General features: G+C 37.6%; 1 protein-coding gene across 1 annotated transcript; it reads left to right on the forward strand.

Annotated features, from left to right (window-relative positions):
• Positions 1-1,701: 1,701 nt before the first annotated feature.
• Positions 1,702-51,414, forward strand: LOC118833336 (E3 ubiquitin-protein ligase HUWE1-like; the record flags this gene model as incomplete). Its single annotated transcript, XM_036740699.1, has 52 exons — positions 1,702-1,932; positions 4,641-4,763; positions 5,704-5,799; positions 6,341-6,610; positions 10,340-10,492; positions 10,791-10,918; positions 11,169-11,250; positions 13,215-13,391; positions 14,011-14,170; positions 14,591-14,949; positions 18,680-18,875; positions 19,383-19,550; positions 19,983-20,125; positions 20,428-20,494; positions 22,081-22,295; positions 22,451-22,662; positions 23,389-23,571; positions 24,017-24,189; positions 26,009-26,157; positions 27,963-28,038; positions 28,597-28,695; positions 29,254-29,384; positions 29,492-29,660; positions 30,179-30,404; positions 31,528-31,706; positions 32,085-32,174; positions 32,346-32,500; positions 33,275-33,320; positions 34,250-34,531; positions 34,919-35,165; positions 35,419-35,552; positions 37,720-37,934; positions 38,411-38,699; positions 38,834-38,936; positions 40,957-41,503; positions 41,912-42,428; positions 43,035-43,144; positions 43,267-43,423; positions 43,846-43,978; positions 44,241-44,443; positions 44,559-44,686; positions 45,745-45,841; positions 46,004-46,159; positions 46,259-46,504; positions 46,958-47,075; positions 48,013-48,153; positions 48,606-48,893; positions 49,000-49,105; positions 49,499-49,616; positions 50,378-50,559; positions 50,806-50,996; positions 51,145-51,414. Coding segments are annotated over 52 exons (9,267 nt in total), but the record flags the coding sequence as incomplete, so codon positions are not given.
• Positions 51,415-57,974: the final 6,560 nt, after the last annotated feature.

Raw genomic sequence — 57,974 nt, forward strand, 5'->3', positions numbered from 1 at the left:
GTGACTTTTTGGTGTGTTTGTTTTCATTAAAAAAGTAATAACATCTAAGCTGTAATGAACTGAATATGGCTGAGGTAAAATTTAGGAATTTGATGAAATGGGGGTTTAGGAAGTTTGAAGGAGTATATGGATATTAAAGTCTCCTAGTGTAATGATAGTAGTTGGAAAAAAGATGAAAATAGAGCAGGATGATAAAAATGGTGGGGATCAGAGGAGAAAAAACTGGTGAATATTGTCATTAAAAGGAAGAATCTGCAAATGCAAGTATTTCACCTCTCCACGGGTAAGAAAGAAGAGAATGTAGAATGAATAAATGGATAGCAGGTACTAAAAAGAATCACCAGCTATCTAGCGTCATCTGGCAGGTGATAGAAGGAATTTGAACAGAAAGATCCAGAATAAAGTGAAGTTCATAATGAATCAAATTCCAAAGAGTACCATGGAAGAAGGAGGCAGAATTAGAATGAGACAACTGTGAGATTAAAATTAAAGGTCAGTATGAATGAGAGAACTGAAGTAGAAGTGGTGGGCTAAGATGGAGAGTAATTTTGCTTTTAAGTTGCCAAAGGTATTAAGGAGTTTAGGAGAGTAATAGGCTATGGGAGTTACCCATAAGGGTAGAATGGGTGGCAGAAGAATTTTAATGTTCATAATTTTGGTGAAGTTAACATGTGGAGGCATCAGGGCCTTAATATTTTGTTTCCCAATTTACATATAAAATCAATTTTAGTACTTGTTTTTTAAAAATTTTAAGTTCCAAATTCTCCTCTTCCTTCCTTTCCCACCTCATTGAGAAGGACAGGTGCAGTCATGCAAAACATATTTCTATATTAGTCATATTATGATGGAAAACACATACCAAAAGGAAAAATAAAGAAAATGTATGTTTCAGTGGGCATTCACACTCCCATCAGTTCCTTCTCTGGAGATGGATAACATTTTTCAGCATCATTATAAAGTATTACTGTTACTATGTACAATTTTCTAGTGATTCTGTTCATTTCACTTTGTGTCAGTTCATGTAAGTTCAGGTTTTTCTAAAGTCAACTGTTTGTCATTTCTTACAGCCCAGTAGTATTCTATCACAATTATATACAAAACTTGTTCATCCATTCCCCAGCTGATGGACATCCCCTCAGTTTCCAGTTCTTTGCTACCAATTTAAAAAATAATATAAATTTTTTTGTGCATAAAGCTTTTTCCTTTTTTATCTCTTTGGGATAAAGACCAAGAAGTGGTATTGCTGGATCAAAAGGCATGCAGTTTTGTAGCCCTTTGGGCATACTTCCAAATTGCTCTCCAGAATGGTTGAATCAGTTCACAAGTACAGCAATAGTGCATTAGTGTCTCAGTTTTCCTCTGTCGCCGCCAGCATTTTCTTTTTCTGTTGCATTCAGTCTGATTAGGAGTAGGTGATAGTTCACAGTTGTTTTTACTTGCATTTTTTCTAATTAGTAGTGATTTTAGAAATTTTTTATGACTTCAGGCAGTAAAACATTAACTTTCAAATGGAATACAAAAGTAGGGAAAGAAACAGGAGAAGTAACTTTACGCTTGATGGCTCTAAATCTTTACAGACTAGAAGTACTCCAAATCTTCCCCTCTTATTAGCTAGCTTTTAGCTCCCTTCAGGTATAGTTCTTTTTACATTTGAAAAACGTTGCTGAAAAAGGGCTTCTTGGTTATTTCTATTTATTATAGGCGGCCTTCACCTGCATAAAGAACCTGTGGAACCGGAAGCCTCTAAAGGTTTATGGTGGACGGATGGCTGAATCCATGTTGGCCATCCTATGCCACATCCTTCGTGGAGAGCATGTTATCCGAGAGAGACTAAGCAAGGAAAAAGAGGGAGCAAAAGGAGAGGAGGAATCTGGGCAGGAAGAAGGCACCTCCCGCCGAGAACCTCAAGTGAACCAACAGCAACTACAGCAGGTTGAGTATACCTCAAATGAGTGGAAGAGTAAAGTTAAAGTCAATAGACTTTAGACTTTCAATAGAATAGAAAGCCTTCTTTTATACCTGTCTCTTCTGGGCAGCCTTGGAGTCAAGAAAACTCATCTTCTTCAGGTACTTACTAGCTATATGACCCTGGGCAAGTCACTTAACCCTGTTCGCTTCAGTTTCTTCTTCTGTAAAATGAGCTGGAGAAGGAAATGACAGACCCTCTAGTTTCTTCGCCAGAACAGGGTCTTGAAAGTCAGACATGACTATTCAGGGCAACAACCTACATCTCTTCTAAGCTGGGTAGAAAGTAATAAGCACAAGTCTGCACTGTAAGAACATTGTTGGCCACACTAAAGGAAAAAACTTGTTATTCATTCTTTTCTTTCAGTTAACATTTGTATAACACCTGAAAATTTGGAAAGTGCTTTACATATATTATTTTATTTGAGTGTTACGACAACCCTGGGAGGTAGAAGATGGTATTACCCCAATTTTATATTTGAGGAAACATGGGGTGAAAAAGCTGGGGTGAAAAAGCTAATAAAATTCTTAAGGAAGGATTTTTATTCAGCTTTTCTTGACCGTCAAGTCTGGGTTTCTATTCATTGTACTGTCTAACTGGCCCTTATTTTAATCTTTGTCTCTAGAGGAGTGTAACCCTGTCAAGTGATTTGTATATCTTCTACAAGGTGGTATAATTTTTTTCAGGTCTTGAATAATAATAGTAAGGCACTGGTGAGGAAATCCATACAGTCAACTTCGTAACCAAATTATATCATGTGGCAAAGGCTGGAAATTAATGCTAAAAGTAGTTTAAATTTTGTGAAGCAGTAGAATTCAGTTTTGGGACTCAATGCTACATTTTCTAGACTCCTGATTCTTCGCAGAATCCTTTTAGTTTGGCTCAAATTTGTATTTTTGCAAGTTAATCCGGTGTTTCAAATTCTCTCTTCTATAGTTAAATAAAATTAGTTGTTTTTGTATCCCAAATTTTGGGGTATTTACTCAGTAAACTGTATGAAGGAAGACAAAATGACAGTTCTCTGCCTTCGGGGAGCTCAGAATTGGGGAACACAAGCAAATTGCTGTCTACAGGAGAAATATTGCCATTAAGTTGTGTCCAAGTCTTCATGACTTTCTTGGCCAGGAAACTGGAGTGGTTTGCCATTTTCTTCTCCAAGGTCCTCATTTTTTGATTGAGGGAACTGAGGCAAACGGAAAGTAAGTACTTTCCCAGAGTCACAAACTAGTTAGTCTGAGGCTGGATTTGAAAAGGCACTAGAATTAAAAAGTGTTGACAGGATCAGATTTTAAAACTGAGACTTGAACTTAAGCACTACTGCAAAACCCGCTTTGGTGTTTCTCTTTTCCAAACTGAATATCCTGTTTGTTTCAGCCAATTTTGATTATATGTGATCTTGAAGCCCTTCACACCATCTTGGTTGTCTTCATTAAAATACTCTTAAACTCTCTACTATCCTTCCTAAAAGATATCACTTAACCTTTCTAGGCTTTTTAAACCTTTTTTCTGTTCTAATCTTAGCCAGTAAGAAAATATACCTAAAGAGGTAGACTCCAAGTCCATTGCACTACCCATTATTGCTACACAGTTTGAAAGAGAAAATGCAAGAAACCATAAATTTTTATTATGTAATGCTTGCTTTTCTTTTTCAGGGATATATGTCTTTATATAACTTTGAAATCTTTCCTACTTGTTCTCAGTGGTACATTTTGAAATACTTCATTGATCTTTCTTTTTTACAATTCTGTTTATCAAGTATTTATTAGTAAATTAGTTTTATTCTAATATTTAATTGAATTTGTTCTCTATGGCGTGTTGGATATGAGAAACTTAATTTTTTTTTTCTTATCCAGCTTACTATTTATCCCGTTTGATTTAAAACTATTTTAGGTTTTTTCTTCATATTTTTTCCAATTACATGTAAAGATAGTTTTCAGCATTCATTTCTGTAAAACTTTAAGATGCTGATTTTTCTCTTTCCCTTCCTCCCCCCTTTCCTCAAAACAGCAAACGATCTGATGTAGGTATAATACATATTTCTACATTATTCATCTTGTGAAAAAAGAATCAGAACAAAAGTGAAAAGCACAACATAGAAAAATAAACCAAAAGTGAAAATAGTATGCTTCAAACTGTATTCAGACTCCATGGGTTGTTCCTTTGGATGTAGTTTTCCATCACATTCCTTTTGCAGTTGTCTTGGATCACTGTATTGCTGAGAAGAACTAAGTATATACTAGTTAATCAACACACAACGTTGCTATTACTGCGCCCATCATTTCTTATAGAAAAATATATAGATATGGCCCTTTGGGCATAATTCCAAATTGCTCTCCAGAATGTTGGATCAAGATGTTTTAGTTTTATTGATGCAAAAAAATTAATATTTTAATCAAATTGTGAACTCATTGAGCTTGCAGATGCACTGAAAGTCAAGTTACTTCATTAGTTCCTTATTTCCATCGTTCTAGAACTGTGCATATCCCTTCCTTGATAGTTCATGTTTTAAACTGATGTTCAGAAATCCAAATCCCATTCTCAGGTTTCTCTTCTTACCCAGATGTTTATTTCTTCCTTTGCGAAATAGGAGCTTTGGGGGGGGGGGGGAGTGAGAGAGAGAGAGTTTTTGTGTGTGTGTGTGTGTGTCACACTAATTTTGACATTTTTATTCTAGCTAATGGATATGGGGTTCACAAGAGAACATGCTATGGAAGCCTTATTGAACACTAGCACCATGGAACAAGCCACTGAGTACCTGCTAACACACCCTCCACCTCTCATTGCTGGTATTGTTAGAGTAAGTGTACTTTTTCTGTGCATTAGTTTTCCATTGTCAACATTCTGAGGACTAGAAAGAATGTTATCAAAAATATAGACATCTGTTTGAGATGTATGTAAATAGAGAGGCAGAGTGGGAATCAGTATCTTTGTTCAAGTCCCTCCTCTAATGTATCATACTTAAGTAACTTCAGCAGTATTTTAGGACAAGCTCTACAATAGGTGCTGCTTGGCATTATTATTGAAAATTTTATAATCTGCAGAGCATTTAGGGTTAGGGTTAGAAATATAAATTTTTCATTTACCTTGTATTTTAAGATTAGCAAAGCTTTTTTTTTAATTGTCTCATTTAACTTCACAAATCTGGAAAGTAGATGCTAGTATTATCTACCTTTTCTAGATAAAAGACACAAACAGATTAAATGATTTGCCCATAATCACACAGGTAGTGAACATGTAAGGCAATATTTCAATTCCTTTCTTCTTTACTGTTTTTTATACTTTCTATCCACTGTGTGCCTAGCTGCACAAATCTGGTTGAAATGAAAATTTTGAAATTAATAAATTCCCATGGGTGTAAGGTTGTGACCCATCATTATTATTATTTAGTAATAAAGAGAACTTAAATATGTTAATATGGTCCAGCACCTTTTCTGTGATTCAGTTCCCTGAGTGCTGTTTCTATTAGATTCACTGAATAAGCCTTAGGTTCAGGTTAAAAGCCTAACCAGAAACCTGTGTAGGTTTTGTATAAAGTTTGTTCATCTTTCCTAAATAATTGTGTGTGAGGCTGCTGTGCTAGTCCTGTGAATATATAGTTCCTGCTACCATCTTAAAATATTTCATATGCACAATACACTCCAACGTGGAAAATAAGTAGACCTACTTGTTTTTTTAGCAGCTAAGCTACAGAAAGGGCTTTGATGGATTCTAAATATTGAATGAATGTGTTGCTTTAGGATCTCAGTATGTCTGAAGAGGACCAGATGATGAGAGCTATTGCCATGTCTCTGGGACAGGACATCCCAATGGATCAGAGAATGGAATCACCTGAGGTAAAGAGGTGGTGGAGATTTCTCAATGTTTCATTTCCGTCTACAAGCTGATTGTTGAGGGAGACTCCTGGCCAAGAGACTTTAGTACTGCTTTTGTCAGCTCCATCTCTGCATTTCAAAACCAAAAAAACAAACCTCTTGGACTTTTTATTTCTCTCCCAGAATTATTAATGGGTATCTAGTAGGCCTGATAAGGAGTTTTTGAATAAGAATTGACTTCTTCTTGTGGCTGTTGGGTATCATTGATAATCTGCTCCACTATTAATCATAGTTGAATACTGGCATCATTGCAAAATTTCTCTGCTTTGGAGGCTATAAGAAAACTTTCTGGAAATGGCTAAAGGATTATGTAGATAGATAGCAGTTGCTTTACTTTCTCTAGCTGTTGTGTATGACCACACCTGAGGAATCCTCATGCATACTTTCTAGGTTGCAAAAAAAAACTTTGTTCTTAATTTTGTTCTTAACTTAACTTAACTTTGTTCCAATTGTGATGGCTTCCTTGTTCTCTGTCTCCATGATCACTCTCACCTGCTTCCAGGAAACTGCTTGTAGGAAGGAGGAAGAAGAGCGGAAGACCCGAGAAAAACAAGAAGAGGAAGAGGCAAAATGTCTGGAGGAATTTCAGGGTGCTGAACCCCTAGAACCAGAAGAACTGTATAATTTCACGGACAGCATGTTACCAGGCTGCTTCCACCTCCTGGATGAGCTTCCAGACACTGTGTACTGGGTGTGTGATCTAATCATGACTGCCATCAAACGCAATGGAGCTGATTACCGAGACGTGATTCTGAATCAGGTGGTCAGTCAGGTGAGGGATCCAGTGCCTTGTGAAGGTATTTGGACACTCGGTGATTTGGCTTCTTAGAAGCTGAAGGGGGTTATGGAAAAAGATTTTATCTACTTTGGAACTGTAGGAAGTTAGGAAGACCTGAGTTCAGATCTGGTCCCAGGTACTTCTAGCTGTATATGACCCTGCGAAAGGCACTTCACTTGACTACGTAAGTTTCCTCAATGGCAAAATGGGAAGAATAATAGCATCTCCGTCTGAGGGATTGAGGATCAGCTGAGATATTTTGGGGAAGGGGAATGTGCTTTTCACAGTGCCTGAAGGACCTATACGAATACTTGTTCCCTTCCTTTTCTCTTAAAGCTCTATGACATTCTTAGACAAGTGGTCTCTGCTTAAACACCTAATGACAGTAAGCAAACTGGGCAACCTATTCCATTGCCACATGCCTCGCTGGTTTGAATGCGCTCTTCTAACTTCCTCTTAAAGTCATTATCTTGTGCTACATACATTTATTTCCAACATGGATGTTGGAAATAAGGATGTGTGACTCAGAACAATGAGTGTTAACTTGAGTTTCTGAATAACTAGTTTGGCAGTAGAAACAATTTTTAGAGAAAGGCATTGGAAGGCATGCTTATCAGATTTTTGGGTCACATGAGGCCAAAAGGAATAGGTCCTTGTGAGTGCCATGATCCAAAAAGATCCCTAAAAACTAGAAAGCTGTACAACAAGAGGTTAAAATAGACTGGGCCAAATCAAGATTAGGCTTATAGGTTAATTTCCCAAATAAAAAATGGGGAAGACACAACTAGATAATAGTTTATCTGAAGAAGATCCAGGGTCTTGATATGAGAAGGCAGTTTGATTTAGTAGACAGTGCAATTTTAGGGTACATTTAAGGGTCACAGAAGACCAAGGAGAGAGAGAGAGAGAGAGTGTGTGTGTGTTTTAAGCTAGAGAGTATCTACAGGGATGTTACTAGATGGTAAACAAACCTAATAGAATGCACACTATTTGGAGATGTAACCTGAAGAAGAGAAAAATAGGCTGGGCACAATTTTCACAGATCTAAAGATAAAGGGAAAAAACAACAAGAAACAGTAGCTGTAAGTTGCAGAAAGACAAGTTTAGGGTTTGTTAAAGAAAAAAACTTGGTTGCAATCAGAACAACACGAAGAGGGATGGGCAGTAGTTTGGGACATGGTAAGTCTCTCCATCCCATTCCTTGACCACTGTCTCCTTCAATCTTCTCTCCCTTCTATCAGCCTACTCCCTTTTCTTTTTTCTTTCCCTTCCTACTGCGTATAGGGCAAGTTAAATTTCTAAATCTGTTATTCCTTCCTTGAACCAACTCCAATGAGAATAAGGTTCAAACAATGCTCATCTCCCTCCCTTCTTTCCCTCTAATATGTTTTTCTCCTTCCTTATGTGATGTCATTTACCCTTTTCTGCCTCCTTTCCTCTTCTTTCCTTGCAATCCACTGAATTTTCACCACTGAATTAGATTTATCATCACATCAAACTCAGTTTATACTCTCTCTCTCTCTCTCTCTCTCTCTCTCTCTCTCTCTCTCTCTCTCTCTGTATATCTCTTCTAAATGTCATAATAAAGATACAGTTCTCAAGAGTTGAGTTAATCATCTTCCTGTGAAGGATTGCTCTTATGTTTACTTTTTTATGCCTGTCTTGAGTCTTGTATTTAAAGATCAAATTTTCTGTTGAGCTCTGGTCTTTTCATCAGGAAAGTCTGGAAGTCCGTATTTGACTGAGGGTCTATCTCCTTCCAGAAAGATCTTTCATGTGTGACTGCAATCTAAACTCCTTGCACAATATCATGTTTTATATCAGGGCTGTCCAACCTTAGTTTTTTATTGAAACAATAGACAATATATTTTGATTTGCCATTTTACTGAGTTCTGCAGTAGCTCGACCTCATTTGTGTAAATTTCTATGCTCCTAGGTATAAATCTCACTGCAGGCTGCATTTTGGACAGCCCTGATCTATACTATGATCCTTTCTTGTAGAAGCTGCAAGGTCCTATATAACCCTGACTAGTTCTATGATATTTGAATTGGTTTTTTTGGCTGCCGTATTTTGTCCTTGACTTGATAACTTTTGGAATTTTGCTACAATATTCCTAGGAGTTTTCAATTTGTGATCTCTTTCAGGAGGTGATCAGTGGATTCTATCTAATTCTAGGTACTTGCCAGTTTTGCTTGATAATTTCTTGAAAGATGATATTCAGCCTCCTTTTTTGATCATGGCTTTCAAGTAGACTGATAATTCCTTAATTATCTCTACTCAGTCTATTTTCTAGGTCAGTGGTTTTTTTTCTTAATGAGGTACTTTACGTTTTCTTCCATTTTTTTCATCCTTTTGGTTTTATTTGATTCTTGATGTCTCAGAGTCATTAGCTTCCACTTGCCCAATTCTAATTTTTAACAGATTGCTTGTTTTCTTCAATTAGCTTTTATACCTCCTTTTCCATTTGGGTAATTCTATTTTTTAAGGAGTTGTTTTCCTCAGTGGACTTTTTCCCTACTTTGTCAATGGTATTTTTAAAGAAAATGTTCAATTTTTCTCCTACCTCTTTTATTTAACTTTTAAAATCCTTTTTTAGCTCTTCCAAGAAAGCTTTTTTTGGGACCAATTTATATTCCCCTTCAGGTTTCAGATGTGGGCATGTTGACAATGCTGCCCTCTTCTGAATTTATGTTTTGAGCTTTCTTATCTTCACAGTAAGAATCTATTGTGTTTGTCATTCTGTCTTGCTTTTTGCTCATGATATTTGCCTTTTTCATGGCTTTTAAAGTTGTTATGTGCTTTTAGGGCATGGAGGCACTGTCCTACACTTCCTATGCTAGGGGTCTGGTTAGTGGCTTTGTGTGCTGAGGCCAGGTATAGTCTCTGTTTTCTTGGGATTACAGTAAAGCTGTTGAGTTTGGAGGTGGTCTGGCCCCCTCGCTCTGGGCTGTGCTAGCGCAAGTGGTGATTGTCTGCGTTGACTATGCTAAGATACCGTATTGACACTTGCCCTGGGGCTCAGGTTCTCCCACTGGTTTGCTGCAGTGGGGCTTACACAGACACTTTCCAGCCTGCACTGCTCCCCTTCCAAAGCAAAAGGAACCTTTTTGTGCAACAATCTTTCTGCTGGTTGTATTGTTCCTGAATGTTTCTTGGAATGGTGTTTTCTGGGTTTTTCAAGGTCAGTAAGGGAGGGTGAGAGCTGCTTACTCCTTCTTCTGCCATCTTGGCTACCGGAAGTCCAATTTTGATCTCCTTTCCATTCCTTATGACTCACTTTATTGTTCAGTCATTTCAGTTGTGACTGACTCTTCATGACCCTATTTGGGACTTTTTGAGTAAAGATGCTGTAGTGGTTTGTCATTTCCTTCTACAGGGTCCTCATTTTAAAGAGGAAACTGCAGCAAGTGGGGTTAAATGACTTGCTTAGAGTCATATAGCTTATAAGTGTCTGAGACCAGATTTGAACTTGTGTGGATGAGTCTTCCTGACTCCAGGAAGTTGTATCCACTGTGTCACCTAGTGGCCCTATGATTAAGATACAGGACTATGAAGTTCCTCTTAATTCTGCCACAAATAAAGACCTGTTCTATACCCTAATACATAGACGTGTTCTACACCCTGAGGACAAGAAGTTCTCATCCAGGCTTAAATAACTAAAGGGTAAAATCCTGATAACTGAAACCCAGTTACCAGATTCATCTCCTTCCTTCTTGATATAGGTATGGGAAGCAGCTGATGTTTTGATCAAAGCTGCTCTTCCTTTGACAACTAGTGACACAAAAACTGTGTCTGAGTGGATCAGCCAGATGGTCACCCTTCCTCAGGCTTCAAATTTGGCTACCAGGATTTTACTGCTTACGTTACTCTTTGAGGTAAGGTTCAAGGCTGGGACAAAGTTCAGTAACCATGAATTTCAGGGCTGAGGAAAAACAGAAGCCTTGTGACTGAATCTTCCTTCTATCAGAATGGAAGAAGAAACCACTATCACAAGGTATATATATCTAAGTAATTTTAGCACTTTAGTCACTTTAGAGTCCAACAGTATCTGGCAGAAGGTTGACCTTTCCAGTGCTAGGCAGGTTCTTAAAAAATACTCTACCCTTGATCCTCACTAACATCCCTTCCCCTAATCCTTCCTTGCTTCTCACATCGGGGCCTTTCCTGATTCAGGAACTGAAGCTGTCCTGTGCTCGAATAGTTGAATCTAGTGGGATCCTCAACATCTTGATCAAACTGCTGGAAGTAGTACAGCCCTGCCTACAGGCTGCCAAAGAGCAAAAGGAGGTCCACACCCCAAAGTAAGTCCCAACTTACAGTGCCACATCTCTGAGCACTTGTAACTGGTTGTGAGACCTGGTGGTCTCTATCTTTCTTGTGCCTCATTTTGTAAATTTCCTTAGCTATACAAAGAAAAATTTAGATCTGCTAGCATATTTAGACCCAGTTCTCCTTAGGGTCATGTGATTCTCACAGGTCAAAGATCTGATATTTGTTTCCCTGAGTCATTGTGTTTTCCCACTATTGGAGCAGTTTTCTACCTCTTTACAGGTGGATCACTCCAGTACTCCTTCTGATAGACCTCTATGAGAAAACAGCTGTTTCCTCCAAAAGGAGAGCACAGATGAATAAGGTAAGGGACCAGCCTCACATAGAAGTTGAAGAACCCCATTCAGAGACAAGTCCAGAGACAAAAGGCTAGCCCCAAAGAGAGTAGAAAGATAGTCGTAAAGAAGATACATTTCTTTTTCCCCCTTCAGGGAAATGTGTCAGAATCATTCTTCATTGTTTACTTGAGAGAATTTAGGAGTGAACTCAACTCTAGGTGACTCTGCTAATCTCAGTGTCACTATTAAGAGAAATCTTTAGATACCATGCAAGAGTGAGGCTTTATCATGAGCAAAAAGTGGCCTCTAAAGAAGCAATCAGTCAGCAGATATTTATCTATTATCTCTGTGTACTGGGCATTTTGCTAAGGTACAAGTACAAAGAATAAATAACCTGTTCCTACCATGTGCAAGTTGCCCAGCTTGTATTGGTCTGATCAGGTATGATCAGATACACTAAAACTTGACTCTAGCATAGTGATGGCATTTTGGTCCTCTTTGAGAACGAAGGATAGAACCAACCAATATATAAAACATTTGTGTATATCATCAAATACAAAGTACTTTTCAAGGGAAGACATTAGTAGTTCAGGTGATTAGGAAAGGTTTTACCCAGAAGATGATGTCTCTGTTGCATCTTAAAGGAAAAGTGTGAATTTATGACCCAGAGGTAAGGAGAAGACATTCATAATCATCTTTATGAAGGTAAGAGATGGAATGTTATAAATAAGGAGCAGACGAAGGCCTAGTTTAGCTACATTTAGAAGTTCAAGAGGAAGAAACTTATACTGATTAAGATTTATAACTTTCTTTATTCTTGGCAATTTGCTGAAGCCAGAATGTGTGAAGTGCAAAAGATAAAATGCATATGGTTAGAAAAGAAACTAATTACACTGAAATACAGTAATCAAAATACTAAGAAGTTCACCGACTCCTGGTAAAGCATGCTTCGTATAAAGGGGGAAGAGAAGAAAACGCAACAGAACCCTGGAGATTATGATATAGTAAAGGAGACTGAGAAGGGAGCATTCACACAAGAGGAAAACCAAGACAATAAATTTTGAGAGATTGAGATGAAGAGATAGTTGTAGTTACTTGGCAAAGGGAAACTTGGATCAATGTGTGCTCAAAGGTGGGAAATAGAGTCTTAATATTAAGGGATAGAAAATAGTACACTGACCACGTCAAGGAATGAACTCTTTAAGAAAAGAAGGAAATGATCAGCTAGTTAGTATACTACAACTGTCATAATTTTGATTGAGTGGAAAATTAAAATTTTAACAATGTTAATGATAATATTAATTTGTTTTAGTTGTTTGTTTTTTTTTGCCTTGGGGGGGCAGGACAGTTGGGGTTAAGTGACTTGTCCAAGGTCACACAGCTAGTACATGTGTCACATGTGTCAAGTATCTGAGGCTGGATTTGAACTCAGGTCCTCCTGACTCCAGGGCTGGTGCTGTACTTACTGCGCCACCTAGCTGCCCCTGTTTTAATTGTTTGGACTTGAAAAGCTGTTCAGAATACAAGGAGTAAATCATTTCACTGTGGAACAAAAATTACAGGTGGCCCAGTAGAAGGCAAAGGGTTCTGGATTTCAACTTTGGTAGGGTCCAGTATCCTAAAGGTTATATTCCTGAGGAACATGCATATGAGAGATCACAAGAAATAATCTTTTTTCGTGAGATAACTAAATTAATCATGGGGATAGACAAACAGAACAGTAATCGAGGCAGATGACTAAAGACTATGTCTACAAAGGATATACATAGAAAATTATAATCTTGGTCTTTCACCCAAAAGAGAATGGTGACCTAGACAAGGTGTTGCAAAGAGCAGAGTGAGCCTCAGCCTAGTATTACCAACTCAAGTCATGTTTGTTGGTTAGGGAGTTGGACAACAGTTGCTCATAAAAGATAGTTTTTGGTGGCTAGGTCTGGGTCTGGTTTCAGCTTGGACTGAGTTCACTAATTGAATGCATTTTTATGTGTAGTATCTACATGCTAGTAGCAATAATTGGCGTTGGTTTGATGATCGATCTGGACGTTGGTGTAGCTATAGTGCAAGCAACAATAGCACAATCGATACAGCCTGGAAAGCTGGGGAGACAAGTGTTCGATTCACAGCAGGGAGACGGAGATACACAGTCCAGTTCACTACAATGGTACAGGTATGATAACTGTTGAGATTTTTTATGATGATAACACATACAGTTCAATTAAATAAGATGTCTATGGATGAAATACTGTGATATTTGACTTCACTTGGTTTCAGCCAGATCTTTTCGTAAATTGATGGGCTTAATTCTTACACAGGAGTTGAATAGTGCAGGGTAATGAAAGCATGTATTTTTATATGCCCAGTGCATTTTATCCCAATAATTATTTTGTAAGGGTTTTGTTATCACTTTTTCCTGATAAGATTTTTCTTGTAATGCCTTTAGACTGTTCATATATATATATATATATATATATATATATATATATATATATATATATATATATATATATATATATATATTTCCTTATAGTTTCCACCACTTTCTTACTTAATCCTCTAAACAATTCTGGGAGGGAATCTGGGGATCTTGAAGCTGAGTCACCTGAAATCAACCTTCCTTTAGCAAAGTGAGAATAACTTGTCTCTTGACATCTGCTCTATCCTCTCCATTACATGTACAGTGTTTTAACTGCACAGATTAATAGAATATCTAATTTTAAGAAATTAGCATTTCCACTTGTGGTAAAAGAATGGTCTTCGCATTGTGTCATTTGCATCTGAATTTCCAGGTCAATGAAGAAACTGGAAACCGGCGTCCTGTTATGTTGACCCTATTAAGAGTTCCTCGGCCAAATAGAAACTCAAAAAACACCCCTGGGCAAGAACTGAATAGTGCTATGGAAGAAGGCAGAGAAGTACATATTGAGCCAAAGGAAGGAAAAGTCAATGGTATAGTCTTCCTCCTTCTTCTCTGATCTCTCTGCTTTCACTTAGTCTTCTAGAATGCCCTAGTAGTTTGCAGGCCAAGCATACACCTTTTTTTTTTTGGAGGGGGGAAGGCAAGGCAGTGGGGGTTAAATGACTTACCCAAGGTCACACAGCTAGTGTGTCTTCTGTCTCAGGCCAGATTTGAACTCAGGTCTTCCTGACTCCAGCCCCGCTGCTCTGTTCACTTTGCCACCTAGTTGCATCTTCATCCATTTTTTAGTAGTTTACTCTTCAGCAGGCTGAACTTTATGGTCACTAACACAGTTATCACTTTTTGAGTCATCCAGTCTTAATATTTGCCATTCATTCATCCCCTGTGAAAGGAAAGACTTGTTCAGGGAGAGCTTTGTTCCCAAACATCCCCTCTTCTCCCTTTTCCAGAACTGTCCTTGACTCCAGAAGTTCCTTGCCTTGAGAAGGAGATGACTGTTGAGGATACCAAGTTAGGAGATATCCTGATCCAGGGTCTTACAGAAGAAATGGTGACCATCTTGATCCGAGCTTGTGTGAGCATGCTGGGTGTCCCTGTGGACCCAGACACACTGCATGCCACATTGCGCCTCTGCCTAAGGCTCACTCGAAACCACAAATATGCTATGATGTTTGCAGAGCTGAAGAGTACTAGGATGATCTTAAACTTGACCCAGAACTCAGGTTTCAATGGATTCACACCCTTGGTGACTCTTCTCTTGAGGCACATCATTGAGGACCCTTGTACTCTTCATCATACCATGGAAAAAGTATGTAGCACTAAAATGTGATAGTATTCTCAGCTCTTAGAACTTCCCATAGAGTTAACAGTTTGTCTTTATTTTGGACATTTCTTTGAATAAATTTAACTGCTGTTGCCAGGTAGATATCTCTGTATCAGTACCAGTGTGGGTAATTTGGAGAACAAAATGTACTTATTCTAAAAGATAGTGGAAAGTGGTATGAGCATTAAAATCGGTTATATCTAGTCCAGGATTAAGATGAACAATTTCAATTCAATAAGCATTTATTAAACACTTGCTTTGTATCAAGTACTATACTGGGAGTACAAGAAAATACAAAAGATAGTCCCAGAAGAGAACATGAAAACAAGTATGTACAAAGCTACATACAGGATAAATAAGAAACAATTAACATAAGCAAGGCACTAGAATTAAGACTGTTAGACTTTCAGTAAGTTGGATTTTAGTTAGGACTTAAAGGAAGCCTGGTCAGTAGAGTAGAGAAGCCAGAGCTATGTTCCAAGTATGGGGAAGCAGCCAGAGAAAATGTCCAGAGTGTTTTGTGGAATACCCAAAAGACCAGAGTTATTGACTTGAAGAGTACATGTTGGGGAGTAAGGTGTAAGAAGACTGAGCAGGTTGGGACCAGGTTATGAAGGGCTTTGAATACCAAACAGAGCATTTTGTATTTATTTGAGGGGGAGCTCAAATGGTCAGCCTACATTTTGGGAAATCACTTTGGTGGCTAGGAGAGATATGAGGCAGGCAGACCCCCACCAAAATGAGAACAAATAAATGCCTATAGAATTAACATTCCCAGTCATTAGTATATCAAACCTTCATGATCAGTCTCCTTTCCTGTTTTCAGAAAGCTGATAATAATTTAACTTTGTTGCTTACAAATTTGGTTTTTACTGTTACTTTTTAACTAATATTTTACTTCTCTAGTACCTGGATATTTTCACAAGAATGTTTGTTCAGTTGTGTCCAATTCTTCTTGACTCCATGGGCCATAGCACACCACGCCTTTCTATCCTCCACTGTCTCTTAAAGTCTGTCTAGCATCATGTTCATTGCTTTTGCCTTCATTCTTTCCCAGAATTTGGGTCTTTTCCAACAAGTGCTATGTTAACATTAGGAACCCAGTGTATTAAGCTTTGACCTTCCAGTAATAGCCTGAATTAATTTCTTTCTGTATGGACTGATTTGCTTAGGAGGCCCCTCAGAAATCTTCTCCACAGTTCAAAAGTGTCATTTGTACAATGCTAAGCATTCCTGATAGTCCAACTTTTACAGCCATACATAGCTACAGGAAAAACCGTGGTTTTGCAAAACTACATTGACCTGTGATATCTCAGATTTTCAGTATGTCATAAAGATTTACTGTACCTTTTCTTCTAAGAAACTTGCAAGCATCTTTTAATTTTATGGCTGCAGTTGATCTTTGTGCCCACAAACATAAAATCTGGTACAGGTTCCATTTCTTCTCCCTCTCCTTACTGGGAAGTGATGGACCAGTTACCACGATCTTGGTATTTTGGGGTTTTTTATTATTTTTAATTATTTTTAAATTAAATTAAACTTCAAGCTAACTTTTACACCCTTTTCTTCCACACTCACAAAGAGGCTTCTAAATATCTTTTCACTTTCTGCCATCAGAGTGCTATCATCTGTATATCCAAGGTTGTTGATACTCTCCTGGCAACCTTAGTTACAGATTTTGATTCATTCAGCCTGGTATTTCATATGATATATTCTGCATTCAAGTTAAATAAACAAGGTGACAATATACAGCCTTGCTGTACTCCTTTACCAATCTTAAATCAATTAGTTTCTTCCATGTTTAGTTCTTACTGTTGCTTCTTGGCCCATATACAAGTTCCTCAAAAGACAGGTAAGATAATCTGGTACTCACATCTCTTTGAGAAGTTGCCACATATTGTTGTGATCCACAGAAAGGCTTTAAATGAAGCACAAGTCAGTGTTTTTCTGGAACTCCTTTGCTTTCTCCATAAACGAGCAAACATTGGCAGTTTGGTCTAGTTCCTCTAAAGTCTCTTTGAAAACAAGCTCGTCTGGTAATTCTCGGTTCAAGCCAAGCTTGCAGAATTTCAAGCATAACCTTGCTGGTGTGTGAAATGAACACAGTAGTTTGGTAACTTGGCATGGCCTTTCTTAAGAAATGGAATGTAAACTGATCTTTTCCGATCCAGGGATCACTGTTGAGTTTTCCAAATTTGGTGGCATATAGAGTGCTAAAAGCATCATCTTTTAGCATTTTAAATAGCTTACCTGCAATTCCATCTCTCCATCATTCTATCACTTATCATTACCAATTCTTCAGGGACCAGTTAACTTCATTCTCTAGGATATCTGGCTCTAATTGAGTAACCACACTGGTGATTATACGTGATGTTGATCTTTCTTGGATAGGTCTATTGTGTATTCTTGCCAATTCTTATTACTTTATGCTGTTTCTGTTAAGTCTCTACCATTCTGTCTTTTATCATGCCTATTTTTTGCATGAAATATTCCTTTGATACATCTGATTTTCTTGAAGAAATGTTGTCTTTCACATTCTGTTGTCTTTTTCTACTGCTCATTTAAGAAAATCTTCTTATTTCTTCTCTTTTATGGAATTCAGCATTAAAATTGGGTATATCTTTCTCCTTTCCCTTTCGTTCTTTCCTCATCAGATAGCTGTTTAGCTGTCTTGCTCTTCCTTTTTTTTGGGATGTTTTTTGTTGTTGCCTCCTATACAATAAAGCATGTTATTTAATGACATACTTAATATGGTCTAATGGTTTTCCTTCTATTTAAGTCTGAATTGTACAATAACAAGTTCATAGTAAATTCCAAGCCTTGTTTTAACTGACTATGTAGCGCTCTTCTTCTTCTACAATACTACTTGGTTTTTTTCCCACAAAGACAATTTTCTCCCTCCTGTTTTTCAGGTTTGAAGCCTTTTTTTGAGTATTCTAGGCACTTTATTTTTGAAAATCATTTCTTCCTGAAAGTAAAAATTCCTACAAGATAATAGCATTCTAACTATCATTTGATCTAACCTGAATCATTTGACATAGTAAATTAGTTTTTCACATGTTTTCCAAAGCTTTGTCAGATCTCAGATAACGTGCCTACAACACGTGATGTAGAGAAAGTGATTCTGGATTTGGAATCATAGGACCTTGTTTTAATCCCATCTCAGTCATATGTTATCTTTATGATTTAAGTAATGTGCTAGGCTATGTACTAGGCCTATAGAACACAAATTTTGAAAAATCAGACAGTTGCTACTACTAAAGACTTTACATTCTGGTAGGGAAAAAAACAATCACATGTGTGCTAGAGAAAATAAATACAACATAGTTTAAAATGAAGGGCACTAGCATTTCAGATTATGAAAGGATTAATGTAGAAGAGCTAGTTGTATGTTAAAGGAAGACAAAAATTATATGAGGTGGAGGAGTACATTTTAATCCGTGCTGCCACTGCACCAGCCTTCTTGCATTTATTGCTTCATTTCCTGCCAGTCAAATGCTGGATAAATACTGTACTTTTGAGAATAAGCAGTTTCCTCTTCCTAACTTACATCCTTTTTAGACAGGAAGAGCTAACTTATGCCCTGCTGTGGACTCTTTTGAAGACTACACAAATTAACAATTATTTTTATCTTCCATATGTTAATCTTTTGGTACATGAATGAGAAAATAATGCTTTTTCCAGATGGATCTTCACAATGTTTGTCTTTTTTCAGGTTGTAAGATCTGCTGCTACAAGTGGAGCAGGGAACACTACCTCTGGGGTTGTGTCTGGTAGCTTTGGGTCTCGAGAGATCAACTACATCCTTCGTGTTCTTGGACCTGCTGCCTGCCGTAATCCAGACGTCTTTACTGAAGTCACAAGGGGATGTGTCCGTATTGCCCTTCCTGCTCCAAGAGGCTCTGGGACTAGTAAGTTTCAAGGGCTACCTGACACTGAAGGTGCCATTCATTCTTTTACAAATGTATTGATTTTCATTGGGTGCAGCTTGGGGTCTTCATGTTTGTCAGTTATCTCAAGGTTTGGAGTTAGGGTGAGCAAGTTTCCCTGAGCTCAAATCCAAAAGTTTTTCTGCCTTACTTCTGGAATTCTTTGAGTGGTTTCCCACCAGTGTTTCTCATTTTAGAAAATGAATTGTTTGTCTCCATATTTTATGACTTTATATTCTTTTTCTTGTCTTCCCTCACATCCTGTTTATATGTTTTATGGTCACTCTGATTTTATAAGAAAGTCCTTTGGGAATGAGGGACAGGCTGAATTAGATTTACAAGAAGAATTAAATGTAAGATTTTACCCTTGGAGTTTAATCATTTGGTTGTGGCTGGATTGGCTCTTCTTTTTAAGGAAAGATGGGGTAGTGGTGTAGGTAACATCCTCATCAATGACCGGGAATGTTTTCCTCTTGTACTTCTGCTCAGCATCAGATGATGAATTTGAGAATCTGAGAATCAAAGGGCCAAATGCTGTACAACTGGTGAAGACAACCCCAGTTAAGCCTTCTCCTCTACCTATCATTCCTGACACCATCAAAGAAGTGATATATGACATGCTCAATGCCTTGGCTGCTTACCATGCTCCAGAAGAAGGTTTGTGGCTTAAAGTAGAATCTGGCACCTTTAAGAATGAAAAATTCTTACCCATGTTTTAGTTTGCTTTTCTGATCTCCTTTCAAAGTGAAAAGTCGTTACAGGAAAAAAAATATTTGTAGCCAGATAAGTAGTTAAAGGACATCACAATGCTAAATTTCAAATTCGTACTATAACTACTATAACTGTCTACTTTATATGAGAAATAGGTTGGGAGAAATTGACCAGGAGAATTTAACTTTATATAGTAGAGTGTTTTTTTATTTTTGTTCAGTCTGTTTTCTTCTTCATTCCCAATGACTGGGAGCATGACTAAACAAGCCATCTCTTGGCACAAGTTTCAATTTTATTTTATTTATGAAGCTCATTTTTTAAGTGGCCCCATTACATCTTGATATTAAAACCTTGCATTTGGGTGGTTGTCTTTTACAGATAAGTCTCAACCTAAATCTGGAGTGATGACTCAGGAAGTTAGTCAGATTCTGCAAGACATGGGGGTTGATGTGTATCAGCAGTATAGCTCACTAACACAACAAGGCAGTGACTTTGACACCCAGACTGGTTTCACTATCAATGTAAGTAAACATTAGTGTCATTTACTAGGTTAGAGTGTAGAAGGACCTTGCACATAACTTGACTCCTCATCTGTAAAATAGGGTGGGAATACCTTCCTCTCAGGTAATTGTAAGGAAAGTGTTTTATAAACTTTCTGAGTAATGAGATTGGTTATTATAAACGAAGAAGAGGATTCTCCTCAATATAGAATTAGACTTAGGTTTTTTTCCCCATTGTTTTGAGGTGATTAAAAAAAATTTAACTAGATTCCCTGCATTGTAATGGTAAAGGTATTAGATCTTTTTTTCTTTTCCCCCTGTAGGCACAAGTCTTTGCTGCAGGTGGTACATTTACTGAGACACCCCAGTCAGGTACTCCTCAAGGAGAAGGTAATTTTCTTTATTTTTTTCTTTCCATAATTAATGTTCCTTAGAATAGTGGCTTGAGATACTGTTAGTGTCATCAAAAAATATTTATCAGATAAACTATTTTAAAAAACTTTATACTTTTATTGGAAGAAATCTTGAAAGATGGAGGTTAAGTTAGGAGGATTGAGGTCCTAGTTGAAAGAGCACACATAAAGAGTAATTTTTGGCTGTTTAATGTCAACTTGGAAAAATCTTTGGGTGAAGACAATATATGACTACGCTTATTTTTGGAAGCCTCACAGGTTGCTGGACTGACTTTAGTATGACTCAGTTATGCACAACAACAGACTAGAATGTCAGTTCAAGTTTCTTTTTTACCATGTGCTTAGGACACAAAAAAAATTCATGTAAAAAATTATAATACAGCAAGATATTTTGGGAATAATTTAAGGATATTCTTCAAGGAAAGTCACTAGGAATAAAGAGGCCTGGGAAAAAGAAGTGAGGGTTGAGAAAGTTACAGGCACAGAGGGATCACTAGTAAAAATGCTTGAAATTTGAGGTGGAACGAAATCATGTTACATGAAAATTAATATAAGAAACAGAGTGTTTCACCTGAAAGAGAAAAGACTTATAATCAAATATTTTAAGGTCAGGTGGAAAAAAAATATACTTGTTCCACTTTACTAAGAAAACAGAATTAAGAGAAATAGGAAAAATAAGCATAAACAGTTACAGCAAAAGTGATATTAGAGTGAATTCTTCCTCATGATAACTCTTGAATTCAGTTCGACAAATATAATTTTTATGACTGATAATTACACAGAGGTTGGAAGGTAGTTTCACAAGAGAGAGAGCTAACACCTGGAGGTCTGAGAAAGATTTCATTCAAGAAGTAAATTGTGCTTTGTGGCGTTTAGGGTTAGAAGTAAGTGAATACATTTAAGAGACAGCAATGAGGCATTAATGTATCCCAGACATGAAGCAGAGATTGAAATCTCTTTGATCAGATATATTATTGAGGTTTGGCCTTCCGAGGTAACATAGGATATGTCATGTAGGTTAAGGGCATCCAGAGTTGTTCCCTAGCTTGAGTCCCTAAAATGTTCCTATGGAGAAAAAGTTTTCTTACAAAATTAATAAAATCATTACATTTGTTACCTAGGCAGGATTACTGTAGTTATGCTCATCTTTACTTGGCAGATTTTGTATTTATTAAAATGGCCTTAATATGGGTCTGTGAGAAATTGATAATAAAATCAGAGCCTATAAAATAAGTACAACATTATAGAATCCAGTGTAAAGTACTGAAGCAGGAACTGGTCGACCATTGTGCCCTTTAATACAATAATTTTCATGTAGAATGAAAAATCATTTAGTAGTGTTAGGCTTTTGCCAGATAGAAATAATACCCTGTTGTCCCAGGTGACATGACTTCTTCTTTCTTGCTCATTTTTTCTTATCCACCAAAAAACTTTTTCTGTTCTAAATCTTCCTGTGTATCCACCATTGGTGCCTAAATTTTCATCTGCCTATTGTTGTTACTATTTCTGTGTGCAAATTGTAAGTGTAGAAGAGTGATTTGGTGTCCATATCTGTCTTAACAGTTTTGACTTCGGAAGAATCTCGAGAAGAGAGAAAGGACAAGGAAGGGAACTGGGCATCTGAAGAAAGCAAACAGAAAGCCAAAGACAGCAAACCTTTAATGCCAACCTCCACCATCCTTAGGCTATTGGCTGAGTTGGTGAGGTCCTATGTTGGCATTGCCACTTTGATTGCCGGTTACAACTACACTGTGGGCCAGTCTGAACTAATCAAAGAGGTATTTTGAGACGTCATTTTCATACAGTGGGCAGGGGGATAAAATGGAAAGTGGTATCACAGAAGACAAATGCTATTTCCCAAGGCTTCCCAGCCTTTCTTGTTTATGATGTTTTGTCTAAAAGCCAGTTATGTTTGTGTTTCATTATGTTATAGGACTGCAGTGTTCTGGCATTTGTCCTGGACCACCTCCTTCCTCATACCCAGAGTGCAGAAGATAGGGACACTCCAGCTCTGGCCCGCCTTTTTCTTGCCAGCCTAGCTACAGCAGGCAGTGGAACAGATGCTCAAGTGGCTTTGGTAAATGAAGTGAAAGCAGCTTTAAACCGAGCACTGGCAATGGCTGAGAGTACAGAAAAACATTCCAGGTAAGTGGCTAAGCCTAGACAGAGGTAAGCTAAATGTTGCCCATTTGGTTTATTGAATTTTAAAATGTAAAAATTGTTCTTAGCTCACAGACTGTACAAAAAGAACAAAAGCAGGCATAGATGGCCTGTAGTCCCGTAGCGTAGAATAATATAAGTAAACATTTCATGTTTCTTTAGCCTCATGTATCACAGTAGCCTGTTCTTTGGATCCTCTGAAACTTAACAGTTATCACTAAATTTGTACTCTGTGCTGAATCCTGCACTTAAACTCTGGGAAGATCTATCAGTCAGGAAACATTAAGTTCCTGGTAAATAGTAGGGACATAAAGAAAAGTCAAATTCCATTCTCTAGAAGTTTAAAATATAATGGGCAAAGAGAATACAAAGAAAAGAGGAAGTAATTGACCCACGTTCTGGTTGGAAATTCAGAGCAATCCCAGATTACTATAGCCAAATGAGAAATGAAAAGATGTCTTAAGCGGTTCCCTTTTAGAGTTCAGAGTTAATTTTAGCTTCCTACTCTTTTGGAGTTGCTTGTGGTCTATAAGCAAAAAAAATTCTATCAAGTTTTGCCAGAATCTGGGCTGTTTAAACAGTTCTGGAAAGCATACCTGGATGTTACTTCTGAAGAAAAGGAAGTAAGAAAGAAATATGTACTCTAGAATACTACATACTTTAAGAAGGTAACAAAGCCTAGGCTAAACTTAGAATTGTACCTTTCACCAGACTTCAGGCCGTGATGTGCATCATCAGTACCATAATGGAATCCTGTCCATCTACATCCAGCTTTTACAGCAGTGCCACCGCAAAGACCCAACACAATGGCATGAATAACATCATAAGACTCTTTTTGAAGAAAGGACTAGTGAATGACTTGGCTCGAGTACCACATAGTCTTGACCTCTCCAGGTAAAAGCGCTTGTCCCATTTCCAGAGCACCATGAGAAAGGTGAAATTTTTTGTGAGATGGTAATTTCCATTTGAAGCTGCCATCTCTGAAACGTTTCACATCCTCTGATTCTTGCATGCCTTTCCCACTAGTCACTGAGGTTCTGTCATCCCTCATCACAGAAATTACAAGTAGACAAAATTCTTTGTCTGGAAGGCAGTATATTAATGATTCTGTGATTCTTTCTCCCACTGACTGGATTTGCAACTTTGAGCCAGTCCTACATTCAGACCCTTGGCATGTCACTGTGATCCTATAAGTAATCTTAGTGAATTTTGCATCAAAACTTTATGCCAGATTTTATTTTCTTCTGCTATCATATAGGCTACAGATGAAGGTCATGCTCTAGATAAATAGTGTCAGAATTTTTTAGTCTTCCATGTGATTTTGTTTTCTCTTTGTTAGTCCTAACATGGCCAACACTGTCAATGCTGCCCTGAAGCCTTTGGAGACACTGTCACGGATTGTGAACCAACCAAGTAGCCTGTTTGGCAGCAAGACTAATTCCAGCAAGAGTAAATCTGAGCAAGATACCCAAGGAACATCTCAAGGTGCTAACAACAACACACAGGACTCAGGTAGGAAAGAAGGGCACATCGGCTTCCAAGTTAGAAGTGAGAGGGTGTGTTCTAGGCTCCTCCCCCGTTAATATTTTGTACCATTAAGAACTACCTGCAAATATTCCTCCAGCCTCTAAGTCACATAAATTTGGGAGTGATAACATTTTTCTGATTAATATAAAATGAGGAAATAATTCTAAGCCATAAATTCTAAGGTGTTTTGTAATGCTAGGTCCTTAAGTCTTCATTAATTTGTAGAGGTTTAGGCAGTATAAGTAAGAACAAATAATTTTATTTGTGATTTTTCTTCAGTCCACCAGAAATACCAACAAAATAGCCAGACTAACTGGAAGCTTTGGTAATAAGGTATAGTTTCAACAGTACTGGATTTGGAGTTTGAATCCTCCCACAAACCTCTTAAGTTAATAACCCTAAGTCTACAGTCCTTTTATCCTAGTCCAAACTCTCCTATTAGCCAACTATCTTTGAGCAAGTGTCTTCCCTTTATCTAAGCCTTGTATCTTTCACTACAAATGAAGGTGCTGGTAATTTAGAATTTTTATTCATTCCTAACACTTGCCCAACTCTTCTCTTTTCCTGTCTTTCTTTTGGGCGTATCATCTTCATGGTCACCCAAGCTAACATTCTGGGTGACTCAACTTCTCATTTCCCCCATCCGGTTAGCTGCTAAGTTTTGTTCATTCTCCATCAACAAATCTCTCACTTCTTAACCAATTTCTCTATTCACATGTACTATTATTTTTCATACCGTAATTTCTTACACCTTCAATAAAGTACTCCCTTAGAACAAAGAGAAGCAATCAGCACTAACTGCCATGTTATGAATAACAGTCTATACAATATTCTGAATATCTTTGTTGAGAAAAAGATTTATCGTTGCATATAATCTGAATTCTGATATTACTTAGTGTTAATATTTTTATATATTGTTCTCTCTCTCTTTTTTTTTTTTTTTTGGCTTTAGCTCTTCAAAGACTTTGCATATAATTTTTCTCTTTGTTTTAAAGGGAATTCCATGGAATAATAACTAACATTTACATAGGGCCTACTATGTTTCTCACTTAAGCACTTTACAGTTATCTCATTTGCTTTAAGGGAAGTGGGTGCTATTATTATCATCCCCATTTTATAACTGAGGAAACTGAGACAGACTGATGGTTATATGACTTTCCCAGGATTAGATAGCTAGTGTCTGGATCTGGTTTTTAAATCAAGTCTTCCTGACTCCAGAATATATCCACTGCTCCACCTAGCTACCTCTTATAAAGTAGAGTCCTCCTTTGAGTCCTTTTAACTTTTCTTTTAAGAGCACTATGATCACTAAACCACTTTAGAAGGTCCTACCAGCTTTTTTTCCTTGAGGCATTCTCTGCCTTCCCTAAGCCCTCCTCAAGTTACTTCTAGTTCTTTTTCAGTTTGAATCCTGCCAAATTTTTTTCTCATTAAGTTCTAGTAGTTTTCATATTTCCTTAACCAACTTTAAATTTTCCATTTTAATCTCAATTCTTTTCCCTTCAAAGTCTAGCTCCATTTCCACCCCTATTGTAATTCTTCCATGACTACTTGAAGCCCTCATTGAATTCTCCTTCTTCTTTGTTTGTATTGTATGTTGCTTGTTTAGTTATTATGGTAAATTGCCAAATTTACTGTATTTAACCTAAGAAAAACTCACCTGGTTGGGGGGAGAAAGGAAAGAAGTTTTTAGTAATCTTTAACATCTTTACAGCCTAACATTGTGCTGATTTAAAATTGAAGAAATATTATGTGCGTGCACGCGCGCGCACACACACACACACACACATTTTGGTTGTTTCAGGATTAACTGGTGAGGCAGAAGTGCATGAAGAGGATCATGATGTCACTCAGACAGAGGTAGCAGACATGGATTTAATGGAAGGAGAAACTGAAAATGATACTGTTGTGATTGCTGGGCAACCAGAGGTGCTTAGTACCCAGGAGATGCAGGTATGAGGACAATCTCAGAGCTTCTACTTTGTGTTCCTACTTTTGAGTTTTTTTAACTCCGGTCCACTGACAGAAGTGAGTTGATATGCTAGTGCATACTTACTAACTCCACCTCTCATATACCCAGAAGTCCCATCTTAATGTTATGGCTTAACTAATCACTGCCTATTTGCCAGTGTGAAAGTCAATTAATCTTGCCTCTCCACCCCCACAAAATAAGTCAGGGATTTTTTGAGAAAACCAAAATTTTTTTTTTAAATGTCTTGGCGGCCTGATGAGTGTGAATTTTCTATGAAACTTGAAAAGAGAAGACAATCTTTTTTTTTCTTCTTGGTTTTGAGTTCCAAATTCTATCCTTTCTTCCCCCTTCCTGAGACAGTAAAATACAGGTTATATATGTGCAATTGTGTAAAACATTTCCATATTAGTCATTTCATACATGAAGACTCAAAAAAAGAAAGAAAGTTAAAAAAAAATAGCATGCTTCAGTCTATTCAATCAATATCAGTTCTTTCTCTGGAGGCAGATAGTATGCTTCATCATTAGTCTTTTGAGAGTATCTTGGATCATATGTATTGCTGAGAATAGCTAAGTCATTCAGAATTCTTCATCAAACAGTATGGCTGTTACTGTGTACAACATTCTCCTGGTTCTGTTCACTTCACTCTGCATCAGTTCATGGAAGTCTTTCCAGATTTTCCTGAAATCATGCTGCTTGTCATTTCTCACAGCCCAATAATATTCCATTACAATTATATACCACTGCTTGTTTAGTCATTCCCCAATTGATGAGCATCTCTTTGGTTTTCCATTCTTATCAACCATAAAAGAGCTGCTATAAATATCCCTTTGTTTTTAATGCTTTGGGCATGTAGACCAAGCAGTGGTATTGCTGGATTAAAGCATATGCACAGCTTTATATCCCTTTGGCCATAGTTCAAAATTGCTTTCCATTGTAGTTGTGGATTGGTTCACATCTTCACCAGCAGTATTAGTGTTCCAGTTTTCCAACATCCAACTTTTTTTTTAATCATATTAGCCACTCTGATAGGTGTGAACTGGTACCTCAGAGCTCTTTTGTTTTGCATTTCTCTAATCAGTAGTGATTTAGAGCATTTTTTCATATGACTATAGCTTTGATTTCTTTGAAAACTGCCAGTTCATATCCTTTAACCATTGATCAATTTGGGAATAGTGGGGTTTTTTTTATAAATCTGACTTGGATCTCTAAATATTTGAGAATTGAGGCCTTTATCAAAGACACTTATTAAAATCATTTTTCCCAGTTTTCTGCTTTCCTTATAATTTCAGTTGTATTGGTTTCATTTGTGCAAAAACTTTATCTGCTTTACATTTCGTAATGCTTAGCATATTTTTTTTGGTCCTAAATTCTTCCCCTATTCATAAATTTGACAAATAAACTATTCCATGCCCTCTTAATTTGCTTTTGGTATCTCCCTGTATGTGTAAATCATCTTCACTATGGGAGATGTTATACCTAGTTTCTGCCATACTGTTTCCCCAGCAGCTAAAGAGGCCGAAGGAAAAGTTAGTGTTTAGGAAGGGTGCAATCTACTACTAGCATATGCAGCCAGTTAATAGTGTTTATATATGTTCCCAAGTGATATAATAATGAATGTCAGGGCTTACTGACATACCAGAGAGCAATCTAGATGTGTGGATTGACCACAGGTGTCTTATGCCTTACATCTGACCTCAAACTTCCATTTTCATTGCTAATCCTTTGGAGGTATTGGTATTGAGCGGAATAACAGATTATTTTCACTTACATTGTTTCTTCTTAGGTAGAGAATGAGCTGGAGGACCTGATAGATGAGTTGCTGGAGAGGGATGGTGGATCAGGAAACAGTACAATCAGAGGTGAGCATGGTAGAACTGAATTCATTTCTTGGCTCCTAAGCATCTGTTTTGAGAAATTCTGGAGGAATGTTTCTTTTGGTTTCTTGTGTAGTTTTGTGTGAATGTATATTGCTAGATTTTTCCTTGGATCTTTAAATTACATCATAATTATTGTTGCAAAGTAAAGTCTACCTAAAGGAGATCTCAGCAAAGCAAATATGAAACCCTTATTTTAATCCAAGGATTTTTAAGAAAGCTGTTAAGTTAAATATTTAGTTTTCTTACATTGAATTAAGGGACTTACTACCCCTGCCTGTTCCAGAATTAAATAACATCCACAAAGACTAATATTGATCTTGTCAAATATTTAGATAATAATTAGACTTTGTAAAGCCCAAGATAAGTGAAATATTCCTCTCCTGAAAAGGGCAAACTTTTTTATTCTTTTGTTTGATGGATGATGCCTCTGAAGGAAATGTTCTAGGGATAGGAGTAGATGTAGTGTGGGCCTACTGGAGATGGCAAGGCATATCATTCCCAATTATTCAGTGGTTGGGGGGGTCTGCTCTTAACCTTCAGTGGGCAGAAGCGGAGAGGATGAATCACAGGAAGATGTGTTGATGGATGAAGCTCCCTCCAACCTCAGCCAGGGTTCCACCTTACAGGCCAACCGAGAAGGTGAGAGTGCAAAGGCAAAATGACCCTCCTTTGCCCTTCAAGCCTGGCACTCCACTCTTACCAGTTTTCCTCCAGCTTCCTACCTGTCCAGATGGACAAAGTAGTAATGGGGTCTCTTTTAATCTTCATATATCTCACAAATCCTTGCATACATTTTTGCAAGTTGGCCCAGTCATCTCTTTTTCAGTGAAGTATTCAAGTCGGCAGTTTTACATTGGCCACTTGACTTAAAAGTTGTCTTTTCTGAATTTTTGTTTTGTTTCATTTCTCCTAATGATAGTGATCCTTTCACAAGAAGAATGTGCCAGATAGGGGAGAGACACATTACCAGGAAAAAAGAGGGGTGGGATGCCAGGACAACCAATAGTCCTGGCCACAAGATCTCTAAGTACTCCTTTACATAATAAAGTGTTGTACCTCACTGGTGGGATCTAGGGTCAACTTTTCTCCTGGCTCTTCCTTCCCTATTGATAATTAGTTTCCCTTTTTGCCCAGTCGCACCACTTAATTGTCTTTGTGTAAGCCTGTGTTTGTGACTACTGTGACCCTTTGTTCTAGATTCTATGAATATCTTGGATGCTGAAGATGAGGAAGAGCACACTCAGGAAGAGGACAGCAGTGGTAGCAATGATGATGAAGATGATAGTCAAGATGAAGAAGAAGAAGAAGAGGAAGACGATGATGATCAGGTTATGAACTAGGAGTGTTGGGATATAAACAGAAATAGGTTGTATGGTACAATCTGATGTCCCTCCTTACAGCCTACAGTTCTACTTTTTCCTATTTTCTGCTTTAGGATGATGAAGAAGGTGAAGAGGGAGATGAGGATGAGGATGATGATGGGTCTGAGATGGAATTGGATGAAGATTATCCTGATATGAATGCTTCTCCTCTGGTCCGGTTTGAACGCTTTGACAGAGACGATGACCTCATAATTGAGTTTGACAGCATGTTCTCCAGTGCTAGTAAGATAGCAACAATAAGAGTCACTTGGCTTTTCCCCGTGAAAGATATTACTCCCAGCAGTTTCAAAAGACAGGAACCTAACCTTAAATAAAGCTAAATTGCTATTTCAAATCATCCTAAGGAAGTTTCCCATGCCTAAAAGAGAAGGGGCCTCACCCTGAAAGAGGTGTTTGTGAGACATCAAGGGTTTGCTGTCCATAATTTTGATGAGAGTCAAAATGTGGAATTGTGTTGAAGGATAAGGAATTTGGTTCTTAACTCTACCGTTTTTTCAATATTAATTCATATTTTACAATTGGAAATTTTTTATTTCAGTCCGAATGTCGTTATCACCCAAAAAAAAAAACCAAATGTCTTTATCTCAAGCACAGTTCAGTACATTGAAAGACTCAGGAAGCCTGGGTTCTACCCCAAATAAATAGATATATTATTAAATTTCTTTGAGCCTAAACTGTTTCATCCAGTAACCCCTAGTGCATCCAGAAAGTTCTCCTAATGCATGTGTATCTTCTTACAGCAGACATCCCCCCATCACCAGGAAACATACCTGCTACACATCCACTGATGGTACGGCATGCAGACCATAGCGCCCTTACTGTTGGTAGTGGCTCCTCTACCACCCGCCTTGCGCAAGGTATTGGTCGAAGCCAGAGGACATTGAGGCAATTGACTGTCAACACAGGACACACAATCCATGTCCACTACCCTGGAAATCGACAGCCCAATCCTCCCATTCTGCAGAGGTGAGTTGGCACTGAGACCACCTTTGCTTCTAAGAATTTATATTTATTTATTTCTTCCAAGCAATGATGTCCTAGACTCTTTCCTTTCTCTGTTCTCATCAGATGCAAATAAGATAATTTTGTTTCTTTATAAGACATAACAATAATTAAGTTATTTTTAGACTTTGAGGAATGAGACAAACCTGTTTGGAACAGGATTAGCATCAAAGGTAGCAAAATTCCAAATGTGTGATGAGATAAGTGTGTTAAAAAATCAGTTGTCAATAAAAAGTTTACAAAAGTAGACAAGTATTTACCTGACCAAATTAAAAGTATTTGAATGACACTGTTACAGTAGTTAAGAACTATAGAGCAAATAAGGTGATAATGATTGGGAAATGGCTAAAGGAATTTTAGTATATAAATGAAATGGACTTATTATAATTAAAGAAATTATTGATCTGAAATTAGTATTTAACAAGGCATATATACCCTGGTGAAAAAAAAAAAACAAAAAGACAATATACATACTGGCAACAACTACAAACCTTTGTTGTATACAGAGGAAACATTGAAAAAGGAACATGAAAACAAGAATCATGTGTGTTGAGCTCTTCAGTGCATGTTTTTGGGGTAGAAGTTGACCATTGGAAATAAACTAATGGTTAGCAATATGGGCAGAATTCCTTCATTTTGCTTACTCTTGTTTATGTATCCAAATTTATGCTAGTATACTGTATTTCTGTTTTTCAGTGAAAACAGAAATAAAATTTTTAATTAACACCTATACACACATTGTTTATTGTTTATTCTTTCCGTGCTCCTCACAAGAAATACAAAATGGGATTATACTAACTTTTTGCATTAAAAAAAGTCCTGAATATAAAGGGAAGAATCATTGGACAACAACAGCTGATGTAAAATTTAGATTTATTAATAGAAGCATATTTTGCATATTCAGGAAAAGAAAAACTCTTTTCTGCTCAACTTAGATTGATGTCAGTAATGCTAAAAGAAAAAAAATAGGGTGATAATAATAAAATATGACTTTTCAGAGACCTGATGACAAGCCAAAGAATAATCAAGGTGAGCTGCTTTGCCTGGAAGATCTCCAGGAGATATGATTGTCAAATTAATATTTCAGGTTACTGGGTCCTTCTGCTGCTGCAGATATTCTTCAGCTGAGTAGCAGTCTTCCCTTGCAAAGCCGGGGACGAGCACGTCTCCTAGTGGGTGACGATGATGTACGTATCATTGCCCGTTCAGATGATGAATTGCTTGATGACTTCTTCCATGATCAGAGCACAGCTACAAGCCAAGCAGGCAAGTTTATGTTGGGGAGTTGTGGGAGTAGGGCCTGTCACCTACTATCAATTTACAAGAGACTAACAAGAATATCCCTTATTGAGGTTGGATTTGGGAAAATGTAAATCCCTTTGGTGAGCAAGAATTTAGTCACTGTGTAGATAAAATCGAAATTAGTTGTTTTCTTAGTATAGCATTTCATGACCCTTAGCATTCCAACCTATTTTGAACCCTGGTTAAAATTAGGGACATTTTTTGACTCCTTGGCTCTCATAAAGTTCCACCTTTTGTTCTAAGGAGAGTAAGGGAGTTTCTGGTTTATTCATCATTAGGGAAGCATAAAAAAAATCAGAGAATAGCCATAGGTGATTATCAGTCTTTCTCATCCTGTCACAGGAACTCTTTCTGGCATTCCCGCAGCCCTAACCCGGTGGACAGAAGAATGCAAAGTTCTTGATGCTGAGAGTATGCATGACTGTGTTTCTGGTGAGTTTAGGGTCAGTGCTATAGGAAGTGGGTGGTCCCTGGAGCTTTGGGATCCAAAGGAGATACTGAACAAGGAAGAACTGCTTCTTCTCCAGCTCCTTTTGTCTCATTTTATTCCTCTGCTTCACTAAAAAATGGTCTCTGATTCCATCCCTGCCTTCTCACATCTAGTGGTAAAAGTGCCCATCATCAATCACCTAGAGTCCCTGAGGGATGAGGAGCTGGAGGAGAGGCGAGAGAAACGCAGGAAACAACTGGCTGAGGAAGAAGCTAAGATAGCTGGCATGGCTAAAGAAGAAAAAGAGAATAAGGATCAGAATACACAGGTTACTTAAAGAAATTTAGACTGCAGTAGTATCTGGTATCATTTATTCCAACCCCAAGGGGGTTAGAATGAGACATTAGTTCCTATGGTCATACAGCAAAGATATAACTAGTTCATAACTTTTGACCCTATACTGTAGTTAGAACACAGCCTATGACCATGGAAAAACTTAATTTACAAGGGAGGATTAAGAAATCCTTGGATTTAGCGACAAAGCTTATGTTCCTTTGTCAGTAATTGAGCTCAATTCCATTCGTTTGTTGTCATGAAAAAATTACTCGCAGAAGTCAGAGCTATGACTGACATGACTAGCCAATCGCTATGTTATTGTATTCTAGTAGTTGAGAAGATACAGGGGAAAGAAATGGGTAGGAGGAGGAGAGGGACGTTGATAGGAAAAGGGATAAAAAATGTAAACCTACAAGGCATATTCTGCCCCAGCTGGATATGCTTGTATGCTGCCTCTCCCCCACCACCATGTCTTCTGACCCACTGGTCAAAACGTAACCATAGCAGCAATATTTGGTCTCATTTTACCAGAAAACTTAGCCATTGGGTAAGAATCAGGAAGCATTAAATCTGTATTATTTATCAGATATTATGTTAGATTTAAAAAATATAAAATTGTTCAAGGACAAAAATAAACCCTGCTTTTGCAGTGAAATTCTACTCTGTAGTGACATAAAATATTTATAGATTAGTAATTACTAATGCATCCCAAATCTAAATAAGCGAGACTTCTTGTTAATCAAAATTCAATATTGTCCCTCCACAGGGCACCACATCCAAAACAAATGATACTACTGAACAGAATCTCTCAGGTAAACATTTCTTCCCTTTTCCAACGTTTCGGATAAAAATTATTTTCCTCATCTCTTCCAAGTATATAAGTAATTATGTCCTAAAATTGAAGAATGTTCTGTGGCATGAGGTAATAGATTGCATAGTTTTAGGGTAATAACCAATTGTGGAGACAACTATGTAGCCTGTCTTTCCCATGGGATTCATTTTCCCCATTGATTAAATTTATTCATTGTATTCCCCCAAAAGCACGTCGTTCATGAGTATGTCCATAAACTGCTCACACTATGGAATTTTTCCAGTCTCTTCCTTGATTGCTTCTATTCTCTGACATTTGAGAGTAACAGTGTCAATGCTAGCAAATCCCTTGAAAATCCTGAAATGGTGCCCCAAGCATATAAGGGCAATTCAGTGTTGTGCCAGCTAGACCTTGTAAAGCACTTAGTAGAGTGCCTATCTACTAAGAAGCTTAATAAATAATTTTTTCCGTTCAACCTTCATTCTGTTGTTCATGTTATTTCATGTTTCTTCTGTCTCCATTCAACATTAACCTTCTGTCTTTTCCATCGTGTAGTATATTACCATTTCCAATTATTAGCCACTCCCTAACACCTTCTGTCTCTCTTTCCCGATTTTTTGCCACTTGAGGCCTGGAAGTGGTTACTGTGTTTGAGAAGAATCTTTAGGATCTTGACAAAGATTTTATTTATTTGTTTGTTTATTGGTTGCTTTTTTTAATTAGAATGTGTACGTGAAAGTCACTTTAGGCTTGCTATACTGATACTTTTAAAAAATTAAATTGTTAAATTGTTGAGCTGTGCTATGAGGCAGAGGTGAACAACATATCTGTTAGATATAACGAGGCCTTTTTTAAACTGAATGTATTTGTCAGTGACAAGGTCCCCAGCCAAGTATCTATTTAACATGTTCCTCATTTTTTCTGAGAAAGATAGGACCACTAGACCTGATAACTACCCAACTGCAAGTCCAGCAGAAGGCACCTCGGTTAGACCCAAACAAAATGTTGTTACTCTGGAAACTTCTCATCAGCAACCATCTCTGCCACCCTCACCAGCTATTGGAGAGCTGCCACAGCAGCTTCATATCCCAAATAGACCACAGTCCTCTTCACAGCTTCTTATGCCTGTGGAACAAGAAGTCTTAGGTTCCAGAAGACCAAGTAGTGAAACAGAGGCAATACAAATGGAGTTATCACCAGCTCCCACGATAAGTAAGTTTTTTGTGGGTTTTTTTTTATTTTAAAAATGCAGTGAAACCTTGAGCACAACTTTTTCCATAAATTTATTGAATCAAGAAATGTTAGAAGTAGAAGTGACCTTAGAGACTAGGTGAGTCTTTTCATTTTACATTTGGTCAGGCTGAAGGACACAACCTTGTCCCAAGTCACAGAGCCTAGCACTAATTGTCCTGATTCAAGTCATCATTCTTTACATTAAACCCTTCTGTTTTTTTGAGACACAACTTAGTAACCATTCAGTTAGGCATGTATTGTCTCATCTGTACAAATGTATTCAGCAGAGAAAATAGTGTTTGCTATTAATTTTGACCAATTTGTGGTCCAATTCATATTTTCTGACTTCTTGTGGTTTCCACACAGCCTCATCTCCAGAAAGGGCTGAGGATTCAGATGTCCTGGCTGCTGTGAACAATCAGCTGGAGGGCTCTCCTATGGATACTAGCAGCCTGGCATCCTGCAACCTGCAGGAGGGAGTTGGGCACAGTGTGATATCCAGCAGCATCGAACCACTTAGGGTAGACACCACTGTGGATATTCCTCAGCTTAATACCGAAACACAGGGCAGTGGAGATGGGCCAAGTGAATCCCCGCAACAGTCTGAAGACAGGTGAAATATGAGTGATATGATGTTTTTGTCTGCTTTATTACAGGGAGGAACTGAATATTGAAAGTAAAAGTAGAAGTATTAGGAAGCAGATGATTAAATAAAACTTTTTTTAAGGCCAACATGAAGTAGGAGATTGGGGAAAGGGAGTGAGAAAATAGCAAGAAATTTGTTTCTTGTTTTACTTAGAAGGGAACGTAGTTGTTCCAGATGATTCCCCTCATCAGAATGACATCCTCTTCATGTTTTTTCATAGCTCTCCTCCAGGTTCATCTTCTGAAAGTTCCTCCACTAGAGATTCAGCTACAGCAATTTCTGGTACAGATTCTAGGGATAATCTAGAAGAGCCACTGCCTTCAACAAGCAGTGAAGAAGAAGCTCCTCTTGCAGGTTAGACCTCAGTGATGGCATGTATTTTCAGATGATGCTAGAGAGTGTTCATAGTTGGCAATAAACAGTAACGTAAACAAGGAAGACATTGGGAATGTCTATTAAAAAGCCTCTTCTTGCCTTTGGGTGGGAGACATAGTCTGTTAATTTATGCATAACAGCAAATGGAATAAAGATAATAGCCTTTGGGTCAGTTATCAGGCTTGGTAGTCCTATCTTGCTGATGCACTATGTAGAACAAATAATTAAAAGATCCAATACAAATAATCACTGCCTCCTAGAAGTTTCATATCTATATTCTTTGTAGAGTAGTCATTTAGTCAATATTCATTATTAGTGATATTGAAAGCCTGGTTAGTGAGTTAAAAGACAAGTATGGTATAATTTGCTTGTGTGGGTTCTTGAGTCTAGAAACATGAAGCCAAAACCCATCTCTTTAATTTGTTAGTCATCACATTTCAGGCACATCGTTAGGCCCTTTTTTGTGTTTCCTCACCTATAAAATAAATATAATACTTAAAGTCCTTGCCTTAAAGTTTTGGTGAGGAAAGCATTTTGTAAATTGGTATATAACCTACTATAAGAAAGCATACATAATTAATTGCCAGGGCAAGGAAGATAAGTGCTGTTACTGTCCAGGGTCAAGAAAAGAGGTTAGTAAATAAGTTCCTTGTCAGCTATGGGTTAAACTAGATTTTTAAGGTTCCCTCCAAGTTGTAGATTCTGGGGGAAGCTTCACTGGTAGGACTTCTGTTTTGAGGAAGTCCCTGGATCATCTGCTTCAGTCCAGATTTAATCACCATGTTTTGTTGTCTTCTTCACCTGTCTTTGACTCCTTTGTCCTGTTGGTGAATTCTGTGCACCTCCCATTAGAAAAAGGGCCCATCTTTTCTCAAATATATTAAGAACTGAATCAATTTATAAGAGTACAAGTCATTTACCAGTTGTTAGTCAAAAGAGATGAACAGACAGTTTTCAGAAGACAGAAGTGAAAGCAGTCTATACTCCTATAAAATGATAAAATGAGTATTGATTAGAGAAATAATAACTCTGGGGTACTACTTATACCTATCAGATTGGCTAATATGATAGAAAAGGAAAATGACACATGTTTAAGGGGATGTTGGAAAAGTGAGACACTAATGTTCTATTGATGGAGTTGTGAACTGATCCAACCAATTTTGAACTATGCCCAAAAGATATAAAACTATACTCACCCTGTGATCCAGCAATATAATTTCTAGAGCTATATATCCTAAAGAGATGAGAGAAAAGGACTAAGGTTATAGAGGAGTGCAAAATTATTACATGAAGCTTTTTTGTGGTACCCTTCAGTTGAGAAGTTGCTGAACAAGTTGTGGTATATGATTGTGCTACAAGAAATGACAAGCAGATTCAGAAAAACCAGGGGAGACTTGTATGCAGACTCAGGTGAATAATACCAGGAGAACACTGTACACAGGAACAGTAATATTGTATGCTAATCAATTAAACTACAAGATCCAAGACAGTTGCAAAGGATTTTTGAATGGAAAATTCTATCCACCCCAAGAAAAAGAACATAAGGCATCTGAATGAAGATTGAAGCATACTTTTTTTTTAATTTTCTGAATTTTTCTTAGGTTTTGCTGTCTTTTTCTTTTCTTTTCTTTTTCTTTTTTGCCCTTTACCAACATGGCTAATATGGAAATATATTACATGACTTCACATATATCATGTATATCAAATTGTTTGCCTTCCAAGGAGTGGGGAAGGGAAAAAAAGAATTTAGAACTAAAAATTTTTAAAGATGTTTTAAATATTTGTACATGTAATTTGAGGGGGAAATTAAAGAGGGATTAAAAAAATTGTATCTATAAGTGAAGAAAAAGTGCCCCAGACCAGCCATCCTTCAGATTTAAAAAGGTACCTTCCCTTTCCCCCTTCTTAGCTCTTTTTTTATGTAGTCTTTCGTGTTAGAGTGTAAGCACATACTTTTTTTTTTTAACATGTATTTTATTCCCAGCACTCAGTACAGTAATTCACAGAAAGTAAGCATTTAATAAGTAGTTTTTGACTTGGCCTAGAGATTTGAAAGATTGGAGTAGACAAAAAAAGAAAAGAGCCATGGAATGGTGTGAGCAACCTCTAGCAGGTACACTAGAGCAACCTGAGTATCTTGTTTTAGGTATTAATCTTCCTGAGGGCGTAGATCCCTCCTTTTTGGCTGCTCTGCCAGATGACATCCGACAAGAAGTATTACAAAACCAGCTGGGCATCCAACCTCCTGGAAGGGGCACTCCAGCAACCACCAATCCAGTTCGTCCTGTGGTTGGGAACCCTAGTTTGACTGAAGTAAACCCAGAATTCCTGGCTGCTTTGCCTCCAGCTATTCAAGAAGAGGTACATTTGAGTGTTGGGCCTTTGTGGGCTCCTTACCTTAAAGGTTTTCCGTATAACAAAAGAACAAATCCAGAGATATCCAGAGTCACTAAATTAAATACACTCAGTAGTGTCCAACATGTACTAAAGCTATTTGATATTGAGCAAATTGCTTTAGACTTTCATCAGCTATAAATTAAGGGAATTAGACAAAAATAATGTCCTGGAATGGTTCTAAATCCCCTCCTCTTGGAACTATTCAACCAAGACATTTCATTGTACCTAAATGGTAAGACCATACACCAGCCCTGTGAATTGCTTTAAATTAACCCAAGGATGATATTTTACTGCTTACCTACTAAGTCCCCTTAGCCTGTTTTACTCTTCTGTAAAATGGAAGGTGGTAGATGGACTGGTTAATTTTTTTTATGGATTAACTTGGACTAACCTTTTTATGGATTCTTTGAGTCCCTCCAATAATATATTCATTTCCTCAGGTGTTAGCTCAACAGAGGGCTGAGCAGCAGAGGCGAGAACTGGCACAGAATGCTAGTTCAGATACCCCAATGGACCCAGTGACCTTCATCCAGACATTACCGTCAGACCTACGCCGGAGTGTTTTAGAAGATATGGAAGACAGTGTATTAGCTGTTATGCCACCAGACATTGCTGCAGAAGCACAAGCCTTACGGCGGGAACAGGAAGCGTGGCAGAGACAGCTTATGCATGAGAGGTTGTTTGGACATAGTAGCACTTCAGCACTCTCTGCCATCCTTCGAAGTCCAGGTAAAAGCTATGGGAATTTTTTATGTGTTTGAGTATCCAAGAAGACACTACTATGATCCTTCCCTTTGATTCACTGTAGTCAAAGCTGAAACCTGACTTACTCCCTTTATCAACTTTCTCTCCTTTTTTGGCAGCCTTCACAAGTCGCCTGAGTGGTAATCGAGGAGTCCAGTACACACGACTTGCTGTTCAGAGAGGTGGCACTTTCCAGATGGGAGGAACCAGTAGGCACAGCAGGTACAGATTACTCTTGTATTCCCATTTTCTGAATCAGACCATTTAGGAAGCTCTAAGGAAGAAGGATGGTGGTTGTGTGAATAAGAGAGAAGTGGAATCATACAATAACTGTTGTGAAAATAGAAGTAGCAATATTTAGCAACTAACTATACTTGGGCTAAGGGTGTATGGGGAGTCAAAGATGAAACCAGGGTGACTAGAGGAAAGTGATCCCCTAAGCAAAAATAAGAAACTTCAGAAGAACAATAGGTTTTCAAGGACAGTAATTGAGATTAATGTGCTATGTGGGGCTTGTTAAGTTTGAAAAGCCTAAAGGATTGTAATTTAGGAGAACAGCTAGAACAAAAAGATGACAATTTAAATTCATTTACACTAGTAGGTTTACCAAGTGAGGTACTGTAGAGGAGAACAGGAGAAGACTCAGGACTGAATCTAGGATACTAAGTTCCTGCTCATCTTAAGAATAACAAAGCAGTATACAAAAACCTAGAGAGAATATCAAGAAAAGGGTAGTCATTTCTGTCACATGCTATAGAACAATTTAGAAAAAAGAATTTTGAAAAAACCATCAGACTTTGAAGTTAAGAGATTATTGGCATCTAGAATATTTTCAGTAATTATTGAATAAGGTAAAATTCTTAGTTCTGTAAAATGAAAAATCTAAACATTCTTCCAATATGTCCAGCTAAGCCATGTCCAACTCTTTTTGACCCTATTTGGGGTTTCTTGGCAAAGATCTTGAAGTGGTTCATTTCCTTTTCCAGCTCATCTTACAGATGAGGAAACTGAGGCAAGCAGATTTAAGTGACTTGCCCAGGGTCACACAGCTAGTAAGTATCTGGAATCAGATTTGAACTCAGGTCTTCCTGACCCCAGGCCCAATGCTGCACCTTGAAGAAGACATTCTAGATAAAGATCCAGACAATCTGAACAAAATGATAGGAGGTTGCTAGTGATAAATGGATTCTGTTAATTAGTTAAAACTAACTTCCAAAAAGGAAAAGGTCAGGGCAGCTAGGTGGCAAAGTGGGTAGAGCACCTGCCCTAGGAGGACCTGATTTCAAATCTGGCCTCAGATTGCTTGACATGCTAGATGTGTGACCTTGGGCAAGTGGCTTAACCCCAATTGCCTTCCCTGCTCCCCTCAAAAACAAAATAAAAAGGAAAGGGCTCTGTAATTGGAACATTTTCTAAAATGTATCTTTAAATCTTTCATTGTATATTTATTGTACTTCTATTTACATTTAGAATCAAAGGTCTACTAAGGAGACTTCTTCCTAAATCTTATGTTATGTAGTTCATCTTGTACTTGGATTTTCTACCCAGAAGTTTAGAGTTAGATGATTCAGGTTTAAATCTGTCCATGAGGATGCAATAGAGGGCATCAGTTGGACTAAACCCTTTCCAATGCCAAAGTTTTTCCAGAGTTTTTTCCAGAAGTTTCTGTTTGTAGTCATATTCAGGGAACTGTCAGGGTACAGAGGGAGTCAGGGTTTACATAGTTCCATCCTTTTTTGCTGTCGTTCTTGTTACCTTAGTAGATTTTGTGGACATATTGGAAGAATGTTTAGATTTTTCATTTTACAGAACTAAGAATTGGCTTATAGACTTAAGGTTGTGAAGTGCAGCTCAATGTCAGCAGTGGAAAGGGAACAGCTTTTTAAATCACAATCCAGATCATAGGATTAAGAAGAAGTACATATATATTCCTATAGCATTAATGGTAAAAAATACTTATTGACTTCATGTTGGCTAGAAAAGGGCTACAGTAACTATGGCGATTTTTCCTAGTATCTGAGGGCCTTTATATTAAAATCTGTGAAGTTCTGCATAGGTTTGCTTTGGGGGGGGTGGGGAGGCCGGCGGTGCGGGGTGCAGTGAGATTAAGCTCTTAATTTTAGCTAACCTACTATAGTTTTACAGAGGCCTAGTAGAAGCCAAGGCAAGTTGGCATTTTCAGGAAGCAAAAGAGATGGTAAAAGAGCAAGAATTGGCCATCTGATTTTATCTTGTTTTGCAGACCCTCAGGCAGTAACATGGAAAGCTTTCTCCGCCTCCGTGGCCGTCTCCTTCTGGACCATGAAGCTTTGTCTTGCCTTCTTGTCCTTCTTTTTGTTGATGAACCCAAGCTAAATACAAGTCGCCTGCACAGGGTCCTACGTAACCTCTGCTACCATGCACAAACACGCCATTGGGTTATCAGAAGTCTGCTTTCCATCCTGCAGCGTAGCAGTGAGAAGGAGTTTTGCATAGAAATGCCGAAGTCAGTTGCTTCTGAGGACAAAGGAAAGAAGTTATCAAAAGGTTGTACCTCAGGCAGTCTTGACCATCGGTCCTTGGACCTGTTGCATAAGATGGAATCTAAGAGTTCCAGTCAGCTTTCTTGGCTGTCTGTGTCCATGGATGCAGCCTTGGGCTGCCGAACTAATATATTCCAGATTCAAAGGTCAGGAGGTCGAAAACACATGGAGAAACATGCTGGTTGTGGTTCTGCTGTCCACATCCACCCTCAGGCTGCACCAGTGGTCTGCAGACATGTTCTAGACACACTTATTCAGTTAGCCAAGGTGAGTATCATGTAGTTTAGCCTTCAGCAAACCAGTCATAATATATCAGAATTAAAAGTATCTTAGGCATTGTTTACCTCAGTCCCTTAATTAATTTTACAAAGGAATTACCTGAGTCAAAATAGATTAAAGGAACATAACCCAAAGCCAGCTAGTTAGCAAAGTGAAAGTGAAAACCTGAGTTTAATGAGTATTTTTCATCATACTAGCTAGATTTACTTTTTTACATTCAATCCATGGCTATACCCTCTTTCCTGCCGCCACCACCCCTTTTTTCCAGTCTTACTAATGGAAGTAATCTGCACAGGCTACATTGTCTTCCAAGTCCAAACAAGCTGTCCTAGCTCTCTGTATTTAAGGTTCACTCTATAAATTTCTTGACTTAGACTACCATTGCTTCTCTTGCAGGTATTTCCTAGCCATTTCACACAACAGTGGACCAAAGAGATAAACTGTGAGAGTGATCGGGAGAGGAGCAACAAACAGGCCGGCAGCCCTTGCCCTGGGCAGTCCTCTAGTACTGGCCTCTCCACTGACTTCTGGGACTTGTTGGTAAAACTTGACAACATGAATGTCAGCCGTAAAGGGAAAAGTTCCGTCAGGTCTGTACCTGTGAGCGCCGGTGGTGAGGGAGAGACATTTCCACACAGTCTTGAGGCTTCACCATTGGGGCAGCTCATGAACATGTTGTCCCACCCAGTCATCCGACGGAGCTCCCTCTTGACTGAAAAGCTTCTCAGACTCCTGTCTCTCATCTCCATTGCTCTCCCAGAAAACAAAATGCCAGAAGTACTGGCTAACTATGCCACCAGTAGTTCTTCCACTGCCACCGCCACCGCCACAGTTGTCACTGCTCCTGTCACACCTGTCTTTGCCCTAGAAATAACTGGGGCTCCAGAATTGACAACATCCACTACTGCTTCAAGTAAGTTGAACATTGAAGACTAGCTTTTCATTAAATGTGAACACTGCTGAACTTCAGATTTTGGGGGAGGTTTTCCAAGATATAACTTGGTTCCATTGAAGGAGTTAAGTGAATTATCATGAAGGAGCAACTCTCCATTACCTTATCTGCCAGCTATGAAAGCTCCCTCTGAAGTTAGGTTGTGTTCATTTAGTTGCTGTGGAACCAGAAATAAAGAGGTGATTTAACCCCTTAAGTACTTGCTGTTTCATTTGGGCAAGACTGAGTGAAACATGCAAATCCAATGTAGAAAACATTTTGGCTTTTCTGAATAAGTTTGAACATATAGAGAGGGGATATCATACAGGTTTAATCTTCTAAAAGTCTTCTAGGCGCTGTGGTTACAAGGGACCTAATGAGCATCTAGTCTTTATATTACATATTATATGTATAAAAAATCTGAGGCCAAAAAAAAATGTTCACCTAAATAATCAGCTGGGTGCTTCTCTAAGTTCAATGTGATTTAGGCAGCTCCAAGTTCAATGCAGTTGCCTTGTTGGGTAGGAAAAACTAAGTTTGCAACTCAGCTACTTCAGTATGATCCCTGTTGTTTTTGTTTCTTTAAAGTTTCTAGTACTAAGAATATCAAATCCCCAGCAAAGTCTGGTGAAGGGGGATGTACTGACAAGATAGTGGCCCCAGGCCTAACAGAAAACCAGCTTCAACTCTCTGTGGAGGTAGGCTTTCAAGTAATTTCAGTGGAAGGTGGGTGACAGGATCTCATATTAGGGTTACAGAAGGACTCTTTTTATTACTTGCAGCTGCTTAAGTCACATGTAATCTATCTTTTTTGCTTTAGGTATTGACATCACACTGCTGTTCGGAGGAAGGTCTAGAAGATGCAGCCAATGTCTTACTACAGCTCTCCAGGGGGGACCCCTTGACTCGAGACACTATACTCAAGCTGCTTTTGAATGGTGCAAGACACCTCGGTTACACTCTCTGCAAGCAAATTGGTAAGGGTTATTTAACTTTAACTAGTCACCTCTTCCTTTCCTTGCTCCTCTGGGAATGCCAATGGTCTCAAGACTTTCACAGATACAAATTCACATAGAAATGTTATGTGAGGTTCAAGGACAAACAGACAGCACAATTGTTGCTTGATCTCTACAGTAATGTAATTACTACAGCATAGAAATTACTTGACTACTTTGGAAATCAGACAAGCACTTGGGACTATGTGAGCCTGGAAAATGTCAGTCTTTTTTGATATGACCTTATCTTCCACAGATCATGACTAAACAAAAACATCCAGCCTTTTCAGAACTTTGTAAAAGCTTCTCAACAGAGCATGTTTTTTTCTCCTCTGAGCTGCCAAAACAGTCTTATTTGCTTAACTTTGGATAAAATTCTTGAATAACCCCTTCTGTTCACTTAGGGACCCTTTTGGCTGAACTTCGAGAATACAACTTGGAACAGCTACGTCGAACCCATAGTGAGACTCTTTCTCCGGACTGTCTACCTGAAGAACAGCCACAAGCCACTAAGTTGAAAGGAAAAATGCAGAGCAGGTGAGTAATAGCCAGAACCATACAAGAAAATGGAAGACCAACAGATTGCTTCCTTTTTTTAGTGATTGATGTCTTTAGTAACAGAATGAATGGAAAATTCTTCCTTAGAGGACTCACAGTTGAAAGACTTTTGGCATCTTTATTTCTGTGTATACACTATTGAGGTTAAGCTTTTTCTAACAATCTTGTACACATCCCTAGAAAGCTATAAGAAGTTATCCAAAGCAGCTACTTTACTAGAGTCTTTCTCCTCCCTGCCTAGGTTTGATACTGCCGAGAATGTGGTGATAGTGGCCTCTCAGAAACGCCCTTTGGGTGGCCGAGAGCTACAGCTACCTTCTATGTCCATGCTGACGTCCAAGACATCCACCCAGAAGTTTTTCTTACGAGTACTACAAGTCATTATTCAGCTTCGAGATGACACTCGAAGGGCTAACAAGAAAGCCAAGCAAATAGGCAGGCTAGGTATGAAACTGAAGGATATTAGCCTGGTTTCCTGGGTTTATTTGTAACAGAGCTAAGGAGACTATTATCCTGTTTCCCTTACGTGACTGTGTACAAATTTTCTCCCTCCTTCCAGGTGCTTCTGGCCTGGGCTCGGCTAGCAGCATCCAGGCAGCTGTTCGGCAGCTGGAGGCTGAGGCTGATACCATTATACAAATGGTACGTGAGGGTCAAAGGGCGAGGACACAGCAACAAGCAGCAATGGTTAGCATGATGCCTGGGCATGCTCATTTGTTCATTTCTTCCCTCACCCTGCCTCCACCCACCCACCCATTTGTTTCTGTGTGGTTCTCTAGTTCTGCTTAGTTTTTTCTCAGTCACTTCCGTCCTCATACCCACTGAGGGTAGAGTCCTCTAGGCCTAGCTACTACCTTTACTTCAGGGAAGCACACTGCCAAAAAAGTCATATTAAAATAACCTTGAAAATTGAGTTGTTAAGGGAGATTACGTTGGAAGTTTGTTGGCCCTAAATCAGAATCCTGATATTGTGTCATGATTTTTTTCTCCCAGCCACAGGAGTAAAGTTCTTTGAAAACAGAGCTTCTATTTTTGATTCTAGTAGAAACCTTAATTTGAAAGTCTGAAGTATAGCCCCATGCTGAAAGTCCTCAATATGATCTTAAGAGAGTAGGAACAGTCTTTGACCCAAAAAAATAATAATTTTGATGGCTCCTCAGTTTCAATCTCTGCTCCCAATCATTTTTTTCTCCTAACCATAAATGAACCTGCAAAAAAAAAAATTTACTCTTCTGGAGATTGTGTCGTTAGAACTATATGTTCTGCCTCTTCTTCCTCAATGAGAGAGGAGGCTTTTTCAAGAATTGTAATCTGAGATCTAAAACTTTGTACTAATAAGTTACTTAATTTAATAAACCCTTAAAAGTTAGTTCTTAATTTCTCTATGTCTTCCATGGTCTTTGTGACGGTATGTAACTACTATGTAGTTAAACAGGTATTTGTTCAATACCTCACTAGAAAAGAGGGTTACAAATATCCATTCTGGTTCTAGCTTGTGCTTTTGTTCTTTTCCTCTTTTAAAACTGAAGGAATATGGCATTGTGAAAAGCTTGGGGCCAAGATTAAAAATGGTGACAGAAAGTAGATACTTAATATTCTGGACCTTCATTAGTGTTCTGCCAATTACTGAATGGGTCTCGGAGAAAGCAGAACATCACTCTTTCTTCTGAGCTATCTGTGGGAAGGTCACCTTGCCTGGGGAATTAGAGACCAAGACTTCCTGTTACTATTTCCATTTTGTCCAGTCGGAGTCAAGACAATCAGAGGTTTCTGCCGGAAGAGATGAATCTCCCATGGATGTGGACCAGCCATCCCCTATCACTCGAGATGTACAACCTATTGGTCAGTATTTTTCTGCTTTAATAGACATCACAGTAGAAATGAAGTCTTTGAAAGTTATCACCCCTTTTTGTTACTATGAGACTATTATTGTTGCAAAAGATGTACTCTATAAGCGCTCCCAGCTCAGTCTTGTTCTTTATTTTCCTGCGTCCCACACCCAAGGCTCTGAAGGACCTCAACAGGGAGAGAAGGAAAAAGAAGAAAGGTCCCCGGACCTTCCATTACTAAGTGAACAGTTGAGCCTGGATGAGCTTTGGGACATGCTCGGGGAATGTTTGAAAGAACTAGAGGAATCCCATGACCAGCATGCTGTGTTAGGTTAGTATTGGTTTTAGAACATTCTGTTCTATCTCCTCTAAGTAACTTACTGCATTCCTAACTCTTATTATGTATTATTCTGTTTCCTCTCCTATGCAGTGCTGCAGCCTGCTGTGGAAGCTTTTTTTTTAGTACATGCTACAGAGCGCGAGAGCAAGCCACCTGTAAGGGACACCCGTGAGAGCCAGCTTGCCCACATCAAAGATGAGCCTCCACCACTTTCTCCTGCACCTTTGACCCCTGCTACTCCTTCCTCCCTGGACCCATTCTTCTCCAGGGAGCCTTCATCTATGCATATCTCCTCCAGTCTGCCCCCTGACACACAGAAGTTCCTTCGATTTGCTGGTGAGAAAACCCAGAACCTGAAAGTTATTTTATCAGTTCTGACTTTAAACTTTCTCATGTAAGTTCAAAGGTTGCCATCACCATGATTAGACAGATATTTATGAGTAGGACTCTAAAAGTGACATAATCATGGTACCTATAAACTGAGGAGTTATAAGAACAGATCAAAGGAAAGAATTGATCACCTGTTCGTAAAATGAGTAAGATTTCCCTTTCCAGAAAGTATTGTGAATAGAATTTCAGGATATGGTCAAGTCAAGAGAAGACTGGAGCTTATCTGTGCTAGAACTAGGCTGCAATTGTGAGGGTTAAAAGAATAAATATTGAGTCCCAAGGCCTCTTTGTTTTTGACATACATTTCCTTCTCTTTGAGCCATTATTTTCCCTTTTTTAAACATTATAATGATACTAATTTGACCCTCTAATATACTGAAATCCATTCTTTCTTCTCAGAAACTCATCAAACTGTGTTAAACCAGATCCTACGTCAGTCTACAACCCACCTTTCAGATGGGCCCTTTGCTGTCCTTGTGGACTACATCCGGGTCCTTGATTTTGATGTAAAGCGCAAGTATGTCCATAAAAATTGCGTAGTAAGAGTAAAGGTCAGATCAGAAAATGAATTTGGAAGTGAGAAACAGGGATGTGGGCCACACAAAAACTAATTTTTGCTAACACTAGGGATACAGGCAGCAGATACACTAAATAGTAGCTAAAAAAGAAAATCCACATGTTTTGGTCGCTAGAAATATAGTATATAGGGACTTATTATATGATCAGCCTCAGTTTCCCCATCCTTAAAATGAAATTTTTGGACTGCTTAGCCTTCTATAATCATTTTAGAATTCAAAAATTTCAGGGCTAGAAGAGACTTCAGAAAACACCTTATTAATAACTCACATTTCCATATAGTCAGTTAAGATATACCAAGGCCAACCCTAACCTGAAGCATAATTTTTTTCTGTCATGATGTACAACTCTTGTTTTTATGTTCTAAAATCAACTCCTTGTGATCCATATGGGCCTCATTTTCTCTTCATACGCATAGGTATCCCTACTGTGTTTCTGTGATTGGGTATGAAGTTTTTTAGGAAAATATGAGAATAACCATTGCTGTTAGCACCTATGTGCCAAGCACTGTGCAAAGAATTTTGCGTATATAGTATTTCTCTTGATCTTCCCAATAACCATAGGACATAGTCGCTGTTTTATGTTAGGATAATTGTCAACAAATTTTTATCTCCATTTTACTTTCAAGAAAGTTTAGGCAGACAGAGTTTAGGTAGCTTACCCAGATTCCCTCGGATAGAGACTGATTGTGAATTCATATTTTCCTGATTTTATGCCCAGCATTGTCTTTTATGCTTCTTTATAATAATAATAATAGGAAACTTTTATTTCTTCTGTTTATCATCAGGCTCTTGCTCTTTTGATAGATCCTGTCCGAAAACCCATTGTGGTACTGATAAAAGCAGTCCTTTTGTCTTTTCCACTTGTCCATATCCCAGGTATTTCCGCCAAGAACTAGAGCGGCTAGATGAGGGGCTCCGGAAAGAAGACATGGCTGTACATGTCCGTCGTGATCATGTTTTTGAAGACTCTTACCGTGAGCTTCATCGAAAGTCACCTGAGGAAATGAAGAATCGATTGTAAGGACACCATAAAAATTGGCTTTGGGGAGCATAAAAAGGGCTGAAAATAAGTTTTGGCCTTTTTAGATTGTTTCCCTTAATGGTTCAAATATCTACAATTCCTCAGCTAGCTAAAAACCAGTTAGAGTGCGTTTAGGGTTAGAGCGCATTAAGTCAAATTCTCTCTTATTTTATAGTTGGGAAAAATTGACTCCCAAAGCAAAGATTTGTTCACTGATTTACAGCAAGGATATAAATAGTTAGGATTGTTTATTCACATGCTCTGTCAGGTGTGACCATGAGTAAATACTTTAACCTCCAAGCCTCTATTTCCTCATCTTTAAAACAGGCATGTATATTTTAAAAATCAAAGACCACCCTTTCAGTTTTCTGCATTATAGAAATACATATGGTCATGATCAAAACACTGAAATGACTTATTTTTGTTCCCTATCTCCTTCCAATGCTAGGTATATTGTATTTGAAGGAGAAGAAGGCCAAGATGCTGGAGGACTGCTTCGGGAGTGGTACATGATCATCTCAAGGGAGATGTTTAACCCTATGTATGCCTTGTTTCGGACTTCACCAGGTGACCGTGTCACCTATACCATCAACCCTTCCTCCCATTGTAACCCCAACCACCTCAGTTACTTCAAGTTTGTTGGGCGTATTGTGGCTAAGGCTGTATATGACAACCGTCTCCTAGAGTGCTACTTCACTAGATCCTTCTATAAACACATCCTAGGCAAGTCAGTCAGGTGAGTTTATATCATCTACAAACAGTTCTCCCCAAAGCCTGAGCAACCCTACCCCACCCTACCATTTCCTCTTCTACAGTTGACAGTGAATTGTGCCTACTTTCAGGTATACTGATATGGAGAGTGAAGACTACCACTTTTACCAGGGCCTAGTCTACCTGCTGGAAAATGATGTCTCTTCACTTGGATATGATCTTACTTTCAGTACTGAGGTAATTGCTGGTGGTGGGCCTTTTGAGAGACTAAAGGGTAAGGGTTAATTCTTTGATACCCATTTAAATTAAGCACTTCCATTTTTTCAAATATCCTATTATTTACTTTCTCCACACCCCAGGCCTTTGTTCTCCATCACCTCACCTAACAGAATGAAATTTTTCATCCAATCTTGATTTAATATTGTGTTGAGACATCAAGGTCTTGAGAGTTAGAGATCTAATTGCTTCTTTGTCTTAAAATATGGAAAAGGAGACTTTGAAATGTCTTTGCCCATCTTGAAATTAAGAACCTTTGAAAGCATAATGATGAGAAAGCTATTAGCTTCATTTGGTAAACTAAATGTTCTGTTTTATTTTAATTCCTTCGGTGGGATGGTTGCTTATTTTTAGGTTCAAGAGTTTGGAGTCTGTGAGGTTCGGGACCTCAAGCCAAATGGATCTAATACTCTGGTAACTGAGGAGAACAAAAAGGAATATGTACATTTGGTTTGCCAGATGAGAATGACAGGTATGAGGAGTTTAAACTGTGATGTAATTACAGGCAGCTGAGGGTTTAATGGCAAATACTTGATCTAGGGTCAGATAGACCTGAAGTTTACTTCAATTTCTTCCATTGTAAAATTGGGATAATAACAACATCTTCCTCTTTGGATTGTTATGAGGATCAAAGGAAAATAGTAATTAGAAAGCATTTACAGTGTTGTGTTAAGCATTTTTAGATATTGGCCTTTATTCTGGTTGGAAAGAAGAAACGGCCATGCTAAGCCTAGGGGTCAAGATACAGCTCTATCACATTCTTCCCTATTATCTTTGACTTACGTCTGTCCTCTGTATCCCAACTGGATTGTAAACTCTTTAGGCAAGTTTCTTATTCTTCCTTGTAGGTCTCATCCACTTTAAAATGAAATGAAGTTTAATCGAGCATTGTCGTGGTTTCTTTTTAAGAATATTATAGCACAGCAAACATGTATCAAGTACACACTATCTGTTATATCTGACAGATAAATGACAATTTAGATAATGAAATATCCCCTACAAATTTCTGAGGATGCATTAAAAATGAAATCATCCCTTCAGATGACATTTAATTGCAAATAGATGTAAATGTAAACTACACAAAGGAAATTAAAATTAATTTCAGTCTGTAAAGTAATGTTGAGATGGAAAAAGAGGCATAATAAAATTACCCTAACTTAAGTGTCTTATATTCAGAATAGCAAGTGAAAAGGATACTGTTTGAGTAGGTAGATAATAAATTCTTTTCTGCAGGAGCAATCCGGAAACAGCTAGCTGCCTTTCTGGATGGCTTTTATGAAATTATCCCCAAGCGTCTCATTTCCATCTTTACGGAGCAGGAGCTAGAACTTCTAATCTCAGGCCTTCCCACAATTGATATTGATGACCTAAAATCAAACACTGAGTATCACAAGTACCAGTCTAATTCCATACAGGTAAGACCTTCTCATTTTAATTCATATTTGCCACATGTGTGCCATGTTAGACCTTAGAGAGAAGTGTAAAGTTAAGAGTGTAGATTGTGTGAGACAAAAGGTATGTTAGAAAAAAATGAAAAAAACAGAAGAATTGAGTCTAAGTCAATTAGAGGCAATTAGACTTCCCAGTCTTCTTCCTCCTACACTGCCTTCCCATTGGCCTGCATCCTTTAACACTTGAATTTGAATGCTTTTTCCTCATAGATCCAGTGGTTCTGGAGAGCTCTTCGCTCTTTTGATCAGGCAGACCGGGCCAAATTCCTCCAGTTTGTTACAGGCACTTCAAAGGTACCTCTTCAGGGCTTTGCAGCACTTGAAGGAATGAATGGTATTCAGAAATTCCAGATTCACCGTGATGACAGGTCCACAGACCGCTTACCTTCAGCTCATACTTGGTAAGAAAAAGAAACCGTAGGGGATGGAGGAGGAGTGATAGGTAGATGGATGGAAGAGAAAAGGGAGAAGAGAGAGCAGGTCTATTCAGCCACTCAAAATTCTAGGATTCTGTCTTGTCTTTACTTATTTTCCCGTCTCTTTTCCTAGTTTTAATCAGCTAGACCTACCTGCTTATGAGAGCTACGAGAAGTTACGCCATATGCTGCTGTTGGCTATACAGGAGTGCTCAGAGGGCTTCGGACTAGCATAAATCCTAAGGGCTGTGCAGCACCACTCCATGCTGTTGCTATTTTTTCTACTCTCAGACTTGGGAAAGAAAAGCAGAAAAAGGGAAAATTTCCCCCAAAAGCAAAACCTTCAGAAACAGACCACAGAAGAAAGCGTAACCAACCAATAAATAAATTAAACCGAGTTATCTTTGTGTGTGTACCACTTTTCCTTTCAATCCTCTCCCTTCCCATATGTACTAGCTCCCTAAACTCAGATTTGACAAAAAGGGAAACTCAGTATCTGAAATGTCTGAGACATTTATTAGACAAACTGCTCATTTACCCCAGATTCTATACAGTGCTAAAAAGGATTGAGATTTTGGATATAGAGAAAAGGAAAAAAATAATTTTTAATGTGTAAGAGTACATAAGAAAATTGTGTGTGTGTGTGTGTGTATGCAAGAGGGAAAACTATAATGCTAAATTCATGTCTGTGTGTACATAATTTTTCTGTTTAAAAAAACTCAGTTTGTTAATTAATGTTAATATGTACATTCAGTAAAAGGGAAAATTACTATCAGTAGAGGGGAGATAAAGTTTAAAATGGAAGATTACACATTATATAAAGCTATTCTTTTTCTTTCCATTTATCCCCAGCTTTGAATTGGGAGCTAAACTTTTTTAAACTTTGTCCTTCTGTAAATAATTTTTTTTAAATTGGGGGCAGAAGGGAGATAATCATTGGAAAAAATGTTCAACTACAAAGGAACTCATTTCTGCACCCTTTTTCCATGCCCACAATGTCCTTGAGATGGGAGAATCTTTCATCACTTGGATACAGGGGTCTGGCAATATCAAGAATAGAGATTGACTCCTCCAAATATCAAAAAATTCTTAACTTGAGAAGAATGTTTTTTGACAATGAACTGGAGCCAAACTAAACATTGTGCAGAAGAAAAGAATGATTTAAAAGGTAAAGGAAGGAAAAAACTTTAACCTACCAAATTAGGACTTTATCATTTGGTTGTGACTTTGTGTTCTTTTTAATGTTTAAAATTCTAGGTTTTCATGCTTAAGGTTAGGAAGAAAATATTAAACTGATTAGGAGTGTTGCATTACAATTTCTCCAATAGAATTGGGTTGGACTGTGTGTAGACACTGTCTTTATTTTTGTTACAGCCATTCTGGTAAAGACAGCTTCCTCCCACCACTGCCTCGCAAACCTGTTTTCCACGTATTTAATCAATATTTTCTTATTTCAGTTTGACCCCATTTGAGATAGTACAATGATTTGCCATTTCCTTCTCCAGCTCATTTTGCAGATGAGGAAACTGAGGCAAACAAGATTAAATGATATGCCAAAGGTCATTGATTGTCTTAGGGCAGATTTGAACTCAGGTCTTCCAGACTCCAGGGCCAGTGCTTTACCCACTGTACAACCTAGTTGCTCTAATCAGTACGGATACTAACAAACAGTATTCCTCCTATTGTATCACTCATGTCATTGTAAAAGTTTAGTCTCCTTTTCATTGGGAATTACAATTTACTTTTTTTAGTTTTGCGTTTGACTTACATAATTTTAATAAATGCTATACATCCTTTTTCAGTTTTCAAATTTGTTCTCCCAAAAGTTATACTGCATGTCATCTTTGTTTCTCTGAAAATTCTAAGATTTAATAGTAATTTACTCCAAATAAGTTTCTCCTTGTTTATATGAATCAGGTTAAGAACCAAACATTTGTTTTGTTGTTTTTTGACTTTTTTAAAAAAAATTTGTCATTGAGGCAAATCTAATTATTGCCCACTTAATGATAATGAAAAAATTGAAGTTCTTTGTCATTGAGAGATAGGATGCTGTGCAAATGAGCACTTTATATTATCTAATGGGATCCTTACAACTCTAGGAAAGAGATTCTATTATCCCCATTTTACAGAAGAAGGCGGCAATTATAAGTGACTTTCCCAGGGTTGCACAGCTAGCAAACTTCTTAGGGCTGGATTTGAACTCAAGGCCTAGCACTGGGTCCTGTTTTTAAAAAAGAAGTATCACAATCTATTGTACAACATTTGCCCATTCTGTTTCTTTAAAAAAAAAACTATGAGAGCCATGTTCTTAGGATATTATCCATCCCATGTAAGATATTCATTGACTTCATTAGGAAAATAGAGGTTTTCTGTGTCAGCTCTTTTTTCCCAGTAATCTGATAACATTCTGACCTTTTTTATTTAATAGCCTTTTCTCCCTCCTAGTCCTGAAGGTCTGGACCTTTCTCTAACCCAGTTCAACCCCTCTTTTTGTACCCATGCTTTCTCTGCTTGCCTGTGAGATCATTCCTCTTCATTCTTTATTTACTATCTCTTTGCTGCCTGTATAAGAATGCAGAAGACTGCTTTTTAAAAACAATCTTCATTTGGTCTTTTTTTTGAAGTCTTACATATGTCTTCACTGAGCTGGAGAAGAAAATGATAAACCACTCCATCTTTGCCAAGAAAATTATAAACGGGTAATAAAGAGCTGGACATGACAAACTACTGAGCAACAAAATACATCTCTAAAACCTTTCATAAATTTAAAAAAAAAACTAATGAACATGTGGTTTTTTAAAAAGCTAGAAAACCAACAAATTATAAGAAATAGAAGGAAAATTATAAATGCAGGAAAAGATGTGGGAAAATTGGAACACTAATGCATTGGTTCTGAACTAATCCAAGCATTCTGGAAAACAATTTGGACCTATGCCCAAGGGTCTGTACAAATGTGTATATCCTTTGATCCAGGCATGTCACTTCCAGGACTGTATCCCAAAGAAACAATAAAAATGGGGAAAGAAGCCACATGTACAAAAATAATTTATAGCAGTTCTTTTTGTGGTGGCAAAGAAATGGAAATCAAGAGGATGCCCATCAATGATTGAACAAGCTGTAGTCTATGAATGTTATGCAATACTATTGTGCTATAAGAAATGAAGCACATGTGGACTTCAGAAAAACCTGGAAAGACTTACATGAAATCATGCTAAGTGAAGGAAGCAGACCTAGGAACACATTGTGCACAGTAATAGCCACATTGTGCTAGGACTGACTTTGTTGGAGTTGGTGCTTCTCAGGAATGCAAGATCCTAAGACAACTCCAAAAAGCTCATGATGGTAAATGCTATTTACACCGACAGAAAGAATTACAGTCTGAATGCAGATCGAAGTGGACTATTTGCTTTTTTCTTTCTTGCGATTCATTCCATTGGTTCTAATTCTTTACAACATAACTAATGTAATAATATGAATGTATATGTAGAGCCTGTATCAGATTGCGTGCTTTTTTAGGAAGCGGGGAGAAAATTTAAAACTCAGAAGTGTGTGGAACTTAATGTTCTAAACTAAAAATAAATAAATTTTTCAAAAAAGGAAGAAATAGAAGACACCAGCATCAAAAATGAGAAAGATCAATTCACAACTAATTAAATAAAAACAATAATTTGGAGTTATTTCCCCCACTATTATCAGTAAGGAGACTACTGCAACATATCTATATACTCTGACCAGGATGTGTTTATACCAAGAATGAAGGGCTTGTTCAATATAAGGAAAAAAATAATTGAACATATTGATAGTAAAATTTTAAAAATCATATATTCATTCTAGTAGATACAGAAAGGTCTTTTGACAAAATACAACACCCATTCCCTTTTTTTTAAAGCAATAGCAAAACAGAGTTTCCCTTCAAATAAGTAATATCGATCTAAAACCAAAAGCAAGCATTATCTGCAATGAGGATGAGCTGGAATATTTTCCAATAAAACCATAGGTGAAGCAAAGATATCCATTATTTATTCTATTCTACCAAAAATGATAGCCATAGGAATAAGTAAAAGAAACTGAGGACATAAGCATAAGGAAGAAACAAAACTCACTTTTTTGGTAGACTGTAGATCTAAAAAAAAAAAAAGCAATATGTATGTTGGAACAAAAGACAAGAATATCAAGAGAAGTAATGAAAAAATGATAATGTTAGGAAGCCTAGCAGTTCCAGATCTCAAAATATTGCTTAAAACTAATCATCCAAACAATTTAAGAATGCTGAGGTTAAGAACAGATGAGATACACATTATGCAGAAACATGACCACAGTAACCTAGTGATGGATAAACCCAATCAGCTATTGGAATGAGAATTTACTATTAAGTGAAAACTATTGTCATAACTGCAAAGTACTCTGTCAGGAAGGATGTAAACACCAAATAAATACACAATTTATTTTTAATTTATGGAATAAAACAAACATTTCCACAATAATAGTTTTTAAAAGATGACTGCATGTCTTGCTATTCTGTTCAAATATGCCACAAAATTATGTTTTTTCTTCCCTCCCCCTTGACTGTACAATTGTATGAGTACAAAATTTAAGTAGTCACATCATCAGCAAATTAGAGAAAACTGTAAGAAATTACCTGTCAAAATTCATGACCAAATGAGACAAAAATAGGGGAAGGAATCTTTGAAACAAGTTTCTCTGGTAATAGGTCTCATTAAGATATATAAGAAACTGAGAAATATTTATAAGAAAATTCCTCAATTGATGAATGTTGAGAGAGACTGAATCAGTAGTTTTCAGGGGAAGAAATCCAAAATATTAAGAGCCACATGAAAAAAAATGCTCTAAATACTTTGTTGTTATTGTTCAATCATGTCTGATGCTTCATGATTGCATCTGAGGTTTTCTTGATGAAGATAATGAAGTGACTTGCCATATCCTTCTCCAGATCATTTAATAGATAATGAAACATTTAATCATATTAAGTGACTTACCTAGGGTCACACAGTTATTGTGTGAGACTAAATTGGAACACAGGAGTCTTCAAGGCCAACATTCTATCGAATGTACCACCTAGCCTCCCGCAAAAGAATTAGGTAAAAAAAAATCAAGAAGTTAAGTAAAAGTTCAAATTAAAGAAATCTTTGACAAAGCTAAGAGGGCTAGGTGGTTGAAGATTAAAAGAAGAAAGCCTGTGGTAATGGAGTTTCCTTAAAAAGATTAAATAAATATTATCATAAGAACAAAGTACTATTTTAAAAGAAGAAAATGATTTTTTTTCAAAAAAACCCTAATTCAAGAGAAAAAAATTCTACATTTGCAAATGAAGGAAACTATAAACCTAACTCTTATAACTATCTTAGGGGGAAAAATCTTATAATCTCTTGTTTACAGGAAGCACAGCTGAAAAGGTGAACACCTACACAATATAACAGAGAGAGTAGGGACAGCTCGGTGGCAGTGGGTAAGAGTCCTCAAGTCAAGAGGACTTAGGTTCCAATCTGACCTCAGACACTTGACACTCGCTAGCTCTGTGACCCTGAGAAAGTCACTTAAACCCCAATTGCCTCATTTAAAAAGTGCATTAGTGTCCCAAAAATTAGACAATATAACAAAATTTTTTATTAGTTTAATAAAAAAAATTAGTTGCAATCAGGTTATCAAGGTTTATTGGTTCCCATTAGCAAAAATGCTTAGATTGGAATTGTCAAATTTTTTTTCTACTGTTGAAAGACTTGTGTGTGAATAAAGTACAAACTTTCCTTCCACAGAAGGAAAAAAACTAGGAACTATTCAGTAAACAATCAGTGCTTAAGAAGAGTTGTGATAATTTTACATCTTGACAGCTATAATAGAGTAACAGTATTATATAGCTATTCATACTTGTGTATGAGTATGTGTGGATGTATATGTGTACACACACGTTGGTTGTCCTTTATTCTTGAAGAGGACCAAAATGATGACATTCTCTCTCTCTCTCTCTCTCTCTCTCTCTCTCTCTCTCTCTCTCTCTCTCTCTCTCTCTCTCTCAACATATATGTATGTGTGTGTGTGTGTGTGTGTGTGTGTGTGCATACATATATATTCTACAGATGTGGGCAATGTTTATGTTTTATTTGCTTTGTTGTACTTTTTGTCTTAAGGGAGGTTTTTTATTTTAGTAGTTTTTTTAATATAGTGGAATAACAAGATAATAGTGATATGTGGGATAATGATAATAATATTAAAGTAGGAAATAAATAAAAGAATGTCTTATAAAAACAAAAACAGGAAATTTAGAAGGGGACAGAAAAGCAGAGTAGTTTGTAATAAACAAAGGACAGTTTGTAATAGTGTTTTATGGTGTTGTACACAAATTATTTTTTTCTATTTAACATGCTTGTATTTATAAAATTCATAATCAAATGTAATTTGATTTAAAATTCACAAGGAAAAGGTGTTTTTCAACTCATGTGTATGTAAGAGTTAGGATTTAAGTAACTATATTATATACACTACACCTTCAGCCCATTTTTCATAAGAAAAGAAAATATATACATTGAATCAACCAGAAGTGTAACATGTCAACATCTTTGTTCAACCTATCAATCAAAATCATTTTAATTTGTTGTGAGAAGTCTTCAGATTAACCAAAGGATTTAATCACAAAAAAAATATAATTTGAAGGAAATCTGGCTTTTAGGAGGACGTTCTATGATTAGGTTTCTCATTAATTACATAATAGAAGTGCTTCAAGCTTACCTTTAGAATCCTGAGGAAATATGTACTTTTCACCTGTTTTAGAAATATATTTTCCATTTGACAGTGTAAATTTCTAAGATTTTATGAAATATATTCTAGTTATTTCTAATCTTATTGAATTTTTACACATTTTAAAAATGAAGAGTGTGTGTGTGTGCGTGCATGTGCTTTGAGGGAGGCCAAAGTAATGTGTAGAAATATAGTCCCTATTTTTAAAAT

The sequence above is a fragment of the Trichosurus vulpecula genome, unplaced genomic scaffold, assembly GCF_011100635.1.
Source record: "Trichosurus vulpecula isolate mTriVul1 unplaced genomic scaffold, mTriVul1.pri scaffold_40_arrow_ctg1, whole genome shotgun sequence".
In the NCBI taxonomy this organism is placed as follows: domain Eukaryota; kingdom Metazoa; phylum Chordata; class Mammalia; order Diprotodontia; family Phalangeridae; genus Trichosurus; species Trichosurus vulpecula.